Source organism: Quercus lobata, chromosome 8 (genome assembly GCF_001633185.2).
Source record: "Quercus lobata isolate SW786 chromosome 8, ValleyOak3.0 Primary Assembly, whole genome shotgun sequence".
Classification (NCBI taxonomy): Eukaryota; Viridiplantae; Streptophyta; class Magnoliopsida; order Fagales; family Fagaceae; genus Quercus; species Quercus lobata.
Window position 1 is genome coordinate 15,206,406 of NC_044911.1, and position 60,948 is coordinate 15,267,353.

Here is a 60,948-nt window from a genome sequence, read left to right on the forward strand (position 1 = left end):
GTAACATTTTAGACTTTCAATGGAGATTATGATCACATCATAAGCTATCTTCCATAAATGCATCGTGTATAGGAAATTATGACAATGCTAAGTTGAAACATATTTATGTACTTCAGCTCCTTTAAGCACCATGTCCAAAATTATTTCTTAGTTAATGTGATTCAATTAAAATAGTAGTTAGAGAATAAAAATTTATGCCAACTTTATTTTGAGACTATGAACATAAATACAAGGACATTATAATTTTGCATCCATAACCATATAGTATGGAACCTGAAAATCATACTATACTAGGTGCAACAACAACCTAATCTCGCAATTAATATTCCTTAGCATAGAGTGAATACCAACCACTATGATCAAACGAGAACTATTCTCATTATTAATGCTATCATGTTAATTCTTACAAAACAAAAATAATTTTCCGCTCTTCCTTTAGCCTCTAAGTAATAATTACATAGCTCCTTTGGGAGGTTAACATTACACTTAGTCTAGTGTACACCATTATCTTGAATCATGTGTAGCCACATTTCATTTCCCTTATTGTGTGTAAACTTGTCGTACCATGAAACAAAACACCCTTTTTTGGGATCGCGAGACATATACGTACATAGCTCCTTTGGGAGGTTAACATTACACTTAGTCTAGTGTACACCATTATCTTGAATCATGTGTAGCTACATTTCATCTCCCTTATTGTGTGTAAACTTGTCGTACCATGAAACAAAACACCCTTTTTTGGGATCACGAGACATATACGTCAAGACGAGATTCTTGTTCACACTACTTTAAATGGGTAAGTTCAATCTTGTAGTACTATGAAGTAAACACCCTCCTTTGGGATCATGAGGCATATGCGCCAAGACAAGGTGCTTACCCACACTACTATGAACCGATAATGGAGGGTGTGAGATCCAACCCTTGTATCTCTCTCCCACTAGAAATTTTAAAACAAGTGGATTATCTTGAAATCATTGTGATCTTATCGCAATTTTAACCCTACACATCAAATGTGTTTAATTGTTTAAATTCGATTTGATCTGACTAAGTCACGTTACAGTAGCGTAATGAACATTCACGTAATCACAAAGAAGTTTAATCATGTAGTCTGCAATGTAAATACCCTTTGCATGGAATGCAAGACTCAAGGCCAAGACAAGGTATCTATTCACATTACAATAAACTTAACAAAAGGGTTGTTTCAGCACTCCCACTTGTTATTTGGGTTTTTCTTCAAATAATTGTGATCACATCACAACTAATAACCTTGCATTTGTTGAAGAATCTAATCTCATTAGAGTCACTAACTAAAATGGAAGCCCTAAACTATTTAGGATTCCTTAAACCCTAATGGATCAAAAATTAGTTATAAAGAACTCTATCCTTAATTTACTAGATAAAGTATTCTAATCTCATTAGAAACTATATAAATTTAATTAGAATTTTAATCTCATTAAAAACCTATAATTAAAATAAATTAAGGACTTTTATTCATTCAACAATTCCAATCTCATTAGAATGTTTCTTAAAAGAGAGGTCCTAAACAAATTAGGACTAAGAGTTCTATTTAACTAACATCTTTGATCTCATTTGGTCTTTTAGTTAGATAATGATTAATAAATGACCTTAACTTTTAAGGACTTTAAAAATTAATCACTTTATATAGAAACATGTGTAATCTCATCACACTCAACCTTGCCTTTTATCAAAGTTTTAACACTTAATCAAAAAGCAAGTGAAAATTCAAAATTTAGTACCTTCGATCGGTCGAATCTTTTCCTTGATCGATCGAAAAAATGAAGAAATATATCACAAAGTCACTGTCTCATTCGATCGATTCTCGATTCCTGTTTGATTAGTTAAAAAGAACATTCGATCAATCAAAAGGGATTCTCGATTGATCGAGATAATGAAGAATTTCATTATAGAGTTTTTGCCTGAATCGATCGGTTCTCGATTCCTCTTCAATCAATCGAAAAGAACATTCAATCGATTGAAAGGGATTCTTGATCGATCCAAACTCGCAAAATTGAATTTTTCTCAAAAAATTTTTATAACCGTTTTTGACATCTTCATTGGTCTTCCATAAAAAAAAATAAAAATAAAAAAACCTTTTGATTTTATCAATGAAGATTTGCAAATCAAACAAAAGGGTTTTCAATATCAAGATCAAGAACCATAATAATGCTAGAAACCTTGAAAACATAATCCTAATCTCATTAAGAATAAATTTCATTAAAGGATTTTAACTAGTAACCCCCCCCCCCCCCCCAAAAAAAAAAACCTTTAATTCTAGCATTAACATGAGAGTATCTTTATTAGTGTATATATCAGAGTATCTTTAACATAAACTTTGGATCACAAGATTTTTATAGAATTAGAAAGGCTTTCTCATGAAAGCTCATGGGATGTTTTCACTCTAAAAGCTTTGACTTTCTACCTCTCTTATCTCATTCGAAATTGTGCATAAGATGATTTAAGTAGAATTCTAATCATAACAGGATGCAAATTTTGTTTTTACAATTCTCACTCGTGTGAGCCTCAAACGAGAGTTAAGTGGGGTCTTGCTTGAGCATGCTTTAATGAGCCACTTGAGCCTACATGTACTTTACTCACTTGAGAAAGCCTTGTTCTTCACCTAAGCAAGTACATAAATAAACTCCTTTTTTTATCCTTTAGATTTCCTTTTTAAAATTAGAATTATCCTTGATTGTGTATGCCTTGTTACATTAATGAAAGTAGGCTCCCTTCCAATGTTTTACTTAAATTTATTTTCTTTGCAATTATGAATTACTTCGAAGTTAAATAGAGCAAAGTGACTTAGCCTTGAATATGCTTGTTTTAAGTTTTGGACTTGGATTAACTTATGGAAAGTAACTTGGTCCATTGAGGATAGAATGAGAAACCTAAGAGCAACCCTCGTAGTGAAAAGTTTCCTCGAATAAAGTCATAAACACACTTGCTGCAAGTACTACAAATGATTCAAGTTTGCTCAAAATCCAAGTCTAGACAATTTTAGACTTGCATAATTATTTCAAAAAGCTTATAAGAATTGAATGAGAGAAATATTGTAGTGATGTAGAAGGTTAAGAGAGAGAGTGATTGAACATACGAGATTTATGTGGTTCAGCCTAATGACCTACGTCCATAGCATAAAGCTTTGACGCCTACAATATATTTTGTGTGTTGAAGTATAGAAAACCCTAACAAGATTTCTATAAGTGTAATAAAGTCTAGGGTTAGCCCTAGACAAGCTCTACACTAAAGGTAGAAAGCTTTTTGATGCCTTGAATTTGGAATAAACTTGAGAAGATCTAGCACGGTTTGAGAAAGTGGTTTTGAAAAGAGTGTCAGATCCGAGTAATGTTGCGTGGGTCTTGTAGCTGATGTCATGTTGACATCACTAGCTTACATGGCAAAAGTGTTCAACATGGCACTTTATACGTGGCTGTGTTGATGTGGTGCTAAAGTGACTACTAACATGGCAAATGACAGGTGTTGACGTGATTAGTTTCAGACAAGTTATTGGATCAGATCCAGCCAAATTTAGGCCCAAAGAGACGCTACTAACATGGCATGTGGCATGAAGGTGACAACATGATGATGTCCAATAAGGAGTTGGTATCTCATGCGCTAGTCGTATGAGACCAGCCTCTCACAAGCAGGTGGGGCCCACCTGCTTGTGAGAGGCAGGTCTTATGTGCCTCATGCAAGAGAGATTTTTTCCTCAAGTAGATGTAAGAGGACTGACATGAAAATGACCTTTGGGTGACACGTGATAAGTGACATTGTGGAAGGGTGTGAAAGGATGATTTGGATTTTTTTTTTTTTGGTCCGAAAGAAATATGGGTTATCGGCTAGGTGGAGCCATCCATGTGTTTGTTACTTTGTTTAGATTGCTAGAACGCGTTTCCTTAGAGTAAAAGTTTGGCAAGTGGGGTACGCGTCCCTCGTGAATCATTCCATAGAGAAACCGCATGCTGAGGTATAAGAGAAAATATGAGTCCAAAACTTCAAAGTTGGGCGTTCTCGTGCCTGTGGTGGCAGCAAGCAAGGGTATTTGTTGGGGCAATAAAAAGACAAAACTTGTGAAGAAGAAGAAGCAATTGAAGGCCACAGAAAGTGGCTCTGATAACGTGGATCACTCTAATTGGGTAACTAATTAAAACCCAATTAATATCCATGTTAATTGGGCTTAATTGGATTAATATCTATTTGACCCAATTAATAGTGAGCTTTGAGTATTATTTTAGCTGGTGAATTTGAATAAGTAAATGAGTCTGGGTTGAATTTGTCACCCTAACTCTTATTGTGTCTTCAATGTAAAACATGGAACAGAAGAGTCTAAGGTTTTACCAAAAAAGAAGAGTCTAAGGTTGTTATAAAAAAGAAGAGTCAGTCTAAGGTTAACTTTAACGGTCTTTACAGGCCTCTGAGCCACTACATAAAATATAAACCTAAATATATTTTTAGCAATCATATTAGATGCACTGTAAGATTCTAGAAGTAAAATTAAACAATCTTGCAACATATCTTTTCCAAATTATGTAAGAGAAAGTAATATTACCTCTCAAGTTTTTCTTCTGCGAATACAGTAGGGAATCAAGAGCACTCCAAAAACTACGGCAATGGCAACCACAGCTATTAAAATCACCTTCATCTTTTGCTTGTTTTTCACCGCTTCATGGATGAATTTGCAATAGAAATGCAGAAATATTTTAAGTGCAACAGAATTTAATGCAATAAAACAGAAGGAAACAAATATTTTAGCTTTGGTGGCTCATCAAAATCCAAATAAAAGAGAAATTGAGACTATACAGGCCCATACCTTGCTCTGAAGCAGGCATTCGAATATATATATTCTGGCTATTAGCATCCTCCTTGTTAGCTGCCATTTGTCTAATATCAATTAGTTTCCCAAACCACATGGCGCAGCCACTTCCTCCATTTCGAGTATCTGAGTTTGAATAAGCAATACAGGTACAGTTGTTCAAACATCTGAATTTGCATTCATTAAGACTCATAGTTTCGTTCAACAAAGAAAACGTGGTGTCTGGCATTTTGAGCCCAGATAATTTATCAAACCCGGTTTTATCCAGGCAGCTCAATGGCTTACTGCGTTCACATCCCTTATACCACTCTTCTGGGTTCCATGTTTGTAGTGATTTATGCTTGAATCCTTGTACACATTGACAGACAGGTGACTCACCCATGATACAATTTCCATAAGGACCACATAAATTATAACTGTCGCATTTGTCTTTTGGCAAATATAAGAATATGCTCCATTCTTTTTTATCTTCAACCCACATATAGCGCTGATACTCTGATTGTGATTGATTCAAAACTGCTCTTGTGATTGCAGACTTTTCAATCATTTCGAACATGAAGTATACCTCGCTGTTGTTGGAGACAAACGTGAAGTTGTAAAGCGGAGTGGCCTGTAACTCTGGCATACCACTGAAAAAATTGCCATTCCATGGACCGGACCTGAAGAAATTCTTCGAGCCTTTCTTCATGACTAATTCAGGGTAATTATGAACTTCAAACCCCCAACTCAGTTCTCCTGGTGAGGGGTCATCTGGACTCCTCCATGCAGTTAGACGCCTTTCAAGACCAATCCTTAAGTCCCACCCAAGCTTCATCCCTGCTAGCCACGTATCAGAAGGATAGTCAAAGCTTTGCCACAAATAGTTTCCTTCATTCTCTTCTCTTAATACTAGATTTCCTGAATCTAAAAGCTGTAATATTGGATTCCTGGCCTTCTTTGTTGAATTTGCCGACCAAGCAACAATCAAATTCTGGCCGACAAGAACAAGACTACCTGAACTTTTTACCAGCAACACGCCAGACGAGTCTGTGATTGGAGTGCCCCGGTTTGCTACCCAAACAACCGTTGTACCTGGGAGTTTGTTGTACCAAATTCCCAAGTAACGGTTTGTGGAATTACCTGGACTGAAGAACCCCAGGGCAAAGCGTCCATCTTTAGAGATCAAGGTTGTGCCGTTACTGTCACTGATGAATTGGGATTGAGTAATGTTATCAGCAGCATCCGTGAATACAAAGTACAAAAGAAGCAAACTGGAACTCAAAAGCGCAGAAGTAAAGATTTCCATTGCTTACTATCCTTAAAGCTCTTACCCAACATGTAAAAGTTAGACCCATTATTCTGAGTAAATTAAGACTATGACATGGAACGCCATGTATTGACTTATGTTTTTAATTTTCTTTAGGAGATGCATTGACTCAGGCTGGTTGTTGTTCTTCGAATATTCTGCATTTTTCTGTGATCAAGAATTTCCAAGTTACTCGGTTTTGCAGGAAAAATTTGCCATGGGGTCCACCTGAGAGGGAAGACTCATGAATCTGACGCATGAAATACCCAATCGTTTTGTCTTGGTCCCGACTATATATGCAATATGATGTGAAATGAATGAAAAGGTCATGAGCACAAGGATTTTGAATTTATAGAGCAGGATTCACGTATATTCGTCGATTGAAACGGGATGGAAGCCATATTTTTGTCATTTAATTTTTACATCCTTATTCAATGGGAGCTGCCAGCTGGGCTAGCAGGGACGGACCCGGGGGACGGGGCCATCCCTGCCCAAAGAAAAAAAAAATTATTGGTTATATTTTTTTTATTTCTAAAGTAGTGCACCCTCTTCCAAAAATTCAGAGCCATTCCATTTTATTTAGCCTAACCCAACTAGTAATTACTTAACTCAAAAACTTAACAAAAACAAGATATTAAAATAAAAAATAAAAAATCCTAGTCAGCCCAGTATTAGAATACTAGCATTAGGTGTTGTAAATGTTAAATATTTAGAATTTAGAACATCAAATACTAAAAACACTATTGTATAAGACATTTTAGATGCTATATTAAAATAGCAAAAGTAATTTTTGGTTTGTGAAAATAAATTCTTTTTGCAATGGCTAATGCTCTTAAGAAACAATTTTACTTCATGTTTTTTCTGTCAATGTTGGTTGATGATTGTATCTTAATGTATTAAGAAACAACAGTTTTGTATATTTATCTTGGTTGATAGTTTGTTAATAATATATGGATACCTATGAGCTAGTAGGAACTTTGACTAATAAGTCTCAAGTTTGATTTAGACTTACAAACAACTGAGAGACTTGGAATTTAAGAGAAACTAGTTACTAACCTGTGCAATGCACGGGAATAGCTACTAAATGAGTTTCGGGGAAAAAAAAAAAAAAAAAAACCCATTATTTTTTAGTTAGAGTAATAAACAATAATGCATGAAATTAAAAAAAAAAATGATATTGAATAAATAGCAAAAAAAAAAATTTAGTTAGGTAGAGAAAACAATGTTATTTTATTTATTAGTTTTTTGTAGGAAAGAATAAGAGAAATAATGTTGTATCTCTGGTTTAGTTAGTGTTGTATATATAGATAAGTATATACAAGATAGATTATAAAATATATATATATATATACACACACACACACCAAAATGTGTTTATTAAAAAGTCATAACCATTCATATTAGATATATATTAAGGCACTTATTGAATAAAAAGATGCCTATTGACTGAAAAGGTGTTTATTGAATGAAATGTGTCCACTGACCGAAAATGTGCATATTTAATAAAAATGTACCTATTGAATGAATAAGTGTCTATTGAAGGCTCATAATCTTTTAGGTATAAATAATGGTTTATATTCATTTAATAACTTTTTCTCAACTTCTTCTTTTTCATTTTTCTTAGAAACACAAGAAACTTGTGGGTCTTCGTCAAAATTGCTATGTATAAAACCTAATAAACTTGGTTGTATCTTGGGAACAAATTTGTAGTAACCTTTTAACAACTCTTATGTGGAGTAAATATTGTCTAAGGATAACATTCAATTGTGCCTCCAAGTCAATCAAATATCCTGTTTATCTACTGAATCATTTTGTTATTTCATTATATTACCCCTCTATATTCCCAAAAATGAAAAAGATTGGTGAAGTCTAATCTTTGTTTTAGTGTAACTGAAATGAAGAATTTTTTAAAGGAATTGAGAGACGTTTTTTTTTTTTTTTTCTTTGATTTCAATCTATGGATATATGGCCATCAAAGTTTATGTTTTTGTTTTTACCAAGGACTTGTAAACGCATGATTGGTGATTAATTGGGAATAGAAAAAAAGGAAGTATGCGGTGAAGATCTTGAGATGCAGAGGAAGGAAAGGAAGGGAACATGAAAAGTATAATACATGGAGAATGTGTTTGTGCATTAAGAGAGAAGAGAATTATACCTTTGTTAGAAAATGTCCGAGACACACAGGACATAGTCTATTGGCGTTGTCATGGATTTATTGTGAACTATCTCTCCAAGTATGCGGTCAATTGCTGCACTTGATTGTATAAAATATCATTAGATAGCAACAAATATGCCAAATACCCATAAACTAAAAATAGTCACGTAATATTAGAAATCTTAACTATTCAAACATGCAATCACCTTTGTTGACACCAACTACTCGCACCTCAACAGATCGGCCACCTTGAACAACATCAACAGATGCATTTAAAATTGGGCCTGCCCATTGAAGTTGCATGACGTTCAAAATGTGATGTGTTTAAGATAAGAAGGATTTTTTTAAATTTTTTTGAGAAATAGGATATGAAGGATTTTGAGATGATATATTCGTTTTATCTATAACAGTTCCTAAAACAAACCAAAAAAAAAAAGTGTTATTTATAATGTTGCTTATTTTAATTTATATTGCACCGGTGACTTATAGGTTGGTACTGAAAAGTGAAAATATTATTGAAACATTACTTTGATTCCACCAAATGAAAAGATATAATATTTCGGTGTTTTTAAATATAAACGTGGCACTAATTTGTATAGCCATGTGACGCAATAAGGTGAAGTCAACAAAAAGTCAAATGTTTCGATTTTATATTATACTAGTCGCTAATCCGAGCAATGCACAGGAATAGCTACTAGATGAGTTTCAAGAAAAAAAAATGTTGTTTTATTTATTAGTTTTTAGTGTAAAGAGATAAGAGATATAATGTTGCGTCTCTAGTTTAGTTTGTGTTATGTATATAGATATATACAAGATATATATGTTGTAATATATATACCAAAAGGTAACTATTAAAAGGTTATAACTCATAACCACTCAAATTGGATATAGCAAAAGGTGTCTATTGAAAGGCCATAATCCTTCATATTGGATATATATTAAGGTGTTATTAATCGAAAGTGTGCCTATTGGTCGAAAATGTGCCTATTAAACATAAAAGTGTCTATTGACCAAAAATGTGCCTATTGAGTGAAAAGATGTCTATTGACCGAAAATATGCCTATTAACCAAAAATGGTTCCTAATGAATGAAAATGTGTCTATTAATTGAAAAGGTACTTATTGAACGAAAATGTGTCTATTGAACGAAAATATGTCTGTTGAAGGGTCATAATCCTTTGGGTATAAATAGTAGTTCATATTCATTTGGTAACTTCTTTTTAACTTCTTATCTTTCATCTTTCTTAGAAACATAAGGAACCTATGTGTTATCTCCGAAATTGCTATTTGTACGTCAGTTTTTTTTTTTGTTAAATAGTGAAAAGGTCAAGAAATCAAATTCGAAGAGAGAGAGAGAGAGAGAGAAAATTAAGTTCCAGATAATGTGTTTGTGGCACAGCTATTTAGGAGCCAAACACTAGTATTACAACATTTTTGGTGTCCTGTACAATTTTGCTTTAGTGAGTCATAAATCATAATGTTTTATTATAATGTTGTTGTGGGTGTCATGTACACCCAGCTTCATGTTACCATTTCATGTACCGGTTTTTATTTTCATATATTGGCCAAAAATAGTGTGCATATAACTCCATATTTGTTGGCCAAATAGTATCATGCAAATAAATTTCATTTGTTTTCTACTTATAAAAACCGAAAGAACATATAAAAACTGATCTAAATGCAAGGGGCCAGATTTGGGCCGGGCTGAGGTAGAGTAAATGATTGCTAAAGTCATAATCGACTTGGACACAGATTTGATCTCGATAGTACTATCAGTTGGGACTTGTTTTTTTTTTATGTTGAACTAATATACTTTTTTTTTTTTTTTCATCAATATATATATATATATATATTTTTTTTTTTTAAATAAAAACAATTGATAGTTGGTGGAGGAAATCTTTCTTAGAAATACAAAGAAATCTGTAGGTCTTCTCCAAAATTACTATTTGTAAATTGGTTTTTTTTTTTCAATTTTTAAAATTTTTTTTTTTAATAGTGAAAAAGGTCCAAGAATCAAGCCACACCAACGGTAGCAACAATAATACTGAACGATTTCTTTACACGCCTTACGAATGCTATTCTTCACAGATTTCTCATTTTCCTCACTACATATGTTTTTCTTCTCAATGATTGTTTTTATGTTTTAATATATACATCTTATGTGAACGGTAAGTAGATACTGAAACTTAACAGGCAAAATGAAAAGGCATAATTGCTCAGTATTTTAAAATGTATACGTGGCATAAATTTATATAGCCACGTGACACAATTAGGGGTGTCAATTCGGGTTAGCGTGTCGGGTTCGTGTCGTATCGAGGTAGGGGTATTCAACTGAATGACTCAACCCTAACCCGACCCATTTAGTAATCATGTCATGATCCTTCAACCCTAACCCGACCTGTTAATAAGGCGGGTTGACCTGACCTAACCCATTTGACACACTTAATAAATGAGTCATGTTTAGTTGACACGAATGTAACACAACTCATTTCAACCTGCATAATATTAAATATAACATCCATCTAGAAATAATTTTTTTTACATCCCAAAAGCAATGCATACACTTCAAGTCTTCAACCCAGATTCTTGTAATCTTTAAAAGCAATACACATCAAATCTAGTTTATAAACTATCTCAATAAACCTGCTTGCAAGATATGCAGACGGTGTCCAACACTAATACAAACACAAAAAAAAAAAAACACATGGTACAAGACAAAAGCTACAACCGTGGCCTTAATCAACAATTAATATATCTCATATATTAATTACGGCACATGGGTTCAAAGTTTATATAACAAAAGCACTATGCAAAAAAAAATAAACACATGAGAGAGAAAGAGAGAGAGTAGTACGGCTAAAATTTTTTTTTTAAAAAAAATTAGATATTTATAAGAAGGTTTAGAGATTTAGGGTTTTTAAGGTTTAGAGATCTAAGGTTTGTAAAGTTTCAATTTCCAATTATATCCCTTGTAAGTTTTTGTAATTACTCACTTTTCTTTTAAAATTTAAAATATATGTTGGATATAAAAAGCATTTGACAAATCTAAAATAAAATAAATATTTATTTCATATACAAATTAAATGAGTTGTATTAAGTGGGTTATTTCGAGTTGACACAAATAAATTGGCGTGTCAAATGTGGCTATTACGGGTTACGTACGCGGGTTAACCCGCTTATGACTCGTTTCTTATCGTGTCGTTTTCGAGTCGACCTGTTTATGACCCAAACCCATTAAGGCCCAACCCTAACCCGAAAAAACCCGTGTCGGGTTTGTGCTGTGTTCACAGGTTGGGTCGAGCATTGACAGCCCTAGACGTAATAAGGAGTGGTTAGTAAAAAGTCAAACGTTTCGCTTTTATATTATACTAGTTGTTAACCCATGTGATACTCAGGAATAACTATTGAATAAGTTACAAAAAAAAAAAAAAAAAGAGCAATTTGTGCTCTTTTTTTAGTTGCAATAGTAAGCAAAAATGCATGAGAAAAAAATGATATTGAAAGAAATAGCACAAAGTTTTAATAGTTAGGCAGAAGAAAACAATGTTATTTTATTTATTAGTGTTTTTGTGGGAAGAAATAAGAGGTAGAATTTTGCATCTCTAGTTTAGTTTGTATTGAATATATAGGTCTATATAAGATATGTTGTAATATATATGCCAGAAGGTGTCTATTGAAAGGCCATAACCCTTCAAATTTGATATACTAAAAGGTGCTTATTGAAAGATCATAATCCTTCATATTGGATATACCAAAAGGTATCTATTGACTAAAAAAGTGTCTATTGAATGAAAAGGTGCCTACTAGCCGAAAATGTGCATATTGAATAAAAATGTGCCTATTGACCAAAAATGTGCTTATTGAATGAAAATATGCCTATTGGCCGAAAAGGCACCTATTGAATGAAAAAGTGCATATTTACAGAAAATGTGCCTATTGAAAATGAAAATGCACAATGTATTGTTCAATGTTTTTAAATGTATACGTGTCATTAATTTATATAGCTACGTGACGCAATGAGCAATGGTCAACAAAAAGTAAAACGTTTCAGTTTTGTATTATATTAGTCGCTAATCCATGCAATTCACGGGAAAGTTCTTAGTAACTCTAAAATTTTGGCAAATCAAATGCTTTAAAAATTGAAAATCTTAAAGAGGTTACATTAGCACCCATCAATTTGTCTACAAAGCCAATGCTAAATAGATCTACAAATTGCATTCTTATATCCTCTGTCATTTGCAAGGTGACTGGGTTCTTTCCATTACGGTTCGCATCCTTCCATCCTTCAAAAACTTTAAGAAGTGCTATGTGGTTACTAAATAAGAATGTGCATAAGGTTACACAACATTCTTCTCATTATAATCAACATCGTAAAGCTAATATCCAGTTAAAAAATGTGTAACCAATGTTACATATTGGATTGTAGTAGAGGGCAAAGAGTAGAGCAAACATTTTCTTACACCCATAGCCGCATGGCTTAGAGTTCTAATAATGATCAAAACAATTAAACAACCAAAAAAGAAAACAATTTCCTTCAAACTGAATAAATAACCCCTTTGGAAATGCTATAAAAAAAGAAGTAACAACAAACGCCTTCTAGAAATTAATTATAAACCAAAACCTTAATTAAAAAAAAAAAATCTAAACTTAATACCTGATCTTGAAATCAGTGGTAAAACAAAACTAAATAAATAAATAAATTTAGAGAAAGGAGAAGGAGGAGAAGAAATGTACCTAATAGCAAGCGATCTGGTAGAGGAGGAAGCAATTGAATTGTAAGGTTTTCCTGTGTATCATAAGGCTTTATTAGGTTTTCAGTTTGGGGGTAACAGAGACAACTTTTTTTTTTTTTTTTGGATAGGTAAGAAAGAAAATATTATTAAAAAATGAATAGTAGGAAAAATACACAAAGTTCACAGTAGTGAACAAAGAGTAACAGAGACAACTTGTAGTTGGATACTTATGTCATACTTTGTAACCCTATGATTGATTTCCACCCTCTAGTCTAGATGGAAATCAATTTTCTTAGAAAAATTCCAGTACAACCAATCAATGTGGCAAATTATGTAGAGGAAAATCATTAAGGGATTATTACCTTTACTTGCTTTAAAATAGAATCAACCAAAGTTGTCATTCTAGGAAATCTAGGCTAGATACCTAAATCAAAATTAAGTAGTCCATAACAATCAAACCTAAATCATATTTAATGCCAAAATATTTGTTTATAAGAAAATACCTTTACTATTGTGGTACATGGTATTATAGTGGTGGGATGCCGCCTGAAGGTGGTTACTAGCTTGACAATGCTGGTAGCCCTCAGACTTATCTCTCTAGCTTTTATATGTTCCTTACAGATGTTTTTCTTGCTTCAAGGCTTTGCTTGCAAATAGGGAAAAACTTGTATGTATAAATTTTTGTTGCAGGAAATAAAGTACAGAGAGTGGAGGAGATAGGGGGAACGTAGAGAAGAAAGAAGTTTGAGCAATCAAAATCAAGCAAGCCTAAGAAATTCCACTATGAAATTCCAAACACAATTGCACAAACCCACTATGAAATTCCACTTAAAATATCTATATGCTTTTATCAAGATTGCATACAAACATCACTTAGTGTAATTAAAGACAATAAAAACATCAGTAAAGGAAAACCTGAGAAAATCGAAAGAGAATGGTCAGATATGGAGGCTGAGTTGGAGATTGAAAACGTTGGCACCCATGGTCATGCCCTTGCAAGCTTTCTGCAAAATAACTTGGGTCTACGTTTGAGAGAGGGGTAGAGGGTAGAGGTTTTATGCTTGACAATGGACTAAAAGGGAAAAACAAAAGAAGACAATTTCACTAGTAGCGGTTCCGCTATGTGATGGTGGCAAGCTAGTGGAGACAATCCTATATCCTATCTCGCTTCATAGAGTTTCTTCTCGCAGAGAGTAGAGGTAAAATTGAAGTGAAGTAGAGTTAAATAATTTACCCCCTAAAACGGTGTGTGTGTGTGTGTGTGTTTTATTTATTTATTAGGGTGTAAAATTTTGTTGACATGTGTGAGGGTGAGGCTAAAAATATAAAATAATTAATTTGGGTTATTTGTTGATTTGTCACGATTTTAAAGAAGCATTTTTCTTTTTATAATTTCTATAACTACTGTTTAAGAGTAAACTGTTTCACGTCAACCACTAAACAAAAAGGCACAATATTTCGGTGTTTTAAAATGTAAACATGGCATTAATTTGTGTAGCCACGTGATGTAATAAGGAGTGGTCAACAAAAAGTCAAATGCTTCGGTTTTATATTATACTAGGCGTTAACCCATGTGATACGTGGGAAAATCCCAAAAGTGAATTATTTATGAAACATCCTAAACAGTTTTTTTTTTTTTTTTTAAATTAAAAAATTCAAAATCGATAGAACTCCAACATGTACTCTTACTTATTACACAGTCTAGAAACTATCCTATAAGATATATCTCCTACCTATTTCACAAAAAGTATGAATTTGTTCTAACACATCCGAAATCTCTTTCAAGCATGGTTCCTACAACCCAATTGATGCCAACAACTGTGAGTTGGCAAACTTCAATCAAATCCCTGATCCACATTTCATGACAGGAGTGCAATGATCTTAATAGAGCATGGCAACCATCCACAATGGTTTTCCTTGGAAAGGAATTAATTTAGTATGCACTATAATAGGAGAACCATGACTATCTCTAAAAAAAATGCCCAAATCTGCATAGTTGGTGGCTTTGAAAAAAGGCCAGTGCCATGTCCATTTTGAGATGAGGACAAACAGGAGAAGCAGTTATTGGCTTACTTTTTTGAACCTAAATACCCAGTGGTGTTAAATTGAAATGTTCACATCTATAAATATATATATATATATATTAATAGGTAAAGCTAAGAGAAAATCCAAATAGGTTCTAAATTGATTGCAATTGTTGTCTAATTTTGTGCCACGTGCCTTATTTAAGTTTTTTTTTTTTTTTTTTTTGAATTTTTGTTCTAGGTGAGTTAATGAGGTGCAAAAAACGAAGAGTCTAATATAAATAAATCAACAAAAACCCAATATATAAAAAAAAAAGAAAAAGAAAAAAAAAAGAGTAAACTCATGTGTATACCCAAAAGAAATTAAAATAAAATAAATAAAAGAGAAAGAGAGTATAATTTGAATCCATATATGTGAGTAATTGTAATTTTTTTTTAATTATACCGTGCATATGCACAGATTATACACTAGTTTAATTTAAAATAAAAAATAAAAAATAAAAAAAACCCACATTGCATAGAAAAAGTTCCTACTGTTTGGTAATTGAGGGAAAAACAAAGGCACATGATTAAGTTTATCAAAAAAACAAAAAAGGCACATGATTAATTGCAACTAAGAAACTCAAACTTATGATTGGCTTGGTTGATGTTATATTAAGCAGCAAAAGAAGGATTAGTGGGGGGAAAAATAAAAAATAAAAAACCAGATTTGTTAATTTGATGGACCCAGATTACAAAAGCAAGTAACCTTTCAAAAACTTATCAACATTGAAAAATTTGCACTATAGGTTGAATTTATCATGTAATAATTTGTTATGCTGTAAATTTATGTTGAAGATTACATTAATAATTATGCCTAATACATAGAAAACAAATGTAGCAGGAAATTTTTTTAAAAAAATTACAGAAATTGTGAACAAACCTGGAGCTGATGCAATTAAGTATGTAGTTCATTATTCAAAAAAGAGAGTAGGACCTGCAAAATAAGTTTTTTTTTTTTTTTTTTTTTTTTTTTTTTTTTTTTAAATTAAAACTATTTGTAAAGGGAATAATGTCAATCAATAATAGTGTAGTAAATGATTTGATTAATGGTTTTATATTGAATATTTATATATTTTTTATGCAGCAGGGACTTTCTTGAAAAAATTTACAGAAATTATAAACAAACCTCGAGTTGACGCACTTAAGTATGAAGCTCTTTATCCCCAAATGAAAATAGAACTTGCAAAATAAGTAGTTTTTTAAGGTTTTTTTAAAATTAAAACTGATTTGTAAAGAGAATAACGTAGATCAACAATAGTGCAGTAAATGATCTAATTAATAGTCTCATACTGAATATTTATATATTTGTTTGTTTGACATGCATAAGTAAAACGTAAATACTTATGAAAGAAGAAGAAGAAGAAGAAGAAGAAATATTATCTTGAACTTAGAGATTCGTAAATAAAAGGAACAAAGGAGTAGTAGTTGAATATTAAGGAATCAAAGAGAGAGAGAGTGTGTCAGAATGCTTCCTATGAAAAAGAAGAAGAAGAAGAAGAAGAAGAAGAAGAAGAAGAAGAAGAAGAAGAAGAAGAAGAAATATTATCTTGAACTTAGAGATTCGTAAATAAAAGGAACAAAGGAGTAGTAGTTGAATATTAAGGAATCAAAGAGAGAGAGAGTGTGTCAGAATGCTTCCTATGAAAATTTATATTCAACTAAACTGAAAATACTCAAAGAAAGCACAAAATTAAAACCCAAAAGAAGGATATAAAAATTCAAGGTTCTTCTTAAACCCCTGTCATTCACAAAACAATGAAATTAAAATGCTAAGTCTATGTCTATGTTCAATACCAACCCACAACCAAATGCCCTATCAAATCAATAAAAATATCTAATGTATGAGATTTTATGTCCATAGACTCACATTTTTTTTTTCAAATATACATTGAAAAACACCTAGTCACCTTTAAATCACACCCAAATTCACTGAACCCACAATTCTCTCTCGATGATAGTTTTCAAATTTGCAGAAAAAATAAAAAATTTTAATGTCAATGCACAAACCAATAATGAAATAATTCATTGTCAAATCAGATCCACTTCACCAAGTCCAAGTTCAATATCAATCCCACAACCAAGATAAGGGACTTACTACACCATCAATAACATTTCTCTTATTATTTAATAGCATTCTTCTATATACTGAAACATCTGAAAGATTTCCTCTCAATGAAGAATTTGTAAATTACATTTCTATTTCTTTTCTGTGACAAAATCAGTCTTCTCGCTCTTGCAAAGAAAAAAAAAAGTTAGACTCCATACTTTGGGAATATAATAAAGAACAAAGTATTTATAAAAGATCAAATCATAAATATTACTGTATAAATTAAAGACAGAAAATAAACGTTAAAAAATGTAATATTCTTTCAAGCATATATTAATTGTTAATTAACAATTTCAGGAAATTTAAAAAACATAGTTATTTGGAATTTCTTTGCTTTCATTTATAATTTGTTATGCTGTAAATTTATGTGGAAGATGAAATTAATAATTATTCCTAATACGTAGAAAAAAAATGCAGCGGGATATTGTTTTAAATTTTTTTTTATAGAAATTGTTAACAAACCTGGAGTTGATGCAGTTAAGTATGCAGATCTTTATCCAAAAAAGAGAGTAGGACCTGCAATTTTTTTTGTCTATGTCACTTTGTACCATAAGTGCAGATATAACGAAATTTTATCCTTTAGAAATCCATGAAAACAGAAGTTATGTCACTTGTAGAACATGAAAAATGTTTTGTATGAAACAAAGGGAAAATGATCAGAGAGTTCATCACAAATTCTTTCCCAACTGCCATATATGCAAGAAGAGTAAACAAACAATAAGGCAATGCAACTCAACCACCAAATACCATGCATGTACAGATTAAAAATATATGCAACTTATTTCAACTCCATTACAACTTTATTCGCCTTTATTATACCATGTTCCAAATTCCAATGCAGCAATGGGAAGCATAAACTTAAGCAATAATATGGCACAGCACCAAATTCAATTGGTAGTGGAGGTTTGAGAGAATTTACTGTGTTGCATAAGTGGAGAAGATTAAATTTGAATAACAAAATTTTATTCAAAAATTGAGTCATAAATCCGAAAAAGAAAAACCTAGGATTCAGAGAGAAGAGAATAAAGTTAATCTAAATCAAATTATTCACTGGGAAATTTAAACAAACACATAGAGGACAAAAACAAAGATGTCAATAACAATGAACCAGGACAAAACCATCAAACCCACAATGCTAATTGCTTACACACAGATACTTTCATAAAATCAAAAGTGGATGAAGTTAATAATAAGTATTATCCAAAATTATAGAATAAAGATCATTTTTATAAAAAAATTAGAAGAAGAGGTTTCGGTGAGACTAAGGGGCCATAGGCATAGACTTGTAGTAGGCACCATTCAAGTCACTGTTACAAGCATGGTGTAATGTGGAAATTGTCTAAATTAAATCATACAATGGTAAAACAATATAATAAAAACATAGCAAAAGTTGCAATATTTTTTATTTATTTATTTTAACAATGCAATACAACAACGGTACTGCGTGGACATCGAATGGGAAGAAAAAAGAAATTTATAACCACCAAAACTACACACAAAAAAAAACAAAAACAAAAAACAAAAAAAATTCACCCAGAAGGAGAAGAAGATTCAAAAACAAAATCCCAAGCACTACAACTGAAAGGGGAATTTTTTTGACACCAAAACTACACAGATAAATTTTCACCCGAAAGGAAAAGAAGATTAAGAAAGGAAATCCCAAGCACTAACACTAAAAGGGGAAAACAAAAGAAGTCAATTTTACTAGTAGCGGTTTCGCTGGTTAACGGTTGACGCTGGTGGTTTCTTCTTGCAGAGGAAAAAGGGGAATAACAAGGATGAAAATAATTGAAAAGAAGTTGACAATAAATAAAGAGGCAGATAAATGGTTACTCGCTGAAAAGGTGTGGGTTTTTTCAAAGATAAAGTAAATTTTTGGTAAAAGTGTGTGAGGGTGAGGCTAAAAAATAATTGATTTGGCTAATTTGCTAAAACAAAATAATAATTAAAAAAAAAAAAAAAAAAGGTTATTTGTTGATATGTCACGACTTTAAAGAAGATTTTTTTTTTTTTTTTTTAATTTTTTAACAACTACCCAAGAGAGATGCAACTAAATACCAATGGTTGAAAAGACACAATATTTCGGGATTTTTTAAAAAGTAAAGGTGGCAGTAATTTATGTAGCCATGTGGTGCATTGAGAAATGGTTAACAAAAAGTTAAACGTTTCGTTTTTATATTATTATATAAACTAGTATTATGCCCTTATGCATGGCTTAGTAAAAAAAAATCATATGTAAATTAAATGTCATGATAAAAAATCATATATAAATTAAAAAATATATTTTGATGTTAAATATAGATTATAAAAAATGAAAAATTATTTTAATTAGAATTGAATGTAAAAAAAGGGGGTTTATATATGAAATACTCTACCAATTAAGTAGTGAGAAACTTGAAACTCTAAATTAATTATCCTAATACATGATATATGTTGTGTATTTGAATAAAATATATTGTACATCATTAGGTAACCACCACAACATTTGTGTACTTCTCTCTCTCTCTCTCTCTCTCTCTCTCTCTCTCTCTCTCTCTCTCTCTCTCTCTCTATATATATATATATATATATATACAGACACTAGCCTCATCGCACATGCTTTGCTCATGCGATGAGGCTTTTTTGGTGGCAAAAAAAAAAAAAACCCTGTGTTTTGTATTTTATATATATAATTTCTATTTTAAGAATCTAATTTATAAGTGGATAAAGAAATTTGAAATTCAGCAGAAAAGTGACCCTATTTTTTAGGAAATGTTTTATTAGGAGTTAGAGTTGTATATTTACCACATTATCCTTTAGTTTTGTCTCTACTTAAAGATAGGGGTGTAGAGGTATTTTTGAACCAAAAAAATTAGGATTCCCAACAGGGGAAGCTCCTTAATAGTAGTGTGTGTGTGTGTGTGTGTGTGTGTATATATATATAAGAATTATTTATAAAAAGAGAATAGCTCATAATTTAGAAAGCAAGCCAACATATGAATCTACCTTTCTTAAAAGAGTTTAAAAATTTGTCCTCCCAAATTCATATAATGCAAGTTCTAGGCTTCTAGCTCATAATAGGAGTAAGACAACACAAAGTATAGAAAGCAAAAGGTCCTATAAACAATATAAGATGCAATCAGGGACAGACCTTTAGTAGGGCAGGGGGGGCCATTGCCCCCCACCCCTCCCCCCAAAAATAAAACCTAAAAAAAAAAAAACTGGTATTCCTGAATGCAATCTGAAAAAATAACCCACAAACTCTCATCCAAAAAAATAATAATAATAATAATTGAAAAAATAAAAACTACAAAATAAAAAATAAATATAGACTGAAAACCTAAATTACAATTCTCATATTTTTACCCTAACCTCACTCTTCCACCACTCAACCTCATCAACCCCTCCAATCTTCATCACTGTTGCTGATGTTCTGCTCCTCCTCAGATCAGATCCGGACTATTGCTGTTGCTACTCCTCCTCAGATCCTTTGCTATATTGCTCTGCCTTAGCTGGTTAGCCCTCTGCCCTCTAACCTTTGACTTTTTTTATGAACTGTGGTGTTTGACTGTTATGTCTCTCAACCACTTTGTAATTGTGGCTTTTGTGTGGACCAGTTTCAATGTTTGTAAATTGTAACTTTTTTGTTTTTTGGTTTTACTTTTATCTATAAAGAAATAAAAGGGGACCACTAGACAAGGACGTGGCTAGTTTTGTGAATCTATGAGACTAGTGTTTGTTAAGTCATTAGTGAATTTTTTGTGAGACCAATTGACCAAAGTCTTTAGTCTGATTGTTTTGGTTTTATCAAAAAAAATTTCTTTGTGATTTTGTCACTTTGTGTGATGTGGCTAATATTAGTAATATATATATAAACTTGTGCTTGTCTATTTGTGATTATTTTGGTTTTAGATTTTTTTTTTTTTTTTTTTTTTTTTTGTTCAGAAGTCCCTTTTTTTAGTTGGTGTATAGAACTACGAAATATGGAAATAATGAAATTTTTTTTTTTAATTTGTAGATCATGAGTAAGTCTACTACAATATTAAATTTTTTCAAAAGAAAAAATCTGATGATTTTTTAATGGACTCTAGGTCCGTTTGGATTGAGCTTATTTTTGCTGAAATTGAAAACTGAAACCGAAAACACTGTAGCAAAATAATTTTTAAATATGTGAATAGTATCGTGGGACCCATTTTTAATGAAAAAGTTGATAAAAAGTGAAATTTGTGGGTCCGTGAACAGTGCACGAATGCACTGTTCACAGTTGATTTAGTCCAAATGTGCGGCTAAAGTAAAAAAAAAAAAAAAAAAAAAAAAAAAAAAAAAAAAAAAAAAAAATTCAGAAAACGCAGCTTGGATTCAGCGAAAAACGCTGAATCCAAACGGCCTCTCTATGATTTTGTACATTAAGAAGGAGATTGCTACAAAATTTGGTACAGAATCAATCATAGTCGTCTTTCGAGACTTAAAAGAGCGTCGAGTTTCATTTTGATAAATGTGTTGAAATGTTTAAAAAACACTTATTTTTGTATGTTATACTTTGTCGACATTTTTATAATATCAAATGTTTAAGAAACACTTATTTTATATGTAGTATTTTGTTGAATATGAAATAAATGTTAGTTTTTATTTTCATTAAAAAAAAAATTGTTTTAAGCTTTGGCCCCCCCAGGTTCAAATCCTAGTCCCATCCCTAGATGCAATATATATGTATACACATACCAAAGACATACACTCATAGAGAATAATATTTATAGATTTACCTAAAGGCTCTATTTATTATTATCATTGAATTTATTTCTCCTTACTCATGAATTAGAATGCAGCTTTGTGAAAAAAAAAATGGAAAAGAGAAGAAATAAATACTTGTGTAGATAGAGGAAGAGACATTTCTTTGGGGATTCGGGAATTCACAATATGTAATTACATATTTTTTTCTGATAAAATTATATTTGTGGTAATTGTGTTACTTCATTATCTCTAAAACATTTCATATCCACAATTAAGTTTTTGTATTTATCTAAAAAATTAATAAAACAATAGAGAAAAAGTTGATAAGAATGACTAATTTTTTTTTAGAAAGTTGATAAAAATAATTAGGTTGTGTTATTTCTATCTAAAAAAATTATTGCAATTTTTTAGTTGATAGAGTTTAACTTAAACTCAAACTTATGCCTTCCCTCTCATATTGTATATTTAATTTTTTTTTTTTTAAATTAGGCTAAAATCCAAAACTGACCCTCTAAGTTTCACTTTTTGTCATTTCAGTCCTCTAAGTTTCAGTTTGGTCATTTCAGTTCTCTAAGTTTCAAATTTTGTCAATTTAGTCCTCTGTTACCCTTCTGTTAAGTGCTGCCTTTTATTAAACCAAAATGATGCTGTTTTGGATGATTTTTTTAATATTTTAATATAATTTTACTGAAAAACGTTAATTAAAAAAAAGGATGTGTAAATGGCAATTCAACTACAGCCTCCTTAATCTCCTGAATCTGTGCATCCAAACCACCAATATCTACATGCGATTCCATGGGAGCTTTCTCAACTTTCATCACATAGGATCAACCTCATCTTGCAACAACCCAGAACATAAGGGATTGTTTGGATTTGCTATTTCCATAACTCATAACTCAAAAATGATGGGACCCATGGCTGAGAAGTCCGTTTGAATTTCGTTTCTAGTTTTTGTTTCCATCACTCAATTCTTTGATTTTTTAAGTTATGAGTTATGGGTGTTTTCAGTTTCCAATGGCATTTTCGTAATTAAACTCACAACTCTCTCACTGTTCAGCTGCAATGTTTGACTTTTAGGTTTTTTTTTTTTTTTTTTAAGCAAAAAGTAACAGCAGAACTGAGTGATGAGTGCCATTTGGGTGGGTTTGGAGAAATTGGGGTATTTTAAGTGATGAGTGATGAAAATTGAGTGAGGAGTGATGAGTGATGACAAAAAAAAAAAAAGTCCAAACAGCCCTTAAAGCACCTAGTTATGCATCAATATTGCACAACCAAGCTCTAGCTAATCCTTATCGACAAAAGACAAAATCCCCACATATTATTCCAACCCCACTAATGACGAAACAATCATGTGATTCTCATCTATGAGTTCTTCCAGATTTCCAACACTCATAGGTGAGCCTTTGAGATCATTGACTTTAGATTTGTCTTCCTCTACTTTTCCTCTTGCGATTTGAGTCTTTCTTGGTTGCTCACTAACTCTTCCTTCATTAACAAATAGTCTTTGACATGCTCAAGTTATAGGAGTTAGAGATGGCACTTTGTGTGTAGAGTAAAGCTTGGAAGTCAAGAATCGACATCTGGGTCTTCTATTTGCATTGTTTGTGACCCACTTGAGCTGGTGGCACTGCTAACTTGAATTTCTTCTCCTTCTTGTTGGATCCATTGGGTTTTCGATCACCCAGTAAGCCTTGCTAATTAAGACCACTTGGAGTTCCTTGACCCATTAGGTTGATTTGATCGTCTCAGAGACAAAGAAGCTAGATAGCATTGTTGTACGTCGTTCCCTTAGTTTCTTTTTTTCTTTTTCATTTTTTTTTTTTTTTTTTTTAATTAACATTTTTCAATAAAATTCAATTAAGAAATTAAAAAAAAAAAAAAAATCATCCAAAGCAGCGTTATTTTATTTTAGTAAACGGCAACACTTAACAAAAGGGTAACAGAGGATTAAATTGACAAAATTTAAAACTTAGAGGACTAAAATGACAAAACTGAAACTTAGAAGACTGAAATGAAAAAAGGTGAAACTTAAAAGGTCAATTTTGGATTTTAGCCATTTTTTTAATATAGATTTTTTTAAAGATGTTTCTTTAAATGTAGTTTAGTTCCTTTAGGATAGTTACAAAGCTATCCCATAAAAAATGAACTATGTATATATATATGAAAAGAGGGGGAAAATTTGATATTTAGAATTTGGATTGTAATCAAATTAAGGTTTTTATCAACTTAGAAATTATAAGAGAAGAAAAATTATATATATATATATATATATATATATTTTTTAAATCTAAAAATCTAATTTTTTTTTTTTTTTTTTTTTTTTTTTTGCAATTTGGTGAAGCCACTTGGCGCAACCATGACTTCTAAGCCCAATTTTTATTATATAGTATATGATATGATATAAATATAGTATTATATATAGATATAGATTTACATTTTGCAAAAAAAATCTCATCTCCACATTCCATCCTGTTGGAGCATTTTAATATTAATTAATTAAAATGGATTTATATTACAACATAATAGTAAAGATGTGAGAGTTAATATGGAAGATGAGGAGTTAGTGAAAATGTTTAATCCCATATTGAAAAGGAAAGAGAAAATTTTACTCTTTTTAATTGTGGTGATTAATGGGATTATATGTATTGATTTAGATATTTAGCTAAATACGTGCACAATGGGGAGGTGAAGGGAGGAGGTGTCAAAAATGGAAATGAATCAATCTCTTGGATCCTCCTACTTTCCATTTAGGCCTTTTCATTCTCCAAAAACTCCTTATCTCATCCATTAATTGTGTAACTCCACTACATCAGAATAATAACCTTAATTAATCAGATTAATATGGGTAATAATTTCATGAGGTCCATGCTCATTCCAATTTACACCAAAAAATCTAGCAATTGAGAGCATTCTTATACACTAAAAAAACAGAGAAGTTCTTCGCAAAGAAGAGTGTTCTTTTTTATGGAATTTTGGGCTTGAACACTTTATGTAGAAGTTGTTCTAGTCATACGACGTTGGGCTATTGTATCCTAGGGGACATAAGTTAGAGAAGGCCTGCACTGGTTACAAAGTTTAGCCAGCCAAGGGCTTGAATTTCCTTAAAGAGAGTGAGTGTCGTGCCTCAATCCAAATAATGTTATGTATTTCTTATCTTCAAATAATAATATTTAGAAGTATTATTTAGTTTCTTTTTGTGTTATTTCCATTATTATTGTGTTTGCACCAACACATCCTTTGCTTCTCTGTGATGGAATTTGTTCCCAGATTCTCAAGAATATACCATAGTTTATTGAGCAGAAAGTTTCCTACTGGTTTCTCTCCCCATAGCTGTACCATACTCTTTGCAAATTCCCACTTAATTTATTGGCTACTAAATTTCGAACAAATTATGGTACTAAGCTAGAGAAGAAATAAACTAAAGCGCCAATTAATATTGACAAGTACAAAATTTGGGCATATTGAAACTTTGTTTCCTTTGAGAAGCTTTCGATCTAGGAACAACTCTAATATAATTTTATTGATACAACTTAATTTTGACATATTTTGTAAATTGGATTTGCCAACCCATTTTTGAACCATAATGAATTTGATAATGTAATATCTTAGAAACAACATGAAGCAAGCAAACAACAAATTTTATCTTGATTGCTCATGTGCCAATCATCTGTTGATTTCTTAACCCTTACCACTTTTCTCTGGGCTTGGTCACCATTGGCTCTTAGCCAACCATTTTAATGGGGAGACATTTTCGAACTAGAACTTGGAAGTCTCATTAGAACTACTTTATCATTTGTTAATAAATTGGTTAAATAGATTATAAGAAGCCTTAAACCTTATTTTATTTTATATATATTAAAGACACTATCTCTTTTTTCTTTTCTTTTCTTTTTTTTTTTCTTTTTTTTAAAGGATAGAAATTGATGTAAAATTCTATTTTGTAAAATGTAATTAGGATCAAAAGTTGTCATTTTTCTTAAAATGAATTTAAGACCAAAACCATAGAATTTTTATTTTCTTTTGATATGATGATATAATCAGTAAAGATGTTTATTCATCAATGCTTTTATTATTTTTTTAATAAAATAAGTGGTGACTCTATATGCACACTCTTGAGGATGTCCAAAACCAATAGGTTTAGCCTAAATTTAGGGCCTGTTTGAGATTCACTTATTTTGCTGAAACTGAAAACTTTGTTGAAAGTACTATAGATAAAGGTAAAAGTTAGCTGAAATAGTACAGTATGACCTAAGAATAGTACCAAAAAGTACCGTGGAACCCATGAATAGTAGCAAAAATAAACTGAATAGTAAAATAAGAAGTTAGCAAAATTAATCATGCCAAACGGACACTTAGTCAAAAAAAGAGATCATCACACTATGTCATCTTTACATAGCTATATTTCATTAATTTCAAATCCAAATCAGGTCAATTTTTGAAGACCTAGATATGGGAAAAATTATCATGGAAAAGGATATGGGCAAAAGCTCATCAGCTTCTCAAATTTAATCATATCAAAATTTTGTTGTCTTTGAGGAGCTTTTGATCCAGACTCAACCCTAAAACAATTTTATTGACATAACTTAATTTTGAAATATTTTGTTATGTCGATTTGAAAACAAATATTTGAACCCTAATGAATTTGATAATGTAATATCTCATAAACAACATAAAGCAATAAGCAAAAAACAAATTTTATCTTGATTACTCACGTGCCAATCATTCGATGATTATCCTTACCACTTTTCTCTAAGTGGTCAACATTAGCTCTTAGCCAACTATTTTAAGGGGGAAACATTTTTGAGCTAGAATTTGAAGTCTCATTAGAATAACTTTTTTCAATTATTGGATTTTTGTGCGTTTTGTCTTTAGAAAGGAGGGGTAAAGTTGGGTTTTTAAGAAAAAACTATGAGCAATTTAGGAAAAAGGTGTACCTTTCCAGTGGTAATATTTATGTTTGAACTAATGCATTTTTGTGTTTTGCAATTGCAACTCAATGGCTGCCACACGAAAACGCAGAAAAACACAATTTAGGGGAGAAAACATGCTTTTAAAGTTTTTTTTACAAAACATACGTTTTCACTTTTTTGGTTGACAAACGCGCGTTTTAGGCCCAAAATGTTGAACCAAATGGGCACTATGCCATATTTAGATAGCTATATCTCATTCATTTCAAATCCAAATAAGGTCAAATTTGAGTTCATTTTGAAAGCCTAGATAAGGGCAAAAATTATCAAGGAAAATGATAGCAGTAAAAGCTCATAAGCATTTCAGATTTGAGCATATCAAAATTTTGTTGTCTTTGAGGAGCTTTTGATCCAGACTCGACCCTAATACAATTTTATTGACAAAACTTAATTTTGACATATTTTGTTTTTAGGATTTGCCAACAAATCTTTGAACCCTAATAAATTTGATAATGTAATATCTCATTGTAGGAGCCTTTAATGCTTTTAGGCTAAGGCTCTCTACAATGGGTAGGAAAGTAGGGCTTGACTCGTTATCTCTGCAAGATCTGCTTAAAGCCAATTTGTGCACAAGACAAGTCACCCCAAAAAGACTACAAGCAATATATATGTGTGTGTGTGTGTGTGTTATAGTAGGAAAGTCAATCTAATTAGTTTGTCAGTGGTTAAGCATAGTTAGAGCAGCAAAATCATAATACACACACACCCACTCACACACACATACATATAAGTCTCCGTAGAAAAGTGAACTAAAGACAGCCCAAACCCCAACTTATGCAACCTTATTGCCAAATTAGGCCATAAAGTTATACATTTTGGAGGATGGGTCAAGATAGCTACTTTTCATCTGATGAGATTACAAAGAGTGGGTTTATTATGTGAGGCAGGGAAAAGATTTGCCTATTGATGCATGATGTTTTAGCCATACTCACTCTTTTATTTTTTCTAAGTCTCACTTCACTCTTTCCTTTTCTCTCTTCTTTCTCTTTCAATTTTCTATTCAAATTGCCTACGTCACTATCATTTCTTCCTCTTATGGGTATTGTTCCTATTTGTATAACAAATCAAGCTTATGTGATTTCTCTCTTTTAGCCTCAAGAAAAAAAGAAATAAAAGCCTAAAGAAACCAAAAAAAAAGAATAGACTTACGTCTAGGCTAGGAAAGAAATGCAAGGGAAAGTGATCTGCAGCAAAATACAAATCTTCTGCAGAGTGAATTTGGTAGATTAAGGTAAATTGGGTCCAAGACCCTTTTGATCCAGTAAAGATTATTTGGTCTACAAAGGCCCAAATCCTTTTGTATAAAAGGATAGAAGTTAAACCTAATATGGAGAAACACAGTGGAAAGAAACAAGGAATAGTAGAAAGTATCAGTAGCAAAAATTGTGTGAAGGAGAGAAAGACCAAACCAAAGAAAACGACAAACATAGTGAGAAACAAAGCAACAACAGCAAGAAACAAATTAAGGAAAAAAGAGCAAAGAGAAACACGATAAAACAAAGCAAAAGCAACAAAAAACACATGAAGGAGAAAGAAATCAAAATCAGAGAAAAGACAAAAGTAGCAAGGCAAGTGAGTAAGGTAAGATCTGAGTTTTGCCCTTCTGCATTCTTGCCATGTGAGGGAGTAGGGCCCATAGTCAATGAGGTGTAAAGGGTGTGGTTTGGTGGAAGGGGGAAAGGACCTAGATTTGGTATCCCACCAACACCACTTTTGGGAATATGCTTTGCTAGGAAAGTATCTTTACCAAAAATGGGAAATGAGTAGGTGGAAACCATCTAATGCGTGCTAGAGGACAAGGAAAAAGAGATTTAATGGAGTCCTTTACCATTTTAGGGAAAGAGATGTGAGGAGGCTTTGCAGCAGAATGGCATTTACTCAAAATGAGGAGGCCATTTGTCGTAAGGATTAGACTGAAACTCCTTAGTAGGATTGAACCCAGTTGTACATGGTTATAAGATAATGGCTAGTATGTTGTGGGTATTAGTTTGGTGTCTACAGTAGACAAAATGGTTGGTGAAAATAAGAATAAAGGGAAAAGAGCATGGATTAAGTTGTGGTATAAATAGGAATAGTACCCATGAATATGGGAAAGAACAACAACACAATAACCAAGGAAATATGAATAGTGAGTTGAAAGTGAAAGAAGAGAGAAAAGAGAAAGAAAGCGACATTTAAGAGAAAGAGAAAGCAAAGTACACATGGTAGAATTAGCATGCATCACTAAGAATCCTTTCCCTGCCTTGGAAAACATCAAAGCACATTCTTTACAATCTCCAAAAGATGACTACTCTGATTCGTGTTCCAAACTGCATAACTTTATAGCCTTATTTGGTAATAAGGTTGTATGAGTTAGGATTGAGATCTTTTTAGTCAACATCCTGCTACAAATACTCTTTACCCATGATTATTTTTTATGAATCTTTGATTATTTCTTTGTTATTATGTGCATTACTTTTAATGCGAACTAATCATTATTTTGCCCCATATATATATTTGAGAATATGTATGCTAACCCTTGTAAACTAACCTTTGCTTGATATATATTTTGTTTGGATTCTAGAGTTTATGTGCAGAAAGTGGAGAAATATTTCCACTGTAAAAAATGAAGAATAGTCATTCACGTTGCAGAAAAGTGCAGAAAAGCATTACTGCACAATAGAAAATTTAAGAAGAGTCAATTCTGCAGCAGAAGCTAAAGAAATGTTCCTTCTGCGATAGAAACGGAGAATAAGCCTAGTTTGCAGTGTTGTCCCCTAGATTTTGGACTCAATGTTTGTGCACAAACTGGCAGTGGCAGAATGGGACCTTGAAGTCCATTCTGCGAGAGTGTTAGGCCCAACTTCCTTCCTAGAAAAAGCCTAGACTAGAAGTTGTCTAATAACATCAAAACACATGTCTATGGTAGAAGAAGTAAAGAAACCACCTTGAACATTCTCCAACCATTTTCGTTTGCTGCAAACACTCTTCAAAGGTGCCCACTACCCTTCTAGCCATATGGATTCAACCTCCACTATCTCTAAGCATGTACAATGTCTTCTCTCTCTTCCATTACCTGTCCCACAACAAAATCTCACCCATTTCATTCAACCATGTACCTCTCTCTCTCTCTCTCTGTCCCCTTTGAATGGTAAAACCTTGGGTTTATTTCTACCGATCCCTCTAGCATGCATTAAGTGGTCCCAGTCGGTTTACTACCTATTTTGGATAAAGATGCTTTCCTAGCTAAGTATCTCCCAAAAGAGGTCCTAAAAGGACACAAAAAATAAGTTCTTTTTTCCCCTTCACCAAACCACACTACTTTGTAATTCCTTTAGCCGTGGGCCCACCCTCCTTCTATTGGTTGGTGCTGCTCCGACTATTACTTTGTTGTCTTCTTTCTTTACACCTTGCCTTCTTTCTTTCCCACACGATTTCTGTTGCTATTATTTGATTTTTTTCCCTTTTCTTCTTTGTCAAGACTGAGGCTTCCCACTTGCACTCGTTCTTTGTGGAGAATGGTGTGGGCTTGTTGGGCTTGCCTTATTTTGTATTACCCAATTGGGCCCGTGGGCCTTTCAAGGTCTTTCCCTTATTCCTTCTTAGTAATTGCTACGAGGTTGGCCCATTGGGCTTTTTGCCTCATTCCGTCTTCCTTGGGCCCATTCAAGAACCTTTCTCATTTCTTTAAGAGGGCCATCTCACTTCTTTAAGAGGGTCATCTCACTGTGTTCTATCCTTTGTTCTTTATGGGAATTCTTTCTCTTTGAGCCCCTTGCTTAGGCCATGCTTATTCACTTTCTAGCCCTTAAGGTTGTGGCACTATTGCTTTGCTTCTACTCTCTAATCTCTCCTTTCTTTTTGTTGATTCGGTTTGGGCTTTTTTGCCGTTTGACCTTTCTGTCCATATTATCAAAAATGGGTATCAACACTCATAAACAACATAAAGCAATAAAATAACAAATTATATTTTGTTTGCTCACATGCCCGTCATATGTTGATTTCTTAATCCTTACCACTTTTGTCTAAAGCTTGTTCACCATTGGCTCTTAGCTACCATCCTAAGGGAGAGGCATTTTTGAATTAGAACTTGAAGTCTCATTAGAACTACTTTTTTCTTTGTTAAGAAATTGGCTAAATAGATTATAAGTGGCCTTAAAACCCTCTCTTATTATTATTATTATTATTTTTTTTTTGGTCATTTTAAGCCTTTACCATTCAAATAAGATTCATATCATGTCACCTTCTTGGGAATACAATTGTGTTTAACTTACAAAATGTACAATATAAATATCAATTAGGAGATATATAATAGATAAATTCTATATCCACAACACTTTCATAACACTTTTACAACAAATCCTAGATGACAAGTCGTTATTGGTTTTAATTTAAAACCACTACTAAAATTACTTTCTTGTCTACCAGTAACAACCTACCACTTTCTTGTTATGAAAGTTTTTTGAAAGTGTTGTGGACGTAGCACTTAGTATAATGTAATGGATATGGAGTTTAGCTATCGAGCCTCTAACAGTGTAACAGTAATTTCATTGGTTGAAAGGGATGGGTTCTTGCTTGATGAAGACAATTTTTTCCCTACCAAGGAAGTAGGCTCTTTAGGTTCAGGTAATGAACTTTCTCCATGCAACATCATAACCACAGATGACATGTTAGGCCGATCCTCATGATGTTGTTGCAAGCATAAGAAACTTATACGAAGGCAACGAACAAACTCCAATAGGATGCAACTATCCTCTAAGCAAGTATCAATTAGTTCTAAAGGTTTGCCATCTTTCCATAAATTCCATGCCTGAAAAATTTAAAATTTTCTTATCATTATCTGTATAATTATATGTAAAATTGAGAGTCAACACTTTTGAGAACTTACATGTGCAACAAGGTTTAGACCTTGGCTTGGATGGAAAGACCTTCGATTTTTCTTTCCACTTAATATCTCCAGCAACAATATTCCAAAACTATATACATCAGATTTTACTGAAAATAGACCATCAATGGCATATTCAGGTGCCATATAACCACTGCAAAACATCATTAAGAATAAAAATCTTTGAGTAGGAAAAACAATGTTGACAACAAAGCATGTTAAGAATTCTTACTAAGTTCCAACCACTCTATCTGTATTTCCTTCAGTTTGATCTCCACCAAAGATTCTAGCCATGCCAAAGTCAGAAATTTTTGGGCTCATCTTACTATCAAGTAATACATTACTCGTCTTGAGATCTCTATGTATAATTCTCAATCTAGAATCCTCATGAAGATATAGAAGCCCTCGTGCAATCCCACAAATAATATTGAAGCGCATAGACCAACCTAAAACATTAGCTCTCGTTTCATCTGGCAAGTTTCTCATTTGTGTTAATACTAAGTCTAACTTGGACAATAAAAGAAGAAATTGAAATTAATAATAATATATTAATGGAAATTTTTTTCCTCCAAACCAAGTTTGAAAAATCTCCTCCCATCCATTATGTGGTGGTTCATAAAACCATCCATAAGTATTAAATTGCATGATTCATTAAATCATTTAAATAGAGCATTTGACTATTAAGTAGAGTGTGTCACTCAAACTAAATAAGTGTAGTTTTTTAAGTTGTCGCTTAGTAGGTTGGAGGAACTTTTTATCTAAATTGGTTTGGTGAAACTTTTTCCTTCAAAAAATTCATAAAGTTTGGCAAAAGTTATTAAGTTTTAGAGAAGTTCATACCAAAAATAAAGGAGTCTAAGCTTCCGTTGGGCATATATTCATAAATTAGCATTATCTCCTCTCCTTCAATGCAATAGCCCAAAAGCCTAACCAGATTACGGTGTTGCAATTTGGCAATCAACATAACTTCATTTTTAAACTCATTCAATCCTTGTATAGAGCTTCGTGAAAGCCTTTTCACGGCAATTTCATGTCCATCTGTTAGTATACCCTGTAAATTCACATTTGTATGCAGATTTTATTGATATAGAATAAGATGATAACTGCTTTTTCTATGGTCATTATAAAGTTATTTTGTGGATTTACCTTGTATACAAGTCCAAAGCCTCCTTCACCTAGCTTGTTATCACTTGAAAAGTTGTTAGTGGCAGTGACTATGGTTGCTAGGCTGAAGAATGGGACCTCTAAGTCTTCACTTTGGAGTTCAATGTTCTGGTCTAGCATCTCATTGTTCTCCATGTTATCTAATAAGAGCAAGATTGGCTTCACATTAAACAAAAAAAACTAGAATATGACAACTATTAAATTCGGTTAGACCTATTGATTATAGAGCGGAATTGTTATTTAATTTCAAATTAAATCAATTATATGATCCAAAATGTCAATATTAACAATCAAAACAAAAAGTCACCATGTCATCTTGTAAAATAATAAAAGCGATAAAATCATGAGACACATGATATGCTATTGAAGTGGAAAACCAATGGAGAACTCATCAAAAGGGAAAACCACTACAATGGTAACTTATCCTAACTAACGGTAACCTATCCTAACTAAGGCAGTCCATTATAAAATGAGTTTCACAATCTAGACCAAAACCTTTGTACTTAGGCTCTATAATCCCAGGAGATAACTCACTGTTGTGAGTACAACAACTTCAGAACTCTACTTCTTTTTTGGATTTCTTAACAAATGATTTGTTCACGCGTCAACAAACTAGAAACTCTAATGCAGTCTATGACACCTCCTTGAAGATTTGACCAACAATTAACTCAGTGGAAGAAAGGTTCCGTGGTTTCAAGCTTCGGATCACAAGATCATAAAAATTTGGAAGGCTTCCTTAATGATTACTCATAGAATGAAAGGCATGGGTTTTCACTCTAAAAGCTTTGAGTTTTTGCATCTATACCCTCATTGGAAATCATGCTTAGATGGTTTAAATAGGTGCTTCCGTGCTTACATGTAGGATTAGAATTCTAATAAGAATAGGATTTGAATTTTGTTTCCATAATTGTCGCTTAAGCAAGAGTCGAGTGAGGATCAGGCGAAGCCTCGCTAGCCATTTGGGATGCAAGTATTTACTCCCTTGAGTGAACCTTGGTTTCCACTTGAGCGAGCCTCTTCAATCAACGATACTTTAAGCATATTCTTAAATTTCGTTGACAAAATACTAACAGGTAGAAGAATACTCCCCATCAATCTGAGGTCCCTTGAGTAAATAGTTTAGCTTAAACAAGGCAGTGAAAAAAAATGACCCACCATAGAGTAGTGCATAGATTCCAAGAAAGATGTAGCATGCATGCAAGAAGATACCAATAAATGTTTGACATGGGCATAGGGCACTAAGTGGCATTAGCAATATGTGTAGCAACGGTACCAAGGAGATGCTACAAAAATAGAACACAAAATTGACACTCGAACGACCCAAAACAAAAACTACTTCTGATAGCAAATGCGCCAAGTTGAAGAACATAAGATGTGGGGCATATGCTGTCCAAAATGCAAGAAATGCATGAATAATCAATTGATATGCATAAAAAAAACAACTGTTCTGCTTAAACATTGAGGTTAAGCCAAAAACTGTGATTGAGGCATATTATCAAACTATTAATGTGCAAGTGACGAGTGCAGTTAATACATGACCTTCTTCCAAATTTTACCCACTAATCAGTGACCAGAGTCATATAAAAACCCAGGAAAATTTTGCTAAGTGCCTCAATAAAGTAGAAACAAAAGCCAATCCTAAGAGTGTATATATATATATATATATATAAAATCCTAGATCAAAATCCTATGTGAGATGCAACAAGAATCAAGAATTTAAGATCATAGATACGAAACACGTTTGTAGAACTAAAGACCAAGATCAATAACAATCTAGAATATGAGAAGGAAAGCTAGAATATGAGACATTTGACTGGTGCAAATTAATAGTAGCAAAGGTCAGAAGCAGTTTATGCAGGGTGCAAGGGTATTACAGGACTTAAATTGACTAAAACTACCAGAAAGGTCTTGCTCAAGCAGAATTTAACAAGTTGCACCAGTAGGTTTCAAGAATTTGCAAGAAGAGTTTAGGCGAGTGTCAAGCGAAGACGTTGCTTTAATAGCATTCATACAGTTTTTTATTTATTGTAGAAAGAATTGAATGCATATGGAATGAGAATTAAAGTAGCTTAAGTGCATGTAATGTAAATAAAAAGACTGGCAAGGCTAAGAGAATTTCCATATTAGGTTATGGTGAAGGCTACCCCTACAATCCTTGCGCCTCCTTCCTAAGGAAATTAAACAAGTCTTCGATAAAGTGAAAAAAATTTCCAGATTGGTCTCACACTCCAGCTATCCTTTTTTTGGTGTTGGCTGTTGAATAAAAAAAAAGAGAGAATGCCAGCAATGCTTAGGTATAAAACCTAATGCTCCACTCGAATTTAGAAACACACGTCGAATTATAGGTCGAGATTGGAGTTTAGGAGAGAAACAAGGTGAACAAAACCAAACAAGAATGATATGAGACAGGAACTAAGCTCCAAGCATTATGTCGGGGTACGTAGAAGTCAAATGTAATAAGAAAAAGTTACTGAAAGTGGAAATACCTCACCTGTAGAAAATGCCCTTTACCTTTATAACCATATCGATTTTCTATCACCCTTTTTCCTCTTCTTGATCATACCTTCAGGTGCGCAGGAAAGAGGACTTCGTGATTATCTGCTTTTTCTATCAACACCATATTTTTACATACAGTGTTCCTATTTTTGCTAAATACAGGAACGCCAACTTTTTCTATCAAGCATGAGGGCACGGTACAAACAATAGTAAGAGTATGATAAGACTTTTTTCTTTTAGAGTTTCTATTGAATGGTATTGCTCCAAATCAGAAAAACGCCAATCACATGACCAATTGCCTATTAGAAAATTACACATGCAACCAAATTCAGCTTAAACTAAGGTTCGTTTAGATACAGTTTATTTTGCTGAAAACTAAAAATATTGTAGCAAAATAATTTTTAAATGTGTGAATAGTACTGTGGAACCCATTTTTAATATTTTTTTTCTGAATAAAGTGATTGTGGGTCTCGTGAACAATGCGTGAACAATATGTAAATAGTGCATGAACAGTGCTAAATAGTGCTTAATAGTACACTTGTCGGGTAAAAGCTGAAACGTCTAAAAAAAAAAAAAAAACTCAGATTTTGAAACGCAAAACCCTGAATCCAAACACATGCTAAGTGTCCGTTTGGCAAAAATTAATTTTGTCAACTTATTTTATTATTCAGTTTATTTTAACTACTATTCATGGGTCCTATTACACTTTTTGGTACTATTTATGGGCCTCACTGTATTATTTCAAATAACTTTTACCTTTATTTACAGTACTTTCAACTAAAAATTTTTAATTTTAACAAAATAAGCAAATCTCAAACAGACCCTAACTTGCGCATACAAATGCAAACAAGATACACTTGGACCAGAAGAATCCGTGCTCGAAAACAAAAACAAAACTACAAAATTTACACTAGCTATTACTTAGTATAGTGTGGTTAAACATGGTATATTTTATCCCCTTTCATTCATTCTTTTGTATTTTTCTTTCTTAATTTTCTGTTGTTTTTATAATTTGGACAAAAAATAAAAGCACACACAATGCTAAAACAAATGAAAAACATGAAATGCAGTGCATAAATACATACAATAATGTACACAAACTCCTATTGCAATTAGTCTATGGAGTCAAAGAAAATATCTCCAACACTGATTGGAAGTATCAAAGAAGCGGACACGAAGAATGATACTTAGTTTTGGAATCCTTTCTCACCCAGACAACATGATCTTGGGCTGTGAACTAGGGGAGGCTTTGATCCTAAACTGTTTATAGGCTAATTGAGAAAAGGAATTAGCAAATTAAGTGAGGCAAATTCCAACCTTGGCTTCCAAGAATCAACAAGCTCGAGGTTTGAACATTTCACCAAAGCAATTTATCTTGGCTTCTGACAGAAGGTACTCGATCTCTAGCCACAGGTTATGACACTGGAATCTTAGACTCAACTAGAAGCGATTAGAATGGCTATGTCTAGTAGCACCCAATAGTGGCCGAATTAAGTAGCATGTTGGGTTCTATTCTTCCAAGGTGGCCATATGGAGATAGGCTGTGAGACATATAATCTACCTATAAGATGGTTCCCTTTATCTACTCGAGTTTGCTCTACCTTAGCCCAATGATTTCGCAAGGGGGACAAACATAGTTTCTGTGCTGCAAGAGATAAAAAAGGATGGGACAAAAGATTCTACATCGATGTACATTGGGCCAGTTGTTTCAAAACTTAGCTTTTGAGAACTTCCCTTTGTCTTTCTAACTTGGCTCTAGGAAGACCTAGCTCACTTTCAAGTTCAGTCACCTTTTCTACGAGTGATTCTCATTATTGTATGTTTCAGTCATATTTTTGGCTTCATGTAACTTCACTACTAGTGCCTCTTTCACTAGCTCTCCCTCATTTAACTTCTTAATGGCTAATTCAAAAGTTTTCTGGAATTTGATACATTCCATATGAAGTTTGTTATAAGAAGTTTTGTAGGGTGGCATCATCACATAATTCATCCTTAATGGCTTGTTTGGATTGAGGGTGTGGTGGTCATAGTTATCATATTAATTCATCTAAGGTTTGTTTGGATTGAAGGGGATGGAGGGAGAGTAGAGGGGAGCCTAATTAGTTCATCCAGTCAACTCTACTCTACTCTCCCTCCATCCCTCTCAATCCAAACAAGCCTAGTTAGATTCATTGCTCTTATACTCATCACTCTTGGTGGCATTCATATCCTTACTGTTTGATTTCAAATAATTTGGGCATTTAGCCTTGACATGTCCATAACCAAAACACTAATGATGCTTGATGACTTGATAGTTCTACTCTTTCCTACCCTTAGACCTCTCACTAAATTCATTCTTTGGTAGCTCAAAAGTTCTATGGGTTTTGTACTTTTTCTTACTCTTTCTAAACTATAGAAGGTTTTTAAACTTTCTAGCCAAAAGAGCTTTATCATCCACTGTCATCTCATCCTCATCAGAGGTATAACTCTCTTCTTCTTTAACGGTTTTCAGAGCAACAGTCTGTTGAAGTGGGCCGTGTGTGTGGCTTGAATTGCCACAAGCCCAAGTCTACCTAAGTCGGTCACTATTGACCGAATTTAACTAGGAATAACAATTCCTAGTAACAGTCGACTTTGACATATATATATATATATATATATATATTCGGTTTTGAGACGTAGTGCAAGCCGTGTGCAATAGTAATGATTCCCAATAACCTAGCAAGTGCAGCTGTGTGAGAGAGTTAGAGTGTAATTGGGAATTGGGTTTCTTGAGAGTGTTCTTGTGCACTATTGTATTTTCCCTGATAATAGTGAAATCCCTACAACTCCATGGACGTAAGCAAATTGCCGAACCACGTAAATATTGTCTTGTGTGTGTGATTGTTTTCTTTGGCGTTTGTTTTCTCTATTTGTTTTGTTTCTCACAAGTTGGGATTTTGGTTAAATTCCCTACAACTGGTATCAGAGCCTAGGGTTAGATTTGAGTGGGAGCAATGGTAGAGGAAGCAGGAAAGGCGTCTGGAATAGAAAAGTTCAATGGCACAGACTTTGGATTTTGGAGGATGCAAATCGAGGATTCCCTTTATGGGAGGAAGTTGCATCTACCGCTTCTAGGGGAAAAACCTGAGGCTATGAAGGCTGAGGAATGAGCTCTTCTTGACAGACAGGTATTGGGAGTTATTAGGTTAACTCTGTCTAAGTCTGTTGCACACAATGTTGTAAAGGAGAAGACCACAGCAGATTTAATGAAGGCTTTGTCCGATATGTATGAAAAGCCGTCCGCAAACAACAAGGTGCATCTGATGAAGAAATTGTTCAATTTGAAGATGGCAGAGAATGCATCAGTAGCACAACATTTGAATGAATTTAATACTATCACAAATCAATTGTCGTCTGTAGAAATTGATTTTGATGATGAGATTTGTGCTCTGATCGTCTTGGCTTCTTTGCCAAACAGTTGGGAGGCAATAAGGATGGCAGTAAGTAATTCTACAGGAAAAGAAAAGCTGAAGTACAATGACATACGAGATTTAATTCTGGCTGAGGAGATTCGCAGAAGAGATGCAGGCGAAACCTCAGGATCTGGTTTTGCCCTAAACCTTGAGACAAGAGGCAGAGGTAATGACAGAAATTCAAACCGAGGCAGATCAAAATCCAAAAATTCTAATTGGAACAGAAGCAAATCTAGATCAGGCCAACAAGTACAATGCTGGAACTGTGGGAAAATAGGTCACTTTAGGAATCAATGCAAAAGTCCTAAGAAGAAGAATGAAGATGATTCTGCTAATGCTGTAACAGAAGAGGTACAGGATGCATTACTTCTTACAGTAGACAGTCCACTTGATGATTGAGTTTTGGATTCAGGAGTTTCATTTCATACCACTCCACACCGAGAAATCATACAGAATTATGTTGTAGGTGATTTTGGTAAGGTGTATTTGGCTGATGGTTCAGCCTTGGATGTTGTAGGTATGAGAGACGTCTGGATATTATTGCCCAATGGATCTGTTTGGTTACTGGAGAAGGTTCGACATATTTCTGACCTAAGGAGGAATCTGATTTCTGTTGGACAACTTGATGATGAAGGGCATGCAATACTATTTGTTGGTGGTACTTGGAAGGTTACAAAGGGAGCTAGGGTATTAGCTCGTGGAAAGAAAACTGGTACTCTATACATGACCTCAAGTTCAAGAGACACAATTGCAGTTGCTAATGCAAGTACTGATACAAGCCTATGGCACCGCAGACTTGGTCACATGAGTGAGAAAGGGATGAAGATGTTGCTGTCAAAAGGAAAACTACCAGAATTGAAGTCCATTGATTTTGACATGTGTGAAAGTTGCATCTTAGGAGAGAAGAAAAAAGTGAGCTTCTTGAAAACTGGTAGGACACCGAAGGCTGAAAAATTGGAGTTAGTATACACTGATTTGTGGGGGCCTTCTCCGGTTACATCCCTTGGAGGTTCAAGGTATTACATCACTTTCATTGATGACTCAAGCAGAAAGTTATGAGTTTATTTTCTGAAAAATAAATCTGATGTATTTGAAACTTTTAAGAAGTGGAAGGCCATGGTTGAGACAGAAACATGTTTGAAAGTAAAATGTTTGAGGTCGGATAATGGAGGAGAGTACATAGATGGAGGGCTCAGTGAGTATTGTGCTGCACAGGAAATTAGGATGGAGAAGACCATTCCTGGGACACCACAGCAGAATGGTGTGACTGAGCGCATGAACAGAACTCTCAATGAGTGTGCTAGGAATATGAGGTTACATGCTGGACTACCAAAAACTTTTTGGGCTGACGCTGTTAGCACTGCAGCTTACCTGATAAACAGAGGACCATCAGTTCCCATGGAGTTCAGACTTCTTGAGGAAGTTTGAAGTGGTAAAGAGGTAAAGTTTTCACATTTAAAAGTTTTTTGTTGTATTTTTTATGTTCATATTGATTCTGATGCTCGTAGTAAACTTGATGCAAAGTCTAAAATATGTTTTTTCGTTGGCTATGGTGATGAGAAATTTAGCTATAGGTTTTGGGATGAACAAAACAGGAAAATCATCAGAAGTAAAAATGTGATATTTAATGAATAGGTTATGTACAAGGACATGTCAACTGTAGTGTCAGACGTTACAGAGATAGATCAAAAGAAATCTGAGTTTGTCAACTTAGATGAATTGGCTGAAGGTATTGTCCAGAAAAGGAGTGAAGAAGATATGGAGAATGTAAATTCACAGGTAGATCTGAGTATACCTGTAGCTGAAATCCGCAGATCTTCCAAGAACATTAGACCTTCACAGCGTTATTCACCCACCCTAAATTATCTCCTGTTGACTGATGGTGGTGAGCTAGAGTGTTATGATGAAACCTTGCAAGATGAGAATTCAAGCAAGTGGGAGTTAGCCATGAAGGACGAGATGGATTCCTTGTTAGGGAATCAGATATGGGAACTGACTGAATTGCTAATAGGAAAGAAAGTTTTGCACAACAAGTGGGTATACAGAATAAAGAATGAGCATGATGGTAGCAAACGTTACAAGGTCAGATTAGTTGTTAAAGAAAGTGGGAGTTAGCCATGAAGGACAAGATGGATTCCTTGTTAGGGAATCAGATATGGGAACTAACTGAATTGCTAGTAGGAAAGAAAGCTTTGCACAACAAGTGGGTATATAGAATAAAGAATGAGCATGATGGTAGCAAACGTTACAAGGCCAGATTAGTTGTTAAAGGGTTTTGGCAGAAGGAGGGCATTGACTACATAGAGATATTTTCTCCAGTTGTGAAGATGTCAACAATCAGACTAGTACTGGGAATGGTGGCTGCAGAAAACTTACATCTTGAGCAATTAGATGTGAAGACAGCATTCCTTCATGGTGACTTGGAGGAAGACATTTACATGATTCAGCCAGAAGGGTTCATTGTTCAGGGACAAGAGAATCTAGTCTACAAATTAAGAAAAAGCTTGTATGCCCTAAAACAAGCTCCTAGACAGTGGTACAAGAAATTTGACAGTTTTATGCATAGAATTGGGTTTAAGAGATGTGAAGCTGATCACTGTTGCTATGTTAAGTTTTCTGACAATTCTTACATCATATTATTGTTGTATGTGGATGATATGCTTATTACAGGGTCTAGCATTGAGGAGGTTAATAATCTGAAGAAGCAATTGTCCAAACAGTTTGCAATGAAGGATTTGGGAGCTGCAAAACAAATCCTTAGTATGAGAATCATTAGAAACAAGGCTAATGGTACATTGAAGCTTTCACAGTTAGAGTATGTGAAGAAAGTTCTCAGTAGGTTCAACATGAATGAAGCTAAACCAATGAGCACACCCTTAGGTAATCATTTCAAACTAAGCAAAGAACAGTCACCGAAGACAGAGGAAGAAAGGGACCATATGAGCAAGGTGCCCTATGCCTCAGCTATTGGCAGCTTGATGTATGCATGGTGTGTACAAGGCCAGATATTGCACATGCAGTGGAAGTTGTGAGCAAATTCATGAGTAGGCCTGGAAAATAGCATTGGGAGGTAGTCAAGTGGATTCTGAGATATTTGAAGGTTTCATCAGATACATGTCTTTGTTTCATAGGTGCAAGTTTGAAACTGCAGGGTTATGTAGATACTGATTTTGCTGGTGATATTAATAGTAGAAAGAGTACTACTGGGTTTGTTTTTACTCTGGGTGGTACAGCTATATCATGGGCTTCAAATCTGCAAAAGATTGTCACTTTGTCTACTACAGAAGCTGAGTATGTTGCAGCAACTGAAGCTGGAAAGGAGATTATTTGGCTACATGGTTTCTTAGATGAATTGGGTAAGAAGTAGGAGATAGGCATTCTACACAATGACAGTTAGAGTGCAATCTTTCTTACCAAAAATTCGGCTTTTCATTCAAAGTCGAAGCACATACAGACAAAATACCACTTTATCCGTTATCTTGTTGAAGATAAGCTGGTAATACTTGAGAAGATTTGTGGATCTAAGAACCCGGCAGACATGTTGACTAAGGGTGTCACTATTGAGAAGTTGAAGCTATGCGCAGCTTCAATTGGTCTTCTAACTTGAGGATAGGAGGATGAGTTGCAGGGATGAGGGATTGTGTTATGGAGGATTGTGGTTGATGTTTGCAGCTTGTGAGCCCTTAAAGGCTAAGGTGGAGGCAATGGAGGAGTTTGCTCATGTAGCTTGATCAATTCAAGCCAAGATGGAGATTTGTTGAAGTGGGCAGTGTGTGTGGCTTGAATTGTCACAAGCCCAAGTCTACCTAAGTCGGTCACTATTGACCGAATTTAACTAGGAATAACAATTCCTAGTAACAGCTGACTTTGACACATATATATAAATATATATATTAGGTTTTGAGACGTAGTGCAAGCTGTGTGCAATAGTAATGATTCCCAATAACCTAGCAAGTGCAGCCGTGTGAGAGAGTTAGGGTGTAATTGGGAATTAGGTTTCTTGAAAGTGTTCTTGTGCACTATTGTATTTTCCCTAATAATAGTGAAATCCCTGCAACTCCGTGGATGTAGGCAAATTGCCGAACCACGTAAATATTGTCTTGTGCGTGTGATTGTTTTCTTTGGCGTGTGTTTTCTCTATTTGTTTTGTTTCTCACAAGTTGGGATTTTGGTTAAATTCCCTACACAGTCTTGTTTTTATTAGTTTGAGGTAAAAAGAGGTAATATGTGTCGGGGGAATAAACACCTTGGGGAGCTTCTTTGAATAATTAATATAACATATAGAAACACACTTTAACCCAAAAGGCTTAAGCCTAATGGATATGTGCTCAATTATGTTATATTAACCACTCATTCTTCTCATCTTTATTCAATGTGGGACTTCACTCATACGTGTAATCTAACAATCTCCCCCTCACATGTGAGTCTCTGCTTCTCTATGGGCTTCAAGACCTCTCTATGGGCCATGAACAAGTCTTACTCACTCCCCCTTGCCTAATAGGCTTTTCACTTCATTAATGCATCATCCATGAGTCTCTCGTACGCCATCCATGGGAACCACGTGTCAACCCCACACGCACATTCATGGGAACCCCGCACGTCCATGTCCATGGGAACCTTGCATCACACCATTATTTAGCACCATTAGCAATATTCATTTGTTGGGCTCTTTTTTTCTTCTCCAAGATCTTTGTGTGTGGGCCGTTTTAGGCTTTTTCTTTCCCCGTTGGGTAGGGACCATGAACACCTCACCACCTTCACCGCACACCACCATGGGTTCTGATAGCACTTGTCGGGGGGATAAACACCTTGGGGAGCTTCCTTGAATAATTAATATAATATATAGAGACACACTTTAACCCAAAAGGCTTAAGCCCAATGGGTATGTGCTCAATTATGTTATATTAACCACTCATTCTTCTCATCTTTATTCAATGTGGGACTTCACTCACACGTGTAATCTAACAATATGTCTGTACTGATCCGACTAATTCCTCAATCTTGATAGTGTCAGGATCCATACTCTCCTCTATTATAGTGTGGGTTTACGATGAAACCTCTTAGGTAAAGATCTCAGGACATTCCTAACAAATTTGGTCTCAAGGATATCTTTTCACGTAGGTTAAAGCTAGAGTTTACTATGTCATTAAATTTGGCATAAAATTAATCAAAAGTTTCATCCCAAACTCATGCTAATATTTCCAAATTCAGAAGTTGACATTTGAAGCCCAGAGTTTCATATAACTTTAGTTCCCTGATTTGTAATTTCTAAGACAACCCAAGCATCCTTAATGGTTTTAGACATAACGATTCTTCTAAATTCTTCTTGAGAGATAGATGTAAAGATGGCATCTAAGCATTTACTACTGCAGTTATAATCTAATAGTTGTTCCTCGGACCATTGTTCTACTAGAATTTCAGTTTTGGTCCAACCCTTTTTAACATATGTTAAATTCCAGAATTTAAGTGTACCTATGCTTTGATACCAATTATTAAATTCGGTTTAGAGTCCTCAATTAAGTTTTCAAAATAACTATTATTTAATGTTGAATAAACTTATCACATGATCCACAATGTTAATATTAACAACTACGTACAAAACAAAAAGTAACCAAGTCATAAAGTAAAATACCAAAAGTGATAAAAGCATGGGACACGTGATAGTAACGAAATGGAAAATTGATGGAGAAATCTCCAAAGAAAAAACCATTATTAGGGGAATCTATCCCAACTAATGAATCCACAAGAAAATAAGGAGTTTTATAATCTAGAACAAAATCTTTGTACATAGACTTTACAATTCCAATAGGTAATTCATTGTTGTGACACATAATAGGTTTAAAACTTTGATCTTCTTCTTGTATGGATGCCTTCATGAATAATATGCTCGCGTCGACGAACCAAAACCTCTGGTACACTCTAAGGTGTCTCCTTGAAGAATTGATCTAAAGTGAACACACTAGAAGAGAGGCTCTGTGGTTTCAAACTTTGGATCACAAGCTTTTTATGGAACTAGAAGGATTTTCTCATAAAACCTCACGGGATGAAATTCATGAGTTTCTTTCCAAAAGCTCTACCTTTCTGCCTCTATAATCTAAGTGGAAATAGTGCATAAGATGATTTAAGTAGGTGTTTATATATGGGGTTAGAATTCTAATTATAACAGGATTCAAATTTTGTTTATTCAATTCTCACTCGAGTGAGCCTTGAACAAGAGTTAGGTGGGGCCTTGCTTGAGCAAGCTTTATTGAGCTGCTTGAGCCCGCATGTATTACTCACTTGAGCAAGCCTGGTTCTCCACTCAAGCAAGTACATAAATTAACTCATTTTTTTTATCCTTTAAATTTCTATTTTAAATTAGAATAATCCTTGATTGTATGTCTCATTACATTAATGAAAGTATGCTCCCCTCCAATGTCCTCTAATGTTTTACTTTTCATGCAATTACTTAATTGTAGCATCAAATTTATTTTCTTTGCGATTATGAATTACTTTGAAGTTAAATAGAGTGTAATGACTTAGGGGGTGTTTGGTAGACTAGTTTGAGAATGGTTGTTTGAAGTTTTTTGAAATAAGTGTGGGTTAAAAAGTGTGTAAATGTGTGTAATGTTGTTTAAAATGTAAAAATGTGAGTTTGAACTCACTCACTAAACAGGCTCTTAGTCTTGAATATGCTTGTTTTAAGTTTTGGATTTGGATTAAATTATCTAAAATAACTTAGTCCATTGAGGATAGAATGGGACCGAAGAAATACCTCGAAGTGAAAATTTTCATCAAATAAACACAATTGCTGCAAGTACTACAAATGATTCAAGTTTTCTCAAAATCCTGGTCTAGCGACATTTTTTTACTTGTGTAATTATTTCGAAAAGCTTATACGAATTTTCTTATTTACCGTGATCTTTTCTTTTTATTATGTTCCAATGGCTATACATTAAACTCAAGGTACCTTAAGTTTGGAATAAACTTATGAAGATCTGAAATGGTCTAAGAAAGCGGTTTAGAAAACAAAACAGTGTTGGATCTAGGAATGGCAACGGGTCGGGTTCGGGCCGAGTTTTTCCATATTCGGACCCGACCCGTGGGTCTGCCCTAGAAACCCGAACCCAGCCCGTTTATTAAACGAGTTTTTTCTTAACCCCAAACCCGCCCCGTCGGGCCTCCGCGGGCCCCATCCCCTCATGCCCAGCCAAGCCCAAAATCAGAAACACAAACTTCGATTTATGATTTTCCTGCCCAAAATCACAAACACGATCACAAACATAAACACAGAAATCCTAAACACAAATTTTAGATCGATGATTTTCCCTTTCAAAATTACAAACACAAACTCACATTGAGAATTTGAGACGAACCGAACCTAGAAAATAAAAAGAAAAAAATGGAGATCGAGGTGGAGCGAGGCCATGAGGCCATGGGCGAGGAAGATGAGAGGGGCAGAGGGCTGTGCGACAGTGAGATCAGCGAAAGTAAGGCCGAACGAAGTTGAGAGAGTAGAGAGCTGTAGGCTTGTGACAGTGTGAGATCGGCGACGGACTGCCTGTGCTTGATTGTTTGTGGGCTTGTGGCCGTGTGAGACAATGAGTGAGAGAGCTGAGACAGAGTGAGTGAGATTGTGAGCTGGAGATGTGAGGCTGAGGCGTGAGGCTAAGGGCGTGAGGGGCTGAGGGCGTGAAATGGAAATAAGATCAGATTATGAGAGGCGGCTGGGTTAGGGAAATAGGGTTTACATTACAACTATATATATAAGGGGGGTTTTTTGTAATTTCAGGGTAATCGGGTCATAAACGGGTCGGGTTTCAGGTTTTTTTATAAAAACCCGAACTCGACCTGGACTCGCTTCGGGTTTTTTTTTTTAAACCCATACCCGACCCTATTCTTTATTGGGCCGGGTAAAATCTGGCCCATTAGGATCAGACCGGGCCGGGTATCCGCGGGTCGGATTTAAATTGCCATCCCTAGTTGGATCCGAGTCGTGTTGTAAGAGTCCTATAGATAATGTCATGTTGGCATCACTCGCTTGCATGGCAGAAGTGTCTGACGTGGCACTTTAAATGGTTGTGTTGACATGGCACTAACGCGACTAGTGACTTCGCAGACGATTGGTGCTAACATGATTATCTGACAAGCTGATGGATCGAGTTCAGCCAAATAAAGTGGCATGTGGGATGATGGTGATATGACACGATGACGTCACGCTGATGTAAGAGGGCTGACATGACAGTGACAATGAACCTTGGGTGACACGTGATAAGTGACATTGTAAAAGCGTGTGAAGGGATGATTTGGAGATTTTTTTTTTCAAAGGTGGCTGCTTGTTTCTTTTTCTTTTATTTTTGTTGGGAATAGATAATATGGGTTGTTGGTTAGGCCGCGTGTACTTTGCACCCTTCGTCGACTTGAAAAAAAAAGCTTCGGACAAGTGGGGTACATGTCCCTCGTGAATCATTGAATAAGAGAAAATATGTGTCCAAAACTTCAAAGTTTGACTCATGTGCAACATGTTTACTGGCCATGATCTGTATAGTGAAAGACAGAACGGCGTATGCTCTCTGTCGGTGAGAGTCGTGAATAGGAGAAACATACACCCCTCACAGAGAGAGAGGAAGTATATACCTGAAACTGGTATACTTCCATCCTCCGTGAATAAATGCAGATAGCGCGCAAAGGCCTATGCAGAGATGGTCACCCAACTTGAGCAGTTGGAATCGCCCGGTGGCCGAGGAAGGTGGAGAATGGACACGACGCTAAAGAGGATGGCACTGTGCTGCCAGTGAATCAAAGACGAAGAGCACTGGTGGCTTTGAGAACAGCTGGGCGTTCTTGTGCCAGTGGTGGCAACAAGCTAGGGTGTTTCAGATCTGTGTCTGCGGCTCGATATATATAGACTGAAACTGGAGATATGATTTGTGGGTGCAATAAAAAGACAAAACATGTGAAGAAGCGGAAGTAATTGAAGGCCACAGACTCTGAAACGATGTTAAAATCATTTGATGATGAAAAAAGGAGAGAGTAATGTAACATACGAGTCTTATGTGGTTTACTCTAATTAGTGAACACTGTAAAACCTTCTTAACAGGGTTTACATAGGAATAGTAGAGTCTAAGGTTAGGCTAAATGGAAATTTTTTGAGCCAATACATAAAATATAAACTCAAATATATGTTTAGCAATCTTATTAGCAGTACTGTACGATTCTAGAAGCTTAAGTTAAACAATCGTGCAATATCTTTTCCAAAGTAGGTAAGAGAAAGTAATATTACCTCTCAAGCTTTTCCTTTTCCAAATGCAGTAGGGAATCAAGAACACCCCAAAAACTACGGCAATGGCAACCGCAACTATTACAATCACCTTCCTCTTTTGCTGATTTTTCAGCACTTCATGGTTGCATTTGTAATAGAAAAGAAAAAATATTTTAAGTGCCACAGACTTTAATGCAATAAAACAGATGGAAACATAGATTTTAGCTTTGATGGCTCATCAAAGTCCGAATAAAAGAGAAATTAAGATTATAGGCCCATACCTTGCTCTGTACCAGACATTCGAATATATATATCCTGGCTATTAGCATCCTGCTTGTTAGCTGCCATCTGTCTAATATCAATTAGATCCCCAAACCACATGGCACAGCCACGACCTCCATTTTTAGTATCTGAGTTTGAATAAGCCATACAGTTACAGTCATTCAAACATTTGACTCTGCATTCCTCAAGATTCACACTTTCGTTCAACCAAGAATGCGTGGTATCTGGCATTTTGAGACCAGCCAATTTAACAAACCGAATTTTCTCTTTATCCTGGCAGCTCAATTGCGTACTGCGTTCACATCCCTTATACCACTCTTCTGGGTTCCATGTTTGTAGTGATTTAGGCTTGAATCCTTCTACACATTGACAGACAGGTGACTCACCCATGATACAATTTCCATAAGGACCACATAGTTTATAAGTGTCACATTTGTCTTTTGGCAAATTCAAGAACATGCTCCATTCGTTTTGTTCTTTGACCCACATGTAGCGCTCATACTGTGATTGGTTCAAAACTGCTCTTGTGGTTACCTTTTGAATCATGTCGAACTTGAAGTATACCTCATCGTTGTTGGAGACAAACATGAACTTGTAAAGCTGGGTGTCCTGTAACTCTGGCATACCACTGAAAAAATGGCCATTCCATGGGCCGGACCGGAAGTACTTCTGGGAGCCTTTCATCATGACTAATTCTGGGTAATTATGAAGTTTAATCCCCCAACTCAGTTCTCCTGGAGAGGGGTCATCTGGACTCTTCCATGCAGTTAGGCGCCTATCCAGACCAATCCTTAAGTCCCATCCAAGCTTCATCCCTGCTAGCCACGTATCAGAAGGATAGTCAAAGCTTTGCCACAAATACTTTTCTGTGTCTTTTTCATTCTCTTCTCTTAATACTAGATTTCCTGAATCTAAAAGCTGTACTATTGGATTCCTGGCCTCTTTTGTTTGATTTGCCGACCAAGCAAACGTCGAATTCTGGCCAAGAAGAACAAGACTACCTGAACTGTTTATCATCATCACGCCAGACGAGTCTGTGATTGGATTGCCCCGGTTTGCTACCCAAACAACCGTTTTAACTGGGATATTGTTGTACCAAATTCCCAAGTAACGGTAATTGGAATTACCTGGACTGAAGAACCCCAGGACAAAGCCACCATCTTTAGAGACCAAGGTTGTGTTCTCAATGTCCCTGAGGAATTGGGATTGAGTAATGCTTTCAGCCTTTCAGCAGCACCCGAGAATACAAAGTAGAAAAGAAGCAAACTGGAACTCAAAAGCACAGAAGCAAAGATGTCCATTGCTTTCTGTTCTTAGAGCTCTTAATTAGCCAATATGTAAAATTTAGACCCATTATTCTGAGCAAAGACTATAACATAGAAGGCCATGCATTGACTCAAGCTATTTGTTTCTTTGAAAATTCTACATTTCGTTGTCAACAGGAATTTCCACGTTACTCCTTTCGCAGACGTGGCGTTTATTATATGTGTAGTTTGTCTTGGTTGCTAGTATTTATAAACCATGATGTGAAAGGAAGACAGAGGAATGGGAAAGTGAGCACATGCCACATGGATTTTGAAATTATAGAGCAGGATTCACGAATATTCTTCGATTGAAATTGATTAGGAAATGCGGCCTGCCACACATTCAGATTGGAGCCATATTTTTGTCTTATTTTTATACTTCCGTATTCAACTGAGAGACTTTGACTAAGTCTCAAGTTTGATCCAGGCTTATAGACAACTGAGAAACTTGGAATGTAAGAGAAATGTACATTTTGCAAAAAAATCTCTTCTCCACATTCCATCCTTTGCTTCTCTGTGATGGAATTTGTTCCCAGGCTCTCAAGAATATACCATAGTTTATTGAGCTGAAAATTTCTTTCTAGTTTCTCTCACGATGGCTGTACCATACTCTTTGCAAATTCCCACTTAATTTAATGACTACTAAATTTCCAACAAATTATGGTACGAAGCTGGAGAAGAAATAAACTAAAGCGCCAATTAATATATTGACAAGTACATCCTATAAAAAAAATATTGACAAACACGAATTTGAGCTTATTAAATTTTGTTTTCTTTGAGAAGCTTTTGATCTAGAATCAACTCTAATACAATTTTTGTTAGGTTATAAAGATTTAGGATTAAATATTTAGAATTTCAACTTGTATGTGTTCGCAAACCGTGAACAAAAACATGTTTAAGATAGTTGTTAGACATTGCTCAAAGTGGTTCAAGTCAAGACTCAAGAATGTACAAGCTGAAAGAAAAAGAACTATTTTTCTGTGAAGTTTGACTATTCGATTGGTGAAGCTCGATCAATTGAAAATCGCAAAAAAAGAATTTCTGCAAATGTTTAAACAGGTCTAAGCCCGCGAAAATGTTTAGGGTTTCAGTCCAACACTCCTATGTATAAAGTGAAAACCCTAGCTACGTTTTGAAAACTCTTGGAAGACTTGTGATTTAATTTTGTAAGATCTGAGAGATTCTGTATCTTCTAACTCTACAAGCATCTACCAAAACAAGATCTACAATCAAGTGCTTGTGGAATCTAGTTGCTGCAAAGATCAACAAGCTGTGATCTAAAACCTTTGAGTAGGATCTCAAAGTCACAAGCATGGGTGCTTGTGTAGTGCAAATCCAAGAGAGAAAGAGTCTGTGGATTCAAAACTTGCACGTGGTCATGTTAATAAGTTACTACTGAAGATAGCAATAAATTTACGATTAAATCTGAATGTAAAAACTTCAATTCTCTTATGGTGGATTTGTTTTACCTTAAGGATAGTTAGATCAAATCCTCCCCAGGTTTTTACCTTGAAACTGTTGGTTTCATTGGTTTTCGTGGGTCATCATATCATTGTGTTCTTTATTTTTCAGTTACTGTGCATGATATGATATGTCCTTGTTTAACCTAAATCTCATAATTAACGTAAATAATCACTTTGGCTAATATATTAGGTTAAGCAATTTGTTTTAAGAGGTCTAAACAAAAAAATAAGTGGTATCAGAGCAGGTTAGCTCTTATTTGGGTAGTTTACCTTGAGTTGATCCTTGACTCTTTTTGTCATGGAACACAGTCACTCTCTTGTGATTCCTCCCCATTTTGATGGGAATAACTATACTTACTGGAAGATTAGGATGAAAGCCTTTTTGAAATCCCTAGATGAGAGAGTATGGCTCTTTGTTGAGAATGGTTGGGAGAGACCAACAACTCCTGTTAGTGAATGGAACACTGCACAAAAAGAAGCAGCAAACTTTAATAGCAAGGCTATAAATGCTATATTTAATATTGTTTCTATGAAAGAATTTAAAAGGATCTCTAATGTAGAGTTTGTTCATATTGCCTAGAATATTTTGGAAACTGTACATGAAGGGACGAAGGCAGTAAAGATTAATAAATTGTAGCTCTACTCTATTTGCCTATTTTAGCTAGCTCTATTTTGTTCCCTTCCACTCTTCCTCCTTCTCTCCTTTCTCCCTCCATCCAAATAGGTCCTTAGTTGTGATCAAGAATTACCACGTTACACCCTTTCACAGATGTTGCATTTATTGTAGTTTTTCTTGGTCCCGACAATAAATGCACTATGATGTGAATGGAATGGATAGGTGAGCATAAGGATTTTGAAATTATAGAGCAAGATTCACGAATATTCTTTGATTGAAACGGATAAGGAAATGTGGCTAGTCACACATTCAAATGGGAGCCATATGTTTGTCTTCATATTTTTACTTCAATATTGAATGGGATCTGCCAGCTGGGCTAGTAGGAACATTGACTAGGTGTCAAGCTTGGTCCAGGCTTATAGACAATTGACTGAGAGACTTGGAATAAAAGAGAAATGTACATTGTGCAAAAAAATCTCATCTCCTGATTCTATCCTTTGCTTCTCTATGATGGAATTTGTTCCCAGGCTCTCAAGAATATACCATAGTTTATTGAGCAGAAAATTTCTTTCTAGTTTTCCCACCATGGCTGTTCTATGCTCTTTGCAAATTCACTCTAAACTTAATGGTTACCAATTGACAAGTACGGGTGGGGACCTTGATCGACAATTGACTTATTGGGAGCTTTCATTTGGAAAGAGATCCCCACCAGCTACTGCCTACTTATGCCTATGTGGCTGTTTTCAGCGACTTCCTTCGCTGGTTAAGAATTTCTACATTTCAAGAAAGATCAAGGATTTTTCCTGAGCCAGCTGTCCAAAAGTCACATTATGGTGAAAATGTTTCTGATTGTCTTTCCGACTCATATAAGCCACAAATTGGCAATGTTATAATGTTTTTGATTGTGTTTTTTAGTCTTATAAGCTACAAATTGGAACTGATGACGTTGCAATTAGACAAAAACTAGTTGCTAACTCATGCAAATCAATGGATAGCTAAATAAAATCAAATATTTTTTTTTTCTTAAAGGGATAGTGATTTCAAAATGAATGAAAATAAGTAATTTAGTTTAATATATGTATATATATGTGTTTGTGTGTGTTTAATAAATTTGGTCAAAAATACAAACTTCATCTCACAATACTACAATAGCAATGCCACTTGAGAAAACACTTTCATCATCATATATAATTATGCAAGAAATACGATTAGAGAAAAATTATTAATCAAGCCCTTGCCATTCATATAAAAGTAATAAAGTTAAAACAAATTGTTGACTACACTAAAGATAATGGTTTCTTTTAAAGGAATTTACATGCACGCTTGGAAAAAACATCATACCAAACCACCCTTCTTACAGTAACTCAATTCAGATAAATAGACAAAGTTGTAGGAAGAACGAGAAAAAAGAGCCACGAGAGCCATATTGGATATCCTGATGAAAAACACAATATAAGATTAAATAAACTATAGTTACATTGTAGGAGGCAAAATTTTAATCCACTTATAGAATGCCAAATCAAAATTTAGTGACAAGTTCTAAATTAATATGTCATTAAATTAATGATGACTTGTGTCACCCAAATAGACATCGCATTGGTATATTAAAATTTACCACATGTCATTTGGCTCACTAAATAAAGATAAATTTCCTATTCAAAATTAATGGATGATTATCTTTATTAAAATAAATAAATAAAATAAAGATAAATTTCCTATTCAAAATTGATGAATAATTATCTTCACTAAAATAAAAAAAAAATAGAGATAATTATTTATTTTTGTTGATTATTATCTTTATCAAAATAGATAAATAGAGATAATTATCTCTAAGCAAAATTTTGGCCAATCAGGAGTCTACTATATATCCTCTGAAACCACTATAAATAGAGAATATTGAAGAATTGAGAAAATTAATCTAGAGAATTGAGAAATATTCTAGAGAATACAGAGTTTGTTTTGACATATTTTGTACACTTGCTCTTACTTTATCCAAAGTGGTTGATAAGATTAAAAAATTGTTGTTTTTATCTAAAACATTACATCAATTCAGTCAAACCATTTGGCACAGCTTCTAAGCCTTTATTGCAATTTGATAAAGCCACTTGGCGCACCCACAGCTTCTAAGCTAAACTTTTATTATATAGTATATGAAAGTTCAAATATGTGTATAAACACCCTTAAACGTTTAGACCCTCAAATTACAACTTAACCAATTCAAGCATTATGTCAAACAACTAGTGTGCGGAAACTTAACATAAGCTATAATATAGAATTGGAAAAACTATCTAAGCCAAATTAAAAACACAACCCACAGCAGTTAATAAAAAGGCAAAGATAAAAGGGAAGGAAGATGCAAACACAAAGACAACACGCGATGTGTTATCGAAGAGGAAACCGAAGCTCTCGGCGTAAAACCTCTCCGCCGCCCGCCAAGCGGTAAACAATCCACTAGAAATATAGTTGGGATACAAGGACAGCAATAGACCCTCCAAGTCTAATCTACCCAGTGCACCTAAGCCCTCCAAGCTTCTTGCTCCAACGAGGTTGTGCCGAACCTTTTTCTTTTCTAGCTTCTCGGATTCCGCTACTAGACCGTAGCATCAACCAATGAAGATTGGTTCCTTCCTAACTGCTTCCCAGAAATCCAAACAGCCCTCTCACAGTGATGAATATGGTGAGAACAAGGTTTGGTAAAATGCCTCTAAAGGATTTGACAATGGAGAGGAAGAGAGTTGAGGAATTTGAAGAGACTCTGATGTATAGATTGTTGGTGAATCAATCTCATTTTTCTTTAGGGTTTCTCTCTCAAAAATCTCTCTGGAAGCTCTCTTACATTTGTGGGTAAAAGGGGTATTTATACTGGAGTGTGAGAGGAATGTGAAACGTCAGGTTTTACAAAACAGGGGTGGCTCGCGGCTTGACCTCACGGCTTGACTAAGTCACGAGATCCAGTCGCGAGATAACCGTATGGCCAGTTGTCCTGTTTTGTCCTGTAGTGCTCCAGCTAGCATGACAGTTCACCTTCCGGCATGCTTGGCACGTGTGCTGCGTTTGGCGGCTTGCAGTCGCGAGTCACCCGCGAGTCTCTGTTTTCTTGCACACTCTTAAGCAAACTTCACTCTATCTCACTCACTACCTTTACAACAAGCCCACCTAAATACAAGGTTACTAAATGCTGAAATACAAGCAAATTTGGCACGAAATAAAGCCAATTAGATAGTTGAATAAATTCAACCTTACAATCTCCCCATTTGGCTATTCCGTGACAAAACCCTAAAACAGACTCTAGACTTAACATGTGAGTTGGGAACAGTTGAACAAAATTCACTCACACCTAACTCTAGAATCTGTGAAACACTTGAATCATATGAACATAAGGCTCCTGAAACACAACAATACACCATGATCATTGTAAGCAGAAAATCGTGAAATGCATATGAAACAGGCAATATGTGATCAAGCAAAGATGGAGTTAAGAAACAAACCATGGCTTGATCAACCAAGTGAACACCACAAGGTAGTGATCACAGTGCTCATTCACACTTGGAATGAACACAAGGACATACAAGCTAACAAGCACAAGGCAAGATACTTGTATGCTCAACACTCAACCAATGCATAATACACAAAGTATATGCATCTAGGAACAATCCTACAAGGGCACAAGAGTGACAGTACGTAAATCAAAATGCAAGACATTCAAAATGCAAGACATTTAGATAGAAGTACTGATTTCAACATAGTATAAAAGGCTACATTAAGCAAGATACAAACTATAAAGCCTACATAATATGCATAAAACATTAACCCTAAAAGCTTACATAAGCACATGGGTACAAACCACAATATATCTTAAATAACATCAACAAAATATATAAAAGATTAAACCAAGAGTATAAGTTATGAGTTAGAAACAAATATACACTAAAAGCACAGTGTATTAAACCCATATAAACATTAAATACCCAAAAACATAAGCAAATATAAGTTTAGAGGATAAAACTTAAAACAAAAGTATGACAAAAGTATGGTGTACTCCCCCTATCACTATGCACACTTCCCTTTGAACTTTCTCCCTCTTACTGAATGCTCTACCCCTTTTTGGCACGAATAGCTAAAGGTTGTCGTCCAACTTTTGTTGAATAGCGTCTAGCTGATTCTCCATAGTCTCGAGACGCATTTGAACATGGTTGTTTGTGGAGTAGAGAAGTGTGACAATCTCATCAATGCGTTTCTGAATTTGTTCAAGTAAACTGCCCACTCTATCAGTATGAGGATCAGTCTGTGCTTGCGAAATACTAGCTTGTGGAACTTCAGGAATAGCATGCGAAGTAGATGTGGTACGTGCAGGTGTCTCTGACTCAGGGGCAGATGGAGTAACCGGAGAGATGTGTGCACTCTTTGGTGTTTTAGAGGAGTGACTTCTGCTAGCTTGAAGAGTGTACATGGAAATAGGACGCTGACGGGTCAACATTTTTCCATCTGTAGGAGGAACAATGCCTTCACGAAGAATGAGCTTCATGATGAGACTGCAAAATGGAATGATTCCTCGAGCTGTAGTTCGAACCGCGGTCTTCCTCATGGTGTAATAGATGTGAGCACATATATCAATGGGGGCTCCTTTAATAAGATCACAAAGGAATAGAGCTCTCCCAAGATTGATGAAAGTAGTGTTGGATAGTGGGTAGAGATTAGTGAACATGATCAACTTCAGTGTGGTCAGCTCAGGTGCAAACTTTGCGGTGCTGATGGATGTTCTTGTATTGGATACTTCATGATCGGATCCTAGGATTTGTAGAATTTCTTGAATCTCTGGAGTTCGATCATCGTACGGAGTTAGATCCACATTCTGAGGTCTAGTGATGCCGAGAAGATCTGCGATGGAGTTTGGGGAAATGCCAAACTCTTTTCCTCTGACCCAGAAAATAAGTTCAACTCCAAGATCAGTTGCATTGGAGAAGCAATCTTTGACCAGTTCATCCATTGGATCGTCAAAGTTCCCAAACAAGTTTGCCCAATCTCATTGCTCAAAAATTCGAGGGATAAAAGTGGTCCCTAAGGTGTTAAACTCCACCACCCGTTCCACTATGGGAGTTGACTTGTCAAAGATGTTTGAGTAGATGTGTGAGGTAAGTGGAGTTCTGAACCTCTCCTCATTAGGGTCTTGAGATGCCTGTGATGATAGTCGAGTCCTTTTAGCAACTGGTGTTGATGGATCGTCAGCAACAATGTCTTTACCCCTGGAAGATCGACGAGACATCTACAAGAGAATAGGCCCACAGCAAAGAACCAATAACAGTACCATACAAGATAAATATCAACATGATTCGATGCAAATAGAAGTGAAAAACAGAGATTTCAATACATAAATACAAACTTAAGATAGTGTAGACCCAAACAAACTTCCATCAATACTAAGGTGCACAATATGACAGGTGTAGCAAAATGGTGATAGTGCAAAAAAGAGCATAGAGAGACAAATTCAACCAGAACTGTCAATGAGACAATTTACCATGACCATGATATGCAAACAAAGACAGCATTTGAACATTAAGAACGGATATCATAAAACATACCACATAAGATATGAACATGAAAGAAAAAAAATTTCAAAATGAATGATCAGAGCACCCAAACTAAAGCACATGGCTGTGAGACACAACATTCAGAAAAGGAAGTTGTTTTAAGGAATACTTTCAAGATGCCAACATCCACACGTTATGTTAACATATAAGCACAGTAAACCAATGCCGTAAACCAACATCAACACACAAACAAGTGAAAGGAGCAAGTCATATAAATACCAAACCCATTGAACAATAGATTTTCAGAATCAATAGCAGGCAAATATCAAAACAATGAAAAATCACATTGTAACCACTAAAGATGAAAACGGGTGAAATCAACAACAAACATAACAAGCCATACCCATTACACAAAGAGAGGAATGTTTCGAACACAATATCAATCCAAATGGTAAGAAAAACATCCATGAAATAGGGAAAATGAAATGAGGAAAACAAGACCCATACCTTTTCTTGATGATTTGGATAAGAAATAAAGCACCAATGAGGTTTGAAAATGGGTACACGGAGTGTTTGGGAAGGAGATAGTTGAGAGAGAAGATGAACAGTCACAAAAGTTCGAGGGAAAAACTGAAAAAGATTTAAAAACTGTCCCTATTTTTGCCAAACACGCGTTTTTCGCGACTGAAGAGAATCGCCAACAAGTCGCCAGTTCAAGCCGCCAAAACACTCAAAGACAAAAGTTTGAAAAAATTTTCTAAGTGTTTTTCGCGACTGGAAGGTCTACCTGCGAGAGAGTCGCGAGCTGAGCCGCGAAAATCTCTGAGTAACACTCGTGACTAGACCTTCCACTCGCGAACAAGTCACCAAAAATGACCTGCGAAAACGCAACTGAGTCTCGCGACTTGACTTACCCGCGACTGAGCCGCCAAAACAGGGCAAAACTAGATTTTTGAAATATTCATATTTTTAAACAAAATACTTTCCAAAAACACTTAAAACACTCACAAATCTTTTTGTATTTGAATTAACAAAGATTGAGCATGTGAAAACACATTTCATCAAGTACAATCACACAAATGAATATAGCTTTTATTGAACATAAACTTGTGTGTTGTGTGTGGATATCAACAATGAGATAGTCCTTAGTCTAATGTGAAGGTTCAATGATCAATTCAACCAAGGCATATACAATTAACACTAGATCAAGTGATCCATCTCAATTATAGAAAATATGTATATATGACCTCCCACAAAACTTGATAACACATCTTGGACCTTTACATTTGACTCCACTTTCAATCATAACATTTGATCATTTTGATCTTTTAAGGCAATCACCTCTCATTGTAAGAGTGATATTTGATATTTCACTTTAATGAAAAAGTCTTTGGCTTTTTGAATAAACATTCTCTTTAATATAAGGTCGCTTACCCTTTTTCCTAGTCGAATACTAGAATGTGCGACAGGCTTTTACAGCTCAGTATCTCTTTTCATTTGGAGATTTACATTTGGTGAGCTCTTTTTAGCAAAAACAAAAATAAAGAGTGGGAAGATATATAGACACAAGTCTATGCATGTCTCAAGATCAACATAACCATTCACTAATCATTCATGACAAGTTTGAAGATCAATTTACAACACTCACATAGATTTCAAGATTTTTCCTACAGTGATATAAGTGTAAAGAAACAAGCAATGCTCGAAAATGCACAAAGCCATTAGCACAAAGGTACAAGGCAAAACAGGTTTTGAGACAAAAGCTCAACAATGTCAATCAAACTTTTTGATTTTCTAATTTTTATGTGATTTTTGGATTTTTGACACTAGAAGAAAAAGATTGATCAAAAACACAAAAAAAATTAAAAGTGTGCACAAGAAGACAAGTAAACGACCAACAGCAAAAACAACAAGCAAACAAACAAACATTGTCGCAAAGCATAGGAAGTATTAATGCATGGACATGTTGTAATGTTTATGCATGAGTACCCTTTTTCACCCACACGTCACTTGCGTTTGGGGTGATTTCCTTATGGGATTGGGTACGGGAGTTAGGGCTTTCAAACTGATAGTTTTTAGACCCCTTAAACAATTGATTAAACCTAGTTAATTAACCAAGTTGTTACTTAGTTAGATTAACAAGTCTAGGTTATCACAATAATAAAGATCAAATCATGCAAAGCAGCGGAAAATAAATAACACACGATATGATCACCCAGGAAACCAAACCAGTAAAAACCTGGGAGGATTTGACCTAGCTATCCTCAATGTAAACTTGAATCCACTATCAGAAAGAATCGAAGTTCATACAAAAGGACTTACAAGCCCCCCGCTCGACTTCCTAATGCTACCAACCAGTAGAACTTACTGACACGACCACGTGCAAGCTCCGAATCCACGGACTCCTTCTTTCTTTGAATTCCACCAGCTACAAGCACCCCCGTTTGTGTATTCTTTAAGCTTTAATGGCAGCAACTGTTTTGATCATCAAGGTTTAGAGAATGTCTCTTCCTTGAAAACCCTAAGTTTGTGTAAAGGAAAGCTCCTCTAGATCTCACAAGAGATTTACACAAACCGCAATATGAGCAACACTAAAACGTGGCTAGGGTTTGCCTTTTATACTTAGGACAAATAAGAAACCCTAAAAACGTTTTAAACACATAGGGCTGAGTTGGACGAATCTGCAGAAAAGCAATCTGCCTGATGTTCGATCGGTCGAGCCTAAGCTTCGATCGATCGACCCAGGCCGAAAGCCATACTGCTTTCTGCTTTCCACTCGATTCCAACTTTACATTGACATACAACTTTGAGTTAGCTTTAAACACTTCTAAACACATTGTTTTGATCATGGTTTGCCAATATTACACATTAGAGTTCTAAAATACATAAAGTCCTAAACTTTAGAACCTAACAAACTCCCCCTTTGGCAATCCGTGACAAAACACAACTTTAGAAGCTCAAAGTTTACAACATGAAAAAGCCCTTTACAAAATAATGCTCATAAACAAAAATTCAATCCTAACTACTATCCATCAGTTGCAAGTGTAGACAGCAGCTCAATTGAATCAACTTGTATATTTCCTGAAACACTAAACAAAATGCATAACCGCATGTGTGGAAATAATACAAGTAAACAAAATAACTTCTTGAATTCAAACAACACACAAATAAAGACATATATCAATGAATAACTCATGAATATAAATCAATAAGCAGTTTGAAACAAGAAACAAATAAAGTACTAACAAAAAACATAAAACTCCCCCTAACATGAATATCTATCAAAAACAAGGAAAGAGCTAAAAAAGTTAAGTACAAAGTGAAGCACCTAGATACAATCTAAAAACTCCACAAGCTCCAACCAACAACAAAAATCTCCCCCTGAAAGCAAACTCAACAAGTACTCCCCCTTTTTGTGATGAAATGCCAAATGGCACATAAGAAATCCATCATCAAAAGGGAGGTGGTCCAAATTGCGCCAACTCCGCACGCAAGGCATGGATCTCATCAAGCACATCCACTAAAATCTGTCCTTGAGCCGCCGAACGGTCAAGAGATGATCCAACGTGCGACGAATGTCTGAATCATCTGTAGCAGTCGGTGGAGGAACAGCAGTATCAGCAGTACCTGAAGGCTCAGCAGCATCTGTACCTGTAGAAGAGGGAGGAGGGGGAACACTACTAGACGACGCACCTCTAAGACG

At 34.8% G+C, this 60,948-nt stretch overlaps 2 protein-coding genes across 2 annotated transcripts; both read right to left on the reverse strand.

Annotated features, from left to right (window-relative positions):
* Positions 1-943: 943 nt before the first annotated feature.
* Positions 944-6,418, reverse strand: LOC115954935 (G-type lectin S-receptor-like serine/threonine-protein kinase At4g27290). Its single transcript, XM_031072938.1, has 3 exons — positions 4,829-6,418; positions 4,568-4,680; positions 944-999 (listed from the first exon to the last, which is right to left on the reverse strand). Exons 1-2 carry the CDS (start codon positions 6,114-6,116, stop codon positions 4,571-4,573), a joined length of 1,398 nt encoding a protein of 465 aa, XP_030928798.1. The 5' UTR covers positions 6,117-6,418; the 3' UTR covers positions 944-999; positions 4,568-4,570.
* Positions 6,419-31,306: 24,888 nt separating this feature from the next.
* Positions 31,307-49,713, reverse strand: LOC115955362 (receptor-like serine/threonine-protein kinase SD1-8). Its single transcript, XM_031073474.1, has 7 exons — positions 48,334-49,713; positions 48,074-48,187; positions 32,864-33,021; positions 32,558-32,768; positions 31,950-32,187; positions 31,721-31,871; positions 31,307-31,642 (listed from the first exon to the last, which is right to left on the reverse strand). Exons 1-7 carry the CDS (start codon positions 49,352-49,354, stop codon positions 31,349-31,351), a joined length of 2,187 nt encoding a protein of 728 aa, XP_030929334.1. The 5' UTR covers positions 49,355-49,713; the 3' UTR covers positions 31,307-31,348.
* Positions 49,714-60,948: the final 11,235 nt, after the last annotated feature.

Bases quoted from the DNA above. Each gene is read 5' to 3' on its own strand.
- LOC115954935 (XM_031072938.1), bottom strand. From the start codon at position 6,116: ATGGAAATCTTTACTTCTGCGCTTTTGAGTTCCAGTTTGCTTCTTTTG. The intron at 4,681-4,828 runs GTATGGGCCTGT...TCATCCATGAAG, and splicing joins AATGCCTGCTTCAGAGCAAG to CGGTGAAAAACAAGCAAAAG.
- LOC115955362 (XM_031073474.1), bottom strand. From the start codon at position 49,354: ATGATGATAAACAGTTCAGGTAGTCTTGTTCTTCTTGGCCAGAATTCG. The intron at 31,872-31,949 runs GTAAGAATTCTT...GATGTTTTGCAG, and splicing joins GATAGAGTGGTTGGAACTTA to TGGTTATATGGCACCTGAAT. The intron at 31,643-31,720 runs GTAAGTTCTCAA...TAAATTTTTCAG, and splicing joins GTCTAAACCTTGTTGCACAT to GCATGGAATTTATGGAAAGA.